This window comes from Cydia amplana, chromosome 9, assembly GCF_948474715.1.
Source record: "Cydia amplana chromosome 9, ilCydAmpl1.1, whole genome shotgun sequence".
Classification (NCBI taxonomy): Eukaryota; Metazoa; Arthropoda; class Insecta; order Lepidoptera; family Tortricidae; genus Cydia; species Cydia amplana.
In genome coordinates, this window is record NC_086077.1 from 7,067,926 (window position 1) to 7,137,096 (window position 69,171).

Sequence of the window (69,171 nt, forward strand, 5' to 3'; positions counted from 1 at the left end):
GATTTTGCTACGTGCTACACATTTTTTTAATGAAATCTCATAGTCTCTTTCTAAAAGATATTTTAAAGTTTAGATATGATTCATATGTGTAGAGAGTGTTCAATACATTTTATTATTAAACTTTTATTTATCGATATATATTAATTTTTATCTGCAATATGGCATACGGTCATGACTATTATTGTCTCTTGATCTTAGAAATGTCTAACTAAGACATGCGTTTTCTAAGATCAAGAAATCAAGCTGCTGCTATTTAATGGTAAGTAGATAATATCTACTTACCATTATATTTAAATAATATAATGGTAATAATTTAAATAATAGTAGATAATATCTACTTACCATTAAATATAAAAAGCATATCTACTAGATATGCTATACATATAATATAACTAACCTTAGGTAGGTAAATAGTTACTGTAACGTAGTTTGTGAACGTCGAACTAGTTAGTCGGTATTTTAAGCTGAATGGGTAAATCTAATTTGTGTTAATTGTGTACAATGTTAAATGATACAATCAAAATAACAGTCCAATCGGCTCTTTTAATGATGTACTAATCCAATTGCACTTAATTAATCTAGTGATTGGATTCGCAATGATTTCGGATCAAGTGCCATCGCTTGCAAAATTAGACAACAATAATTTGTGATAATCATTCGTGAATCTATCCTTGGTAAATGGACGTATGAAACTCTAGTAATCAGACAATTACCGGGACTTTACTTAACACTTCTATATGGGTTCAAATTGCTGTATCTCCATTGACCTCCATTGATCTTAAATGTGATTAGAATTAAAATTAGAGGAAGTCGGAAAGAATACCGTCTGGCTCTTGGAGGAGCACAAGTATCTAGAACACAACCGACAGCTACTGAAATTATTTATTATCAAGCATTCCCTTACTAGGTTCCACAGAGCACAGTGTAGAGGTGCAGGTCAACAGAACTGACTTTTCCGCGCCTCAGATAAGTGATATTCATAACAAATAGCATAATTCTCTGCAAGTAGCCACGACCGCAGTTGCAAGGCCAGGCAGGTCAATTGGTAATCAACTCAAGGAACGATCTTTCCGACCGTTTAACGATAATGACCAATTAAGCCGGTTGATTCTTAACCACAATTAAACGCTTGCATGCATTTGGTCAACCCTTTAATGTTTGCTAATTGTTCTTAATTTATATTGCACGCGATTTAGACACACTTGCTCTAAGTATAATTGCAACTGAGTGTTAGGTGTTTTTTTTAAATAAATTAAGATTATTCGAGAAAAACTGGCTTGTGGCAAATGAAAACCGTCTGCCCCTTTGTAAACGCCGGGCTGTATTTTATGAAACAAGTAGGTAAAAATACATGTACATTTTATAGTGTATTTTATTGCTGCTATTATAATAACATGAAAACCAGAAAAGTGAAATCAGTGCCGCTGGATAAGGAAAAGAATAGAATATTATCTCGTCTCGTGTTGAATATTTTTGCACTTTTCAAAACAGTTATATCTATATTGTTTCAACAAAAGTTGTCATCGAACTTAAGTCTCAGGTAGACGGAATAGCGGTGCATGCATACAGCGTCTTCAAGCGGCATGTCTTTGAAAAATTAAGGGTTATTAACTACAAAAGATTAGATAACGATAAATATAATAAAGACGGTATACACATCACTGATGGGAATTACTAGATTTAATTTAATTTAAGTATTTTAAGCACGGGTTATTAAATATAATAGGTACTTAACATCCAATATCAAATGCCACTAACATTATTTTTTAAGGCCCGCGTTAAAAAACGAACCTACTAATTATGAGCCACAACATACAAACTTTGAAAAGATCCCTTGGTTTAATATTGCATTGAAACTAATATAAGACCAATATTAAATTAAGATTACATTTTAAATGTTTAAAGCTGCTCTGTACAATAAAATTAAACGTAATATAAATAAATTAAAGGTACCTTAAAGAACCCGTGGGTCGTAAAAACCTTACCTACAACCTGCTCCATTCCATTCATAAGAATAGCGGATTAAAAGATACCTTAATTATGCTGTGAAATTAGCTAGGTATTTAATAATTAGCCTTACGTCCTGCGGCCTCGGTTTATGTGGAATGGAAGTAAGTCACCCAGGAACTTCATTCTCATTGCTAGCCAACTTTAGTTTAGGTATGTGTTATTGAAACCATGATAACTGTGTTTCCAATGTCGCAAAGTTATTCCGTACCGTTCCGTATTCCATGATAGTTACCTATTTTAGTGTATAGCCCATACCATAGAGAAAAAATACATAGAGTGCTCACTCTATACATCAGTTTTAGTACCAAAAAGACTATTAGCATCTAGCATCGAGTAGCGGAACTATCAGTACTGCTACTTGACAATAGATGTAGCACCAACCGGAAAGTCTTATGCTGTTGAGATAAGACTTTCCGGTCGGTGCTACATCTATTATCAAGTAGCAGTACTGATAGTTCCGCTACTCGATGCTAGATGTAGACACTGAAATGAATAGTCTGAACTGATGTATGGAGTGAGCACTCTTGTCTTACTATATATCATACATACATACATTCAATTGTTGCGGCTCGGTAATGCCTCCATAGGGATACAACTGCGAACCACTTCGTTCGTTCGTCTATTTAAGAATAAGAATAAGAATAAGAAACCATTTATTGCAACACAAAAAGCATACAGGTTACAAAACATAAGGATTGAAAAAATAAGAATAATTGTGCGGCAAAAGGAACGGGCTCAGCATACGCTGCGTCAGTCATTTCATTACAAATTGCCTGCGCAGCGCTGATTTTCAGTCCGTCCCCTTCACTGAACCACATTGACATTTATGCGGGTTAAAAAAAAAAATCTAAATATTTGCCTCTCTATTACTCGAATATGCAGGAGCGATAGAAAGGCAGATAGCGTGAAATTTGCGAATGTAGGTCCTCGGATAAGCGCCATTCGCGGATGTTCCAAGCATCCCCATAAGTCACAGACAAGACATTCTCTAGACTGAGCATAGTAACGCTATCCCCTCTGCCACTTATACGGTAGTTTTACTCCATTTTCGAGTCAATCACGGCACGGGATTCGCTCACCTTGTCCCCCCGCACCTCCGTATTTTTGGCAGCATCGGTTTCATGAAATAATTGCTCTAAACTCCGTCTAGAGGATTCCTAGTCTATGCCATAAGTAAAGGTAGCTCGGTAGTATCACTTGTGATTTTTAACCGAAATTACTTTTTATGTCGTATACATTTTATTCGAAGGGAATAACAGCCCATCTGATTCCGAGTCGTCGTGACTGCGACATTACTACTGCCCCACATAATAAGTAGAGACAGGTAATGATAAAGACTGATCTTAGACTGGCCACGATTAGGGCGGATTACCTTTATGACCACTTTGGTACATCGGAAAATCAGGTCGAAATCTTACTTTTATTTTCCGAAAATGCGTTACAGAATGAGTTTTCCGAATACTGGGAGGGTATTAACAAGGGGGTGTTACATCTACTTTTCTGCTATCTATCCGCTGAAATAAACAGCGACAAAACATTTTCTTTTTTTCGTCCCTCTCGGCAAAATGTGTATATACATACATATAGTGACTGTAAGAGTTTTGGTACAGTGTTAAGAAGAGGTCAAGACGCATTTAAATTCAGGGTGTTTCAACCGATCATCAAGTATGTACTAGTAGTTGCATTCCTCATCTGTAGGCACAGATGAGGAATGCAACTACCATTCTATATTATTTTCTTTTCTCTATTACTGCTTTCTGCCCCACATACTAAGTAAGCTTTTCCCTCTGCAAAACATTCACAATTGCACTTAAACGCGTAGTTTTGCCGGCTTTAATGATACGGCCACATTTGTTCACTCGTTAAGGTGGTAAAAATAAATTAAATGTTAACTTCATGGTAATGTTGACACCGCTTTAGTTTTATAGGTGTCTAACTTAGTTTCTCATTCCGCTATAAAGGGCGAGTGTTGTGGTATCCTCCTATTTTATTACTAGTGGCTCTATGAGCTTTAGACCCCGCGAACCCCTATGGTGCCACCATTTTTTTTATTACAGTATCGTTAAAAAAACTATGTACCTAATTATCTAATATGCTCAACAAAATTCACGAGAATAGATTGAATAATCGCGGACAAATATACATACATACAAACATACAGGTCAAACTGAGAACCTTTTTTTTTTGAAGTCGGTTAAAAATGCGACCCATGCTAAAATGGAGACCTTCGCTTTAATGACATACTTAGATATATAAGGCATTACCTATTTATGTATAAACCAGATAAAAAAAATACAGATGTTTAAAAAATTAAAGGTAGGTACCTCGACTAGTTCTCAAACACTAATCAAGTTATCGATTTGTTGATGTCCATAGACCTAACATAAAGGCTTGGCCAGACACAGAGCGCGACGCAGCGACGCGTCCGCGCCGCGCGACCGCGGCACATGCTAACAGGTTACCGACGTCAAACAGACTGCGTCCCACCGGTATCACGCCCCGCTTCTGTCGCGCCCCGCGCCGCGCGGCCCCTTGCGTCCGCGCAGCGCTGCGCCGCGCGGACGCGGCGGGACGCGGCGGGACGCGGCGGGCCGCCGCGTTGCGCTGGGTCACATCAGTCGGATCGGACGTTAGGCAGCGAGCGGTGGCGCGCGCGATGAGGGCGTGTTGAGAGCGCGGTCCGCGCGCGCCCTGTTTGAACAGTCATCGCGTCGGCATCACGCGGCGCTGCGTCGCGCCAAGTCGCGCTCTGTGTCTGGCCAAGCCTTAGTCCATAGATCGCACAAAACCTAACGAGTCACAGTCACAGTTCGTGGTACTACGACAACCGTACCTACCTACTTTGCTGTTCACAACCAAGCATGTCAACCAGTTTATGTTTGATCTCCGGTTAACCATAGACGATACCAGTCTTGAGGTCAAGTTAAACCTATTACCTAAGCTACTTGTCCTTTGAAAGGGATCTAGAAAGAATGGCGTTTACGCTTTTCTTAACAAATCCTCAATACAGATGCGACGCTGCGTAGCGTAAGCGCCAAACACTCTAGGCCCCTTTTTGTTCAGAACGGCATAAATGTTGGTGAATTAAGTAACTTCTCTTTCTACCGCACGGGCCGTACTGTCCAGTCACCAACCAGTCGCTTGCGCCGCCGCGCGCGAGGCATGCTCGTGCGCGCGCAACTTTCCCGATTTCTAAAACAATAGTGCCGTGTTATTTAATGGTTATTTATGATTATGACAGTTTTTGTGACATGTTGCTAATCGTGTAATGAGTGTGTCATGTGAGCGTGGATTGCGGACTCGCGAATTGCTACTGTTTATCTTTTTATGGTTAGGAACAAAGTAAGTTTTCGCTATTTTATGGGTTCGATGGCATTGCAATAGTGCAATATGCAGTTCTGTGTATTCCATTGTTCGTGAGGTTACGAAATTGTTGTTATATAAGGAGGAGGAAGGAAATTATATAAGGAAAGTGTTTGGTTTAATTAAAATAACAATTTTCCGGTTTGAATACTCATTATTCGCAAATTAGGAAAGACCTTATCGAGTTGATTAGTAGGTAGATATTTAGGTACCTACCCACCTACCTACTTTTAGTCGACCATGGCTTCGTCAAAATTCCTACTAGATACATAGGTATATAAAATTATAAATGCTAAAGTTACTCTGTCTGTCTGTTACCTATTCATGCATATACAGCTGAACCGATTTAGCTGAAATTTTAAAGATAGGCCGTTTCAATCCCTGGCTGGGAAGGAAACGGAATAGTTTATTTTCAATCGTCGTCATTCCACTTCCCGGCAGACGAAGTCGGGAGCAGAAGCTAGTACTCATACTTTATAACTAATAAATATCAAAATATCTTAATGTGCTTAATTAGGTTTATTTTATCAAAGTAATAAATTTGATTAAATTTATAATATTTGCGTGATTAATAAATTAATTTAACTACTTACATAATTAATTATAACCATCCAATAAAGCATTTTCAGGCTTTCTCTACCAGTCAATTATTTTAGTTAAACAAGAGTCGCAGTAAATATGTTATTTAATCGCACGAAAAAATACGAGTAAAGTAGATAGTAGATTTAACATGTCGATTAAAAAAATAAGCTTTACATTATGGATCTATAAATTATGCGCACTCAATCTCTAGCTGTTGTACGTATTTAAATAGAAAAAAAAAGCGGCCAAGTGCGAGTCTGACTCGCCCATGAAGGGTTCCGTATTTAGGGGATATATGACGTATTACCACAGAATAACTAATAGTACTACCGAAGTATTACAAAAAACTACTTACTAGATCTCGTCCAAACCAATTTTCGGTGGAAGTTTGCATGGTAATGTACATCATATATTTTTTATAGTTTTATCATTCTCTTATTTTAGAAGTTACAGGGGGGGGGACACGCATTTTACCACTTTGGAAGTGTCTCTCGCGCAAACTATTCAGTTTAGAAAAAAATGATATTAGAAACCTCAATATGATTTTTGAAGACCTATCCATAGATACCCCACACGTATGGGTTTGATGAAAAAAAATTTTTTGAGTGTCAGCTGTAAGTATGGGGAACCCCCAAAATTTATTGTTTTTTTTTTTCTATTTTTGTGTGAAAATCTTAATGCGGTTCACAGAATACATCTACTTACCAGGTTTCAACCGTATAGTTCTTATAGTTTCGGAGAAAAGTGGCTGTGACATACGGACGGACAGACGGACAGACAGACAGACATGACGAATCCATAAGGGTTCCGTTTTTTGCCATTTGGCTACGGAACCCTAAAAACTGGCCAAGTGCGAGTCGGACTCGCGCGAAGACCTAGAATTATACCTAGAGTAGGTTACTAGCTTTTGCCGGCGACTTTGACTGCGAAAAGTGATGATATCCGTGATAAAATAGGCATATCCTAATAGTAATGTCCTTTCTCGGGACTCATACCTATTTACTATCTCCATATATTATCAAATTTCATGATTCGGTTCAGAAGGAAGTATATACCATACTGACAGACAACTAGAGTTACTTTCGTATTTTTAGGGTTCCGTAGCCAAAGGGTAAAAAACGGGACCCTATTACTAAGACTTCGCTGTCCGTCCGTCCGTCCGTCCGTCAGTCACCAGGCTGTATCTCATGAACCGCGATAGATGATGTATTTTATTAAAAATAAAATAAAATAAATATTTAAGGGGAGCTCCCATACAACAAACGCGATTTTTTTGCTTTATTTTTTGTTGATGGTGCGGTACCCTCCGTACGCGAGTCCGACTCGCACTTGGCCGGTTTTTAATATTAGTACGGATATACAATCTGTAGATGCACAAACGAAGTGTAACCTACAGCGAATGTCAGACCTCGCATATGAATGTGTTCTCAATGCATATTAAATGCAGTGCGTAACAACATAATAATACCAACGTAACCTATAATATAGGAGCATTGTTGCAAAGTTTCCTGGTGTTCTACAATACCGCAACGATTATAAACACACGTCACTAATTATGGTCTACGTTGCAATAAAATATTAGTAGGTAGTCAAACCGTGGGATTCTAAGGAACATAAGAGATATGAGATTTTTCGGTGTGCAGTGTACTACCTGTTTAATTATATTAAACCAGAGGGGCTGCCGCGAAAACCTAAATTATATTAAATTTCGCGGTTATAGCCTAGCCCAGGCACAGTCACGTTCATAAAAATGGCACCATCTTATGTCATTGCATTAATTTAAAAATGTTACCTACCTTCACCTACCAACCTTCGCATAGGCAATTTGGAACTAGGAACCTGCCATGTATTTAGACAAGTAACTGGCTTGAGAACTGAAATCTAATAGAAAAATATTTAAAAGTGCACTCACTAATTACGTTGTTTAATTGTGGCACTTGTTGTTAAAGTTTAAACTCATTGTCATTGTCGCCATTATCAACCGAGGACACATATGGCAACCTATGACGTCATGTGACGTCACTGCATTCAGTGTAAGCAAACTATTTCATGGCCTTGCTGATTTTATTATTAATCAAGTCGTTTGACTTATGTAAGATCCGATTAAGTGATTACAATTAAAATATTCAGGATTTAGTTGAATTTTTAACCCTGCGTTGGATCTTAGTATGCCTTTCCGATACTTCAAGTCAAGTTATGAATACACGAAGAAAAGGAAGGATTTTGGGCGGCAGCCACTGTTTACGTCAGTTCCAGGACACTTACTAGATTCAATTAACCCTGACAAAGATCAGCAAAAGTTATACTGCCTTCGCAATCCCGTCCATGTATCCGTTCAGGCGACACTCCCTCAATCTCAGCATGATACGAACACCAAGCCAGTTATTTTTAACGATCAAGGCATGAACCACACGGAAGGAGGCTGGCCTCGTGAGGTGCATCCAGATCAGGAGGAACTAGTATTACGACATTGCCGCCGCGTTACACACGAGGAAAACTATATCCATGCAGTAGACTCCCTGTCTAAACAGATGGTACACTGCATTAACCAAAACAATGCCGTTAATTTATACGAATCATACTTTTCCGATATGTTGGCTCAAGAACCTGTGGAGACGTATCATATACGAGAGCAAAATATTTTCAGAGACTCTTGGAAACGTCCAGTCTCTTGCATCTGCTGGACACACGAGCAAGAACCAAAATTAGCTGTCGCCTACGCTTATAAAGAATGGGCGTCAGATACAAAACCAGATATTGAAACTGTTTGCTATATATGGAACATTACAAACCAAACCGCTCCCGAGCACGAATTAATACCAGATGTGCCCTGTTGTCAAATAGTGTGCTCACCCGTTGATCCTCAGGTATTAGTAGGGGGGCTAAACAATGGAACCGTGAATGTCTTTGATATTCGCAGCGGCAAGTTATCAGTATCTAGCAGCTCCGTTTTCAATTCTCACTCTGCTCCGGTTTCAGCCATGCGTTACACGACTTCAAGAACAAACTCTGAATTCTTTACTGGTTCGCCAGATGGACGTTGCTATTGGTGGGATTTGCGGGATCTTTCAAAACCGTTAGACCAGCTGATTATGACACTGAATTTGGCACCGGGGGAGCAACCGCAATCAACTACAGCTGAAGCCGTCAGTTCTTTAGATTTTAACGCTGGATTCCCTACGAAGTTTCTCTGTGGAACCGACTCCGGTCTTGTCATAACCGTGAATCGCATGGGTAGATCACATGGGGAAGTTATGGCAGCACTTTTTAAAGCTCATCTAGGAGCAGTTCGAACCGTCCAGCGAAGTCCTTGCACGGCGAGAATGTTTGTCACATGCGGGGACTACTCTGTCCAAGTGTGGAGTGAGGAAGTCCGATCCGCTCCCATAATAATAACCAAACCTTATCGCTACCAAGTTTCCGATGTTGCTTGGGCTCCTTTCAGATATTCCAGTTATATGTCCGTTTGCCAAGGAGGCTTCATGTATTACTGGGACTTTCTACGTAAATATAAAGAGCCAGTAGCTTCATTAAAATTGTCGAAATATGGACTTACAAAGGTATCTCCACATGAAGGTGGCCACCTCATAGCAGCTGGGGACACCAATGGTTCCACTTATTTAACTGCAATCCCCGATAACATGGTTGTGCCAGGTAAAGACGACAAACATCTTATGGGTTTATTGTATGAGAGAGAGACTAGACGTGAACATAATTTAGAAGTTCGTCATAGGGAAATCAATTTGAAACTAAGAATGCAAGAACAGCACGACCAGGCGCCGTCGTCACCGAAGCCAGAAGATCAAGAGGATGAAGAGGCGGAGAAGATTGCTGAAGAAGAATACTTCAGAATTGTTAATGAAGAGTTAAGCAAGATGGAAGACGCGGCTACTGGCACTTTACTGTAATAATATGTACCTAATATAAGTACATAGTATACACATTGCATTTCGTCAATATAGATATCATGCCTTTCAATTAAAATTGCACGTTACTTACTCTTTGCGCCGACCATTGATTTATTGAATGTATGTATTTTTAACAATTTCACACCAGCAGGTTTAAAAGTTAGCAACACTGTGGGGGCATTTTTTGTGGAGTTCGCAGAAGGATATTCTATTCCTGGAATAATTAACACTCACCAGATCGTGATACATATGGGCCACGCGGTAAAAAAAAGTAAAATAGCCCATATGGGTTAAAAGTACAATTTTATGAGTAGGTCTGTATGTACCTATTCTCATGAATGCAGTGGAGGACACACTACTTAAGATAAAAATAAATACTATTACCTACATTTTTAGCTGGTCAACATTTTTAGATTTTATTGCTAATACAGTAGAGTATTAGCAATAGGAATAGGTAAGCATCGAATATTTTTGAAAGGAGATAAGTATAAAGGCATCTTATTTGTAATAAATATAAGTGGTCAGGCAGGTCAGGTCTGTTAGCGATCGCCTTAAAATAAATGCCTTGAAGCGTTGAGTCACCTATAAAGGGACTAGAAAACGTACAGTTAAGTAAACAAGTTAAAATTTATGTTACGTTTGTATAAAGTTACCAGTCATTGACTCCCTTTCACATAGTCTAGCTAGAAGCAACATTCGACTGGATTTAATTGTATTTCGTGACATATCGGCTACATGATCATGGTGTGAAAAGTAGCGATGTCACAATGTTTTGCAATTCAAAATGCATTAGTCATAGTCACAGAAAGTTAGAGTGGAGATGCAAATTTCGTGATATCATGTGACTTGAGATTAAAAAATATGTGAAATAGCATCCCTGGATCAAGGTTAAACTTACGTTGGTCCCGGATGTTTTGAGCGTCGAGAAGCCCGCATGGCAGATCCGATGAGCCGGGGCCCTTGACCGCCGATTTATGTTTCAAACGACCACTCTCCCCTGACCCGTCAAACTCCATATGACGCACCATTCATAACCTGAGTATAAAAGACGCGGAGGGACGTGGGGGGTCCGCATTGAATGGTAACGTAAATTGCTCGTGCCCACGAGTTGCGTGAATAGTACGTCACAAACGCGTTGTGGGCAACTTTCACCGAGCCTTACCTACTCCGTCGCATCGCGCGAGCGACCGTGTTTGCAGTAGCCCCGTTTCCATATTGCTTGTTCCTGGTTCGACGTGCGACACTTTATACTAGGCCTTTATGAGTGTTAACAAAGGTTAAGCTTACATGTATAAGTACTTCAACTAGGTACTTACTACTTAGCTATACGTCTACTTAACTGTAGATAGGATTATAATAGAAATACCGTAAGGGTTGAATTAAGACTTCGTATAGTAGTAGTATAATTCGGTAACTATAGTCACATATTTTTCACTATGGAACCCCGGTTCCGACTCAACTATAACGACTTCATTACGAAACACTAGTGAATTACATATAGTATAATGAATTTGACCAATCACGTCTCTCGACGGTCAAGAGGACAAAACAAAAGACATCAACGAGCTTCTTTCTCATTAAAACGTCTTTGTTCTATCTTTTTATCTAAGATGAGATGATCTTCTAAGATGCTTGCTTACTTAATTTTGTTTAATTATTTAACTTTTATAGTGAACAAAGTATTATTTTAGTTGATTCACAGAAAAAGTATTGTAGGTACACCTATACCTATTTATACAGTAGTGATATGTACGAGGGGTATTCAAAATATTCTCGGTATGAGAATGAAAACAAACAAGTACGAAAAGTTTGATATTTTTATTTTTCAATATACTCCCCCCCTATGTTCATACACTTAAAAGATCGATCAATTATTTTTTTTAATCCCTCGTAAAAATATTTTTTATCTTTCGTGTAAAAATGCTCCTCCACTGCCGCCTTCAATGCTTCATCGTCAGAAAATTTATTTCCACGCAGATCCTTTTTAAGATTGGGGAGCAAAAAGAAGTCGCTGGGGGCTAAGTCCGGACTATACGGTGGGTGAGTAACAGTTTTAAACCCACGTTCAACAATAGCTGCCTTGGCAATATGAGCAGTATGGACGGGGGCGTTGTCATGCAGAAGCAGAATACCTTTGGTTAACTTTCCTCGCCTCTTTTCTTTAATTACATCCTTTAATTGACGTAGAATGTTAGCGTAGTACTGTCCTGTGATATTTACACCTTTTTCTTTATAATCGATTAGTAATACTCCTTCACAATCCCAAAATATCGTGGCCATGACCTTGCCAGCTGAAGGGATGACCTTCAACTTCTTGGGATGAGCTGAACCCTTAATGTGCCACTGCATGGACTCTTGTTTACTCTCTGGGTCATAATGATGAACCCAGGTTTCATCTCCAGTAACTATTCTTTGCAGCACCTCATCAGGATTTTCACCGCACAGGTCAATAAAATCGGAACAACAAGCTACACGCATGTCTTTTTGAAGCCGAGTCAGCATTCGCGGAACCCATCTTGCACTTACTTTTGACATATTAAGATGGTCATGTATAATATCATGTACGGTACCAATAGAGAGATTGGTTACTTGTGCTATAGATTTTACCTTCACTCGACCATCTTCCAATATAAGTTTTTCCACTTTATCAATATTTTCTTGTGAAGTAGCTACTACAGGCCGGCCAGGTCTAGGGTCATCTTCAATACTCTCCCTTCCGCGTTTAAACTCGCTTGACCACTTTTGAATAGTAGATAAAGAAGGAGCAGACTCACGGTAAACACAATCCATTTCCTCTTTTATGGTTTTTTGATTTTTACCCTGTTTTGTCAAGAATTTTATCACGCATCGATGTTCTAATTTAGTTAACATTGTCAATTCGCACAGGATGTTCATGTTTGTTCAGCAATTGCAGAAAAACAAAAGACTATCTCGGTTCGAATTATACTTTTTTTTAATGTCAATGAATAAACCTTAGCGGCCAGTAACGAAAGAAATTTTAGAAGAGGTCGTAAGATATCAATACCGAGAATATTTTGAACGCCCCTCGTATTTTATAATCAAGGTTTCCGATCTTGTACCTTACCTAGGCCACTCAGCAAGCTTCGTCGCCCAAACAGGGTATTCGACTAAAAAGCTCGCCATTATATCACGATTGTACTTATAAAATTCTATTATATTTTTTTGCTAACCCATTTCCCGAATATTTTGTACCTAGTCCTTATCTACGTAAGTACGTAGGTAGTACCTATACCTATCAATAAAAAATTAAAAATAATGGTCCCCTAAGATAAATGTTATCTAGACTAAAATCATTATCAAATTTTTTAAATATTGTAAACGTATCAATGTTGAAAACTTTTTCTTTTCGTTGAAGGGTACAAACCGCGGACAAAACTAGTTTAATAATGGATTCTTTATAGGTAGTGTAGGAAAACTGGAAATACGATAGGACTGGATTCGCTTTATATTTTATTTAGTAAAATTACACATGGAAAAAAACTATTTCAAAACGATAGACAGACAGTCGATTCAGTTTAACTACTCTCCTATAGATTATCTGGTTACAAGGTTAAGACGCTATTATATTTAAAGACTTTGTCGACACCCGACTAAGAGCAAATTCCATTGTTATTATTATTTGAAATGTCAGAAGACTAATCCGAACATTTAGATACCTGGGATGTTATTATGACTACTATAACTATAACCATAATTATTTTATACCTATTTGCCTTTTCTAAAATGCTTTTATCGAAGTACTGTTTTTTAAATGGATTATTTAAAGAATAGACCTTAGGTGCTTAGCTTTAGCCGGCAACTTAACTTATTTTACTGCAAGCTGGGGTGACTAAGTGATCGTTTATTTATATATACTGTAGGTATGTATGCTTAGTTTTATTACAATTACGGTTTCATTGAGTAACTACGCTATGCCTTTCAAGTCACATCATAAATCATGCATAAGACTATTTTGTAACGAATATTGCATAAGTAGTGCAAACTGCATTAGATTACCTAATTCGTCACTAGAATGACTAACCGCAACAAATGTTGTATGAGGACAAATGCAAGTTATCGCCTCGATAAAAATACAAAGCACACATTTATATCGACCTCCGGTAAAGGTACCATGTACCACTTTATGTGATGTCAATACGGTAATAATTCAATTAAAGATCGTCCTTGTTGATAGCTTACTGAGTGGTTATTTTTGTCTGATAATGTCACATTTACTTGTATATCAAGACACACGAGTGATACGCACTCGATAGCGGTCACATGAGACGTTTATCGAATGCCAATGTCAACTAATTTGCAAACCCGTTCGTACTGTTATAGACAGACCGTCTGACCCACATCAATGGAATAATTGGCTAAAATCTTACTAAACTAGATACCTTTATCATAAATTCCAATTTAATTGTGTCGTCAAACCTTGTTTACGGAGTCTATAAAAGTTGTAGTCGTTGTTGAGTAGAAGGCGTGGGTTAATTTTATTGATTATAATGATGATACATTGGATAGATTTTAGTTTGTACTAAGCATTTCTGCTACCGAAACCACAAAGTTTGAAACATGGACTTCGAGCAATTAATTACTCATTGTCATAAACTATTAAACTACCTAATCGGTACGTAAATTTACTGGCCTTCAAACAATCGAAACAAAAGCACAACGCACCTTTTAAAACAATAGAATACCTGTACAGAGTGTAAAGCACTCCTATCTATATCTTGTGAATTCCCACATGTGTCAAAATGCGAAATTCATTTGCTATGCATGTGCTACTTTTACGACCGACCTCGTCGTAAACACCGCGTGTGAATATGCCTCCTATAGGTACAAGATCAATGGCATATTATGTGTGACGTGTAGCGTGTAATAACTTAATAACACTATCACGGGTACCTATATATACCTATGCATGTTTAATAACTGTTCTTCAAAGTTATTCTCTTAATTAGACTTCATTTTTGAGGGTACATGCTAGATGTAAAGTACCTAAACTAATTATAGTAAGTACTATACTAAGGATAGCACTCAAATTTAATTTAATTTCTCACTCTACATAATTTGAAAATTCTTGCTGATGTAATTTTAAATAATATGCTGATTTTTAATATACGATTCACTACAATTATTCCAATATAATTTGTATTGAACACGTTGTTTAATATTCTCTGACACGGTAAACTTGACATTGTGCGCGTCCCTGTATTGATTTAATATTCTAAAGTTTGCTTGTCTCGTGTATATTGTTCTAGTGTCACAATGGACAGGTCGATGCGATGAGGTCGGCGCTGGCGCTGACGCTGCTCGTGATGGCGACCGCGGCCGCTGCGCAACTGCCTCCTGCCGACGCACCCCTCAACGACACACGTGCGTGAGTCATATACATAACAAACAACGTTCATAAATTGGTAGTTAAAGCCCTCATACACAGAAAGCTCTACGAATACGCAAACTGACACCCAACGCAGAACAAGGTTTATTTCCAGTCCAGGCTCATTATTGCGTTGTATGGGCATCTTTTGTCTTGTGCCCACACACGTGTGTTTTTGAAGTGAAAACTTCTTTAGCGGCGCTGGGCACTTTTTGAAGTGGGGAAAAAATGATAAACTCGAGACAGCGTAAGGCGATCACGTGACCGTAAAGTTTAGATGGCCACTCATTTAGATGGCATTTAAATCAATAAAGAAAAACTCAATGACATAATTCAATAAAGCTACATCTTGATGAAATCGCTAATATAAGTGAACTCTAGTACTGGTGAATAAAACGCAAAATATCATGACCAAATATATTTAGATGCGAGGTCTGCAAGGTAACTTTAAAATTTCTATTCGAATTTTAAACAATTAACGCTACATGAATTTCGAATTTTAAACAAGCTCACTGACCAGCAATTTCGGAACTAAAGTTTTTCAATAGATAGGAGGATGGGTCAATTATACATAGTGCTGCAGACATTTTGGACTAGTCATTGAGTTTTCACTTCTGTCGGCACTCCCGGAGTGCAACCCGTTGTTTTTTTTAATGGGCGTAATTCACATGTAAACATCACTCGGATCGCTTCCGCTTTAAGCTTTAAATGTCGATGTGTGATCTTTGCGTCAAAATCAATTAATCAAGTATGTGTAACAAATGCATTTTCTCTTTCATCATGTTCTCTCGTGACGTCATTGTACCTACTTGTATGTAAAAATGCCATGCATCGAGGCGTAAAATAGTAGTTTGTGTTACCAGGGATCAAAATGATATATTTCCGTCAAGGGCGTACATTGAATCCTGAATGAAGCTATGGATTCTACAATAGAATCCCTAACGTAGTGAGGGATTCTAAAGTAGAGTCCTGAGCGTAATGAGGGATTCAAGTGTTAACGCCCAAGATTTTGATACCGTGTGACACATACTGCTTTTCACATCAACTATGAGGAAATAATAAAATCTTAGTGTTGACACAATCTGATGCTTAAACAGATTATTTAAGCTAAAAAAATAATGTGCAAAAAAATTTAAAAATAGTGTGCAGGACAGAAAAGTGTTACTTTGCTTCCTTCTAGCAGGGAGGAAAAGTGCCACTTTGATCCCTCTTAGCAGGGAGAAAAAGCTCTTTTCTGAATAGGAGGTGTGAAAACACTATTGTAACGCAATAAAATATTATAACAAGCGTATCGTGGGCTCGTCAGTGGCATTGCATGTTTGTAATGTGCATGGCATTATCGGCTGCTGACATGTTTTAATCTATACGAGGGGCGTTCAATAAAAAGTGAGAATGAGTATGTTATATACAACTTTTATTAAATGTTATTTTATTTTTCGACATAGTCACCTTTTAGCATAATACACTTAGTATATCTTTTTTCTAAACCTAAAATTCCATTTCTAAAAAAGGTTTTATCTTGAGTACTTGAAAAATCTTGTATTGCAGCGACTACCGCGTCGTCGTCTTCAAATTTCTTGCCTCTTAGGTATTCCTTCAATCTCGGAAATAGGTAGAAATCACTAGGGGAGAGGTCTGGTGAATACGGAGGATGCTTAAGGATATCGAACCCAGCATCACGTATTGCAGCCATTGCAACGGCGGACTTGTGTGCCGGTGCATTGTCCTGATGGAACAACACAATTTTCGAGAGTTTACCTCGCCGTTTTTCACGGATCTAATTGCGCAATGTCGCTATTTGTTTGGCATATAAAGAGCCCGTAATAGTGGCTCCATGCTCGAGATACTCAATTATTACGACCCCTTTACCATCCAAAAAAACAGAGCCCATGACCTTACCGGCAGATGGGCCCACCTTGAATTTCTTCTGAGTTGGAGATGATGGCCTTTTCCATGTCATAGACTGCAGTTTCGTTTCAGGGTCGTAATGATGGAGCCATGTTTCGTCCATTGTTATAAATCGCGCCAAAAAAAGTTCCCGGTCTTGCTGTATCAGGTCCAAAGCTTCTTGACAAATCTCGACTCTAGTTTGTTTTTGCGTGTCAGTAAGCATTCTGGGTACCCAACGCGCTGATACCTTTTTCATACCCAAGGGTTCATGTAAAATATTATGCACGCTCCCCGTTGAAATCTTGACATTTTCAGCAATAAAACGAACCGTGACACGACGATCCGCCAAAACTAAGTTTTCAACTTTTTTCACAATTTCTTCAGTTACTGCTGTAGTAGGGCGTCCGGAGCGGGGGTGATCCATGGTCGATGTTCTTCCACGTCTAAATTCGGCGCACCAACGTGCGACTGTCGAATACGGAGGAGCATTAGACCTTAAAGTGTCCCGTAAATCTAAATTGACTTGGTCCGTAGAAAATTTTTTCAAACATGTATTTGATAACGGCGCGCAGTTCAATTTTCTCCATTTTCGCTAACGTACTCAATAGCATCGCAAAGAAATCGCCGTATTTTTTTTTAAACAAAGAACAGTTAGTTTTTTTTTTCATGGCAATCAGCTAGGTAGATTAGCTTTGTCGGCCTGTATTTACTTTCCTAATATTTAAAGAGTTTGCATCTCATTCTCATTATATATTGAACGCCCCTCGTATATATAAACGTGAAAGACCTGACTGACTTAAATCAACGCACAGCCCAAACCGATGGGACTAGAAAGTCCAAATTTGGCAAGTAGGTTCCTTATAAGGTCTAGGGGTCCACTAAGAAAGGATATTTCAAAATTCATAAAAAAAAACTCTCCTGCGCGTGCGAAGCCGCGGGCAAAAGCTAGTCCAGGAATATAATTCAAAAACAAAAAATGTGAACTTGAATCTGTTACTTCCTAATGTTCCTATTGGTTACTACGAATATGTATATACACCACAAATAATTTGCACTTACATGACTCTCTGACGATTGACATAGGGTCGCGTAACAAGGAAATGCCCCTTATGTCCTGCACGGCCGTGGCCCCTCTTTTTGGCACAAGCCCACACGCAACAATTACCAATCCAATAAATCGAGCGTAAAGATAAATACTGCTCCATCACGGACGTGTTACAATTGTAAGTGATATTCAAACTGCCGTATTCGAACTTCAAGATATTCACAAGAGACGACACGTACTAGATCCATTCTAGATACGTTATAGTTTAGATTTCAACTAGTTCTCTTTTGCAGCACAATTCGGGCAACCAATGTCACTTTTACTATAGATCGTGTTAGATATCTATTAGATGTGAATTAGATCTCTAAGTAATATCTTGTGGAAATCGTTCAAGAGTATCTCCAGAATCGCGGAAATGTCAAATTTGACAGGTTAAACATATCGTTATCGTATCTTGGCGGTCTAAAAGATATCTAATAGATGTCTATTACAAAATCCGAATCGGGCCCAAAAACTCTCATCAACTTTATACCTTATCCTTGTGCATTAAATTTCAGATACATCATTACTCCAATCGCTCTTCCATAACTAAAATACCTATAGGTATAAAGCTTAATTATCTCCGATTATTAATACTGGTTTAATTAACATTAATGCGAAATGTAATTCAAATTTGGGAGTTTCGTGGGCCGGCATAATGCGCTTACAATGGACACAATAGAATTACAATCTGATCCGATCGAACCGCTAATTACCCGGCGGCACCAATGCGTGAGCGCTTTCCTTTTGGAAAGTAACTGAAACCATAGAGAAAAAAATACATAGAGTGCTCACTCCATACATCAGTTTTAGTACCAAAAAGACTATTAGCATCTAGCATCGAGTAGCGGAACTATCAGTACTGCTGCTTGTCAATACATGTAGCACCGACCGGAAAGTCTTATGCTGTTGAGATAAGACTTTCCGGTCGGTGCTACATCTATTGTCAAGTAGCAGTACTGATAGTTCCGCTACTCGATGCTAGACGTAGACACTGAAATTAATAGTCTGAACTGATGTATGGAGTGAGCACTCTTGTCTTACTTATTTCTCTATGCTGAAACTGAGCATTGGAGATAGGTATTGTAATTTCAACATTAATTTGATTAATTTAAAAAAGTTTTTTTAATCTAATGTGGCGGAACATCCAATGAAGCATTTTTCTCGGTGCCAAACACTTTGTTATATTTCGTTAATAAAGGTTCGTACTGCTAAAGTGTCATTCTATGGAACTTGCTAACTATGTAAACAAAACTCACTAGTAAATTCATATTTTTTTCACCTCAGCAGCTCGAACAAGGGTACTTTGATTCTTAAAAACAGTGAGCAAAATGCGATTTTGCTCACTGAGTGAGACAAAATGACATTCAAGTGACCTTTATTGTCAAATGTCATTTCAACATGCGGGGTCTAATAAAAGTTCGAAATACTTGGGTTCTATTATCTCTGTCCCTTTCACACTGTTAGCAAAGAAACAGACAAAAAAAAGTTAAAACGACATTCAACGGTATATTCACGGTTTATAATAGACCCCCGAAAAACTTCAGACCGCATCGTTCCAAACCACGTACGAGTATGAATTCTTAATAATTAATAAATAAAAATAATGTTTAAGATTTCATAAAACCTGATAAAATACTATATTTTAGGTATTTTATTGTACAATTAAAATAACGAACTCAAAAAATACACAGATCATCACGCAAAATTAATTATTTTACTTTTAAGAATTTCTACCATAGTTGACAAATAGTACGTATCCGCAATTCGGACCGTATCTTACAAAGATTTTTTTTGTTGTCAAAGTTGGCGATTGAAGTGTCAGTTAATGTTTGTTATTTCTATATTATTTTACTGGAATTTATTATTACGTTTTGTTTTTGTGTTCCATTGCGGTAATTAAACTTAATTGTTTGTATATCTTAAGAAAACATGAGTGCAGGTATTAAGTGATGAAGAAGGATTACATTTTTCAAGTTGTCTAATAGGTATGTTCTCACTGCGCTGAGGTGAAAAATGTTGTGTACTACACGAGATCAAAGTTATTTACATCTCGTGCGCTTTTGAGTCCCTTACTACGCTCAAGATTCTAAATTAGATTCACTCGCTACGCTCGTGCTACGTCGTACGCTCTATTATAGAATCTTTCGCTTGCACGGGACTCAAAATAAGCACTCGAAGAAATATCAAACTTTGATCACTTTCAATATTGACATTTTCAATATGGCGGTTTGTTTACATAGTTAGCAAGTTCCATAGAATGACACTTTAAGTATTCAATTATAAATATATTTGTATATAAGATCAATGATCAATCTTTTGTCTCTCGTCTTGCATTTACGCGTGATTTACGCTTTTGGGCACTTTTAATTCTCGAAGGAAGTCGAATATGGGTTTAAAAATTCGCTCTGCGTGCAGCATTGCATATCGGTTACAAAATAATATTATAGTTATGTATTGTTGTGACTTATTATTTGTGGTAGAGGGATGTACGAAAAAATCAAGGTTCGAAATTTTTCTAATAGAACATGTCTTAGAATATAATATCCGTAAAGACAACATTCTTATAAATGGCATCGGAGGCAAAGTCCAAGTAATGGGATATGTATATTTTAATTCACATCAATAATTGACTAAACTTAGGGTTACCTTTTACGACTCATATGTATGTCACTTGGTAGATATTTAATGGTTCTTTAAAGGTTAAGTTTAAGTATTTAAAAAAACTTGCAATCTAATTGACCACACTTATTATGCACTACACAGAAATGCGTGCGCTTTCCCTTTGGAAAGTGATTGAACGACCGCACTGTTCTGCGATTTTAACACTAATTGACTAGTCATCATGCAAACTGACGAGTCATTGGGTAAATTTCCAATTATACTTCCCCTAATTATTGGGCATTGCACAAAAATATGTTGCAGAACAAAACATATAGTAATTATAATATAAAACAGTGCATCGCTGTCAATCGTTATTGGTGCCGAGGGACGCATGAAGTTATATAACAGGCATTGACAGTGACAGCGCCCGCGTCTAGGCCGCAGCAGTAATGCCGCAACAGTAATGCAGCTGCTGTTGCCATCCGAATGTCACCTAAGCGTTGTGGATATAATGGCCTCTTGTTAACTGTAACTAGGAATAGGTTTAACAAAATATGTATAACTAGGTATTACCTATCTACAATATGGTGTTTCGTTATAAAACTATCTTCCCACGAGCCATCCTCTCCAAAATCACAACAGCGGCTCATAAAATTTAGATACCTGTCAATTTTGTTATATGGCAAAGTGTAGGTGTAGTGGAACTATGAAATTCAGAGTCGCCATTTCACCAAACACGATTGTCTATATTTCTGGCTTGGTCTAAACACAAAGCGAAAGCAGCGCAAAATAATAATAATAAAAAAAGAAACAAAATAATTGTAAATATGTAGTAGTAGTAGTAGTAGTAAACTCTTTATTGTACAAAAAGACATATTAAAAATAACATACAATTAGTAAGAAGTACAAAGGCGAACTTATCCCTTTGAGGGATCTCTTCCAGTTAACCTTTGAGTAGATGAGAGGAGAAAGTGAAAAGAGGGTGACAAATGCAGTAAAATGTACAACAAGGTACCAGAAAGATAAAGGATATAAATACATACAAAATGTATAGGATAAACATACATATATTACACAAAAAGGAATGGGGAAAATACACTAAAAATTGGAAAGAATTAGAAAGATATAAAGCAACTATACAATAGAAATATAGACAAATTAATCAGTCAGATCAGATAGCCATAGCTTCTTTAACCTCTCCTTGAACGACGCAACCGATTGTGCCTGCCTGAGCGAAACAGGCAGCTCATTCCACAGCTTCACTGGACGCACTGCGAAGGACTTGTTGTATCCTCGAGATTTGTGAGGAGGGATGGCAAGTGATAAATTCGCGCTCGAACGCAGACGGTGGCCACTGCCTTCCGCCAGAAATTGAAATTTTTGAGAGAGGTATAAAGGAGAAGAAGGTGTAAAAAGAACATTAAAGAGAAGAGAAAGAGTGTGAAGATCTCTACGGCGGCGGATTGGAAGTCAATTGAGTTTTTGACGATAGTAAGACACATGATCGTACTTCTGTAGGCCGAAAATGAATCTTATACAGACATTCTGTAAGCGCTCTAACTTGTCCAGGAGTTCTTCTGTCATGTCAAGATTCACAGCGTCGCCGTAGTCGAGTAGAGGCAGTAACAGAGACCGGGCCAGCATGGCTTTGGTATCCAGTGGAAGAAAGTTCTGAAGGCGCCTTAAAGAATGGAGAGATCCAAACAGCTTTGTTGTTGATGTTATTATCTTTTGAAGTTACGGAGTCAAGTTATATAATCGCGCATCGCAATCGCGTCTCGGACTAAATACAGCAGCAAGAAAACAATGCTATTAACATACGGACTGATACAATCGAACCTGTTCATATTCATACTATGTACAAGAAAATGCACACTTTTCGAGTCTGTTGTTTATTAAATAGGGTCAAATTGTTAGAAGCCCTCCTTACTATAGGTACCTACCACGAAATAGATAACATAACATAGGCGATAATGCCTCTTGCAAAAGGTAAATTAAAATCGGCCAAGAGGCCCAAGAGTTAGCGGCCTATGCTCATTCTAGAGTTCCTCGGCCATTACTTATTAAGAAAATTTGTAGTACTTACCTTCCCTTTTAGGATCTTACATTTATTTTTGAAACCTTATCCGCCATGGAATCAAAGCTATAAAACTCATGCCCATTTTACGTGTAGAAATACCTTAAAAAGTTTTTTTAGATATGTTAAACTATACGTCATACCAAATTACAGCTTTCTACTAGCAAGCGTAACTTTTAGCATAAGATGAGCCTCGGACCGACAGAAGAACAATACGAAACTGTAAACGTTCGCGAAAACTCCTGTTGACGCCATTCGTATACATCGTCACATATTAGTATATGTACCTACCTAATATAGAACGTGACGGCATCCATCCACGGGAAAACCAGGACTTATGGACAGCACAGGTCCAGTTAATGCATATAGGTATATAATTCGGCCAAAACCTTCATCGAATTCGTAATATGTAACTATCTTTCAACGAAAAATATTCACAACGCTACGGTCTCCCACTTACACCTACAAGAACCGAATGAGCGTCGACCGTGCATCGCCATGCATTCCATTACGCCCAAACATGCCACATTAGCATAGAAATACCGGCGCCGTACGAATGACAAATTGAAGAAATCAAATTAGGATTGAGTCCGATTCGGTTTAACCCAATATGTATTTAAGTATTGCTGCAATGCTCCGGGACTTATGAGCATGAAATGTGTAAAGCAATACTTATTGAGTGCATGTGTAACATTAACGAACGAGTAACGTGGCATGACAGATTTGAATTTTGCATGGTCAATCAATTTGTGATTTCGTGGAATGGCATTACTGACTTGAGAATGCATTTGCCTGTCTTAGCCTATACAAGTACTTGTATAGGTAGTACTTACCTACTTACGTATAACATTTATGCTGCTCGTTGACTCTCAAACTTTTTTATAAATTGTTTATTTAAAAATGTCAAACAAAGAGAAAGTGAATTGTTATGAAAAGATAGAATGAATAAATGACCAAAAAAGCGGCCAAGTGCGAGTCGGACTCGCCCATGAAGGGTTCCGTATTTAGGCGATTTATGACGTATAAAAAAAACTACTTACTAGATCTCGTTCAAACCAATTTTCGGTGGAAGTTTACATGGTAATGTACATCATATATTTTTTTTAGTTTTATCATTCTCTTATTTTAGAAGTTACAGGGGGGGGGACACACATTTTACCACTTTGGAAGTGTCTCTCGCGCAAACTATTCTGTTTAGAAAAAAATGATATTCGAAACCTCAATATCATTTTTGAAGACCTATCCATAGATACCCCACACGTATGGGTTTGATGAAAAAAAAATTTTTGAGTTTCAGTTCGAAGTATGGGGAACCCCAAAAATTTATTGTTTTTTTTCTATTTTTGTGTGAAAATCTTAATGCGGTTCACAGAATACATCTACTTACCAAGTTTCAACAGTATAGTTCTTATAGTTTCGGAGAAAAGTGGCTGTGACATACGGACGGACAGACAGACGGACAGACGGACAGACGGACAGACAGACAGACATGACGAATCTATAAGGGTTCCGTTTTTTGCCATTTGGCTACGGAACCCTAAAAAGGACTTGTATTTTTTTATGTTCATAGAGGGTTGTTACCTTGTAAAAGCCTGCCTTTTGTTAAAATATCCACCCTATTTAAGTATTTACGATAGCACTCGAATATCCTTTAGGGACGTTATTAATGACTTTCGAAATTTGGTAGGTACTTACAAACATTTTTAACCTTCCTTTTTAAAACAAGATTAATGATTAAGGAAGTTCGCAAGAGGATATTGAGGATAATTTCACAAAAATATCTGGTTTCGATAACCTGATCTGGATCTGTTCTGTCGTAACGATAAAATAACCTAGAATTTTATTAATGGGCTAATAATCTTTATCACTTTGCTTTGATGCGTTCTACACTAAGAAATAAGAATATGTACCTACTCTTACTTGATTATTAGAGTACCTAAAGTAAGTAGGAGGACTTAATTAATAAAGGTCACAAACTTTAACAAATAACAGCTGGCAAGATTAATTTAAGTACATTACAACCTTCGATTATAATATCGTTCGTTATCATATCAACCAGTGTATCTATGTATGCCGGGCGGTACTACAATGTCTAGTGTAGTATTAAGAACTTAATAAATAAATAAAAACTTGAATATTACATGGTGGTTCAAAATGGTAGAATTAGACTATTTTAGCAGCAAATTAGTATAAGGTTAGGCTTCGACCACGTTATTTTTGCAATTTGACAATGCATATGTGACCCATATGGGTAGCGCCATACTGGTAGTAGCACTTGGCGTGGTGACTCTATGAATTAGGCGGTTGAGTACCTGACGCTGCCCGTGCCACGTAATCTGTGTAACGTCCGTCCATTTTCGAAGGAGCCCATAATCCTACCTTAGTTCCCACGGTTGCTGACTAAATATAGCTTTAAAATCATTGTTTCAGGCTGCGGCACAGAGTGTGTGAGGTGCGCAGCGGACGGTTGCATCAAATGCGCCCGGCTGCTGGTCTGGCCGGGTGGCACTTGTGCGCATTCCTGCCCCTCCGGCTCGCGCGAGGCCTGGGCACACGATGACCACCTCATGGGCCGCGTCTGCTACCCCGCCAATACTTATAATGAGGTATTTATCATACAATTCGCACTTACGCTGGCCTAGTCGGAAGAAGCTTATCCCACCGGCTCGCGGGAAGCCTGCGCAGAAGATGACCACCTCGTCGGCTACCCTACCTCATTGGCGAGGTATTACTATTAATATCGTTACCGCACTGCACTGCATGCTATGCTGAGTTTGGTCGATAGAATTAAGCTTATCTCGCCGACTCTTGCGAGACTTTGAGCACATGACGAATAACGCGTCTCCTACCCAGCCAAAAATGCTATAGCCAAGACAGATAATAGGTGACAACCAATACTTACTTGGTATTTATAGCGAAATTATGGGGAAACATTAAGTTCTACAAATATATTATCATCTAACTTACATCCCGTCACATTCTGCAGTCTCCACATCACAATCGTTTCCATATGTCACCATTGTTTTTCAGGTTCGTGACAGTATGCGTGTTCATTCTTCTCACGACTCTTCTCTTTCCGCACAGACTCCTTTTGCTTGGTTTTTTGTTGAATACAACTTATTAAAACTTGTCATGATCTATAGTTACACGACACGACATCGAAACTAACTCGAAACAAGTCACAATCTCACTAGTAGAAATGGTGATAAGTGGTCTGAAGAACATCTAGGTCATCGTCAAAGCCTGTTCGCACTAGGTCGCGACGCCAACATATCCCGGTAAAAGCGTCGTGGCTTGTAACCATACTTTAATGACACTGTTAACACTACGCGCTTGGCAATGTAAGCATCGCGATTTAATTATACAAGGCACGAACCTTTCTGGGACAATGTGTCGTCACGAGCTAAGAGCTGGCTTAAGCTCAACTTTATCAAAGATACTTAAGTAATAAGACTGCCAACCTCAATATAAAGTCGCGTTCCTTATTTTGTAGACGGCATATAGGGAATTTTCCGGTTGCGGATATACCGTAGGACTCACGCTAGAAGTATCAAAGCCATGCATTGCCACTTGTTTTAATGTTCAAAAAGAACTGTTACATTACATTGCGGTGTTAAAGTCAAAAGTATACAAACTAAATAAGAAAATAAAAGAGCGTTAAACTTCGCTAAGTGCAGGCCTCTATACTTCTATCTATAGTAACAGAAGGGCGACTTTATATAAAGATTGATTGTTTTTATTATTTACTGGTCTTCCTATATGCATGACTCTCTCGAGAACGTGCTAGCAGAAAGGCAGGTATTATGTGTTTAAGAATACGGAGCTCCTCTGGGTAACTCTCATACATGTTCAGTGTCGCTTTACATTTTTAAAGGAAAAAGCCTTTATGATTGAATTTCCAGAACTTATACGGTACAGTATCAGAAAATAATAATAGATAAATTAATTTCAAGCTACTGTTGCGATTCGATATGTCGCTATGGTTTATCGTCTTGCAAAAACAATTTGGCTACAAATTCCTTACTGCTTCTCGCTTACTTGCATTTAGGTTCTGCACTCGATCTGTAATTGAGTAATAAACAAACTTACTAAAAAGTGAATAGATAATTATAAAGATATTCAATGGAATTAAATCGAGCGCAAGCTTGGAGGATATAATCAAACGGAGACGCCATGTCTGTAATTTTCTGTACAAAACAGTCTGGCGATTTTTGCGGGGGAGGGGAACGTCAAATGTATGCGTAACGTAAAAATAGCCATGTCAGATAAACGTCAGTCCATACATTGTGTATGACCGTTGGCCGCCTATTTTCGACAGAGGGGAAAGCCTGTTAATGGCTACTCCGTTTAGTTGTATCCTCCAAGAGCGCAAGTAATAAACAACAGCAGGATCTTTATACCATAATGAGGTCAAATATAGATCACAATAACATGCAGTGTGAAGCAACTTGATGAGCGACACAGATGAAGTAACGAAAGTAATCCAAGCGTGCATGTAAGCACGTGTTTACTAACATCAATGAAGATTGACTCACTGTTTCGGGTAATACTTACCTAAGACTTTCGAGTTGCTTAAAGCAGCTTCAGCGCGCTTGAGGGCGTTTTTTTTTTTGTTGTCCCAAACACTTTTTTTTTCAAATTTGGGATTTTTTATGTTATTTCTACTCAGAATCACGAGCTCCTTCTATCCTAATAGGAGAAAAAAAGTGTCCCAAAATTTCCATACATTTTTCGATCTTCCCATTACGCGACCACCATACAAAGTCTATGAAAAATGGTGACGGAATGGAAATAAAAACCTTAGGACACTTTTTTTCTCCTATTAGGATAGAAAGAGCTCGTGATTCTGAGTAGAAATAACATAAAAAAACCCAAATTTGAAAAAAAAAGTGTTTGGGACAACAAAAAAAACGCCCTTCAACGGCACTTCTTTTCAGGCGCTGTGGTGATTATTGCAGTGACAACGAAGAGCAAACGTCACTTTTTAGTACCACTCGAAAGACACAGACAGATCCTTTATAACCTGTCATTATCATGTAGATAACCGTATCCATTATACGTCCGCTGGATGACACGAATGACGCGCAAACTTGACAACCGTGATGGCTAGTCTAAGAACACGCATTACTTAAACCGACAGAGAGTGAACATGCACTATCTTTGTCATTATCACTTCGATAACCTCATCCACCATAACCCCACTAGATAACACGTACTATACGATACGATTTGACAACCGCAGTTAAGAGGATACGCATTGTGCGTCAGAGAGTGAAAGCAGCACTCGTTTTTTAAACCTTTTGTATAATATGTTATCTACATAGGTAAGTATCTGTTCATGTGAGGCAAGTTGATGAGCGACACAGATGAAGTAACGAAAGTAATTCAAGCGTGCGCGTGCGGGCACTAACATGTGTTTATAGACACACGCGAGCCACTTTCCACGTTTAACACTTCCGTCTTGTTCGTGACACGGAACTGTATCATGGAAATTAGCAAATACTTACTTTGCCTACTTGCGTGTGCTAGGTGCGTACTGGTGGAACTAAATTGAAGACGGTGCCCTTCGTTTCACAAAGGTTAACTTTCGTGGACCCACATTTTCAAAATAATATGTATTTGACATGTAGGTAAGTATGCGAGCGCCACAATCGTGCATATGGCCATTATACTCGGACGGCGATACTAAGTACAAGAACTTATCTAGGAGATTCTTGCGTTTGACCAAATAATTTAATATTAGGTTACTCGATTGCACAAATTGTATAGATATATGTTTCAATTGCATTTACGTTATCTAGCAATCGTGGGTGACAGTGTGCTGACTTGTCGGTATCCTTATATGCATCAATTGGCATTCTATGAATAATAGTAGTTTATGCAACAGTGATATAATAAGGGTTCTTAAAATTCAAGGGTCGAAGTTACAAAACGAGACGTAGTCGAGTTTTGTAAAAAAAGACCCGAGAATTTTAAGAACCAATTATGAGCTGTTGCATACATTACTTTTTCTATGCCAGCTGCAGCAAAAAAAAAAAAAAAAAGTTATTATTAAAAAAAAAAGAGTTATTATTTAAAAAAAAAGAGTTATTATTTAAAAAAAAAAAGAGTTATTATTGTAAATGAAAACATACCTCTTTCAATCAAGATGATCGGAACTTGTATCTTTAAAAAAAATAAAGCAGTTGTATTATACTCATAAGATGACTGCTAGCAGTCATCTTATGAGCCTATAGACAAAGCATTCAAATGACATTGCTTTAGATATCACTGTCAGTCATTTAATTGACACATTTAAGTGCTGGAGTAGAAAAAATAAGTTTACTTTATGTGATCTCATATGATGACTCAGATTCACTTCTGAGCTTGGTTAATTAAATTCGGCGCGGGGTGCGGCGACTCGACTTAAGGGGCCCACTGATTAACAGTCCGCCGGACGGTATCGGCCTGTCAGTTGTTCGGAACTGTCAACTTTTTGTTCTAACTGACAGGCCGATACCGTCCGGCGGACTGTTAATCAGTGTGCCCCTTTAGCAAAGATTCTGAATACCGTCTTACGTCTAATAACTCAGATTACCTACTCGTACCTTTGTTAGATGATCAAACATAAGTACCTACGGTTTTGACAGTGCTAGTCTACTTTTTGCACTGTAGGTGCATAAAAACATCAACACCGATCTCGTACAATGCCTATTGCAACATAACTGGCGCGTTAAACACTATAGATAAGACATCGACTTTAAAACTTTCTCATAGACACAATAGATGGGTCGTTCTCGCATTTCGTGCAAATCGGTGTTTTCGGAAATTTACCAAAAATGTGGTGGCGTTTACGAATATCTGTTAATGCAAGGTTGTAACATAGGGCCTAAAGTATATGTCTCTCCAATGAACAATTCTAAAAAGGTATGTATTTTCTTTATATGTACAATTAACACCCAATTTTTTCATTCATCTCTACATGTAACGCGTGAAGATATAACTTTGACCTACATTTTAACCTTAATATACTACAAATAGAAAATTCGTTGTTTGTTCGATAAATGACTTATTTAGTTATGTTTTAAATCGTATAATATTAGAAGCTAGAAATAAATAATAAAAACTATACAGCCTTATAAGTGTATGGTTCAAGTAATTTCTTCATTACCGACGCGAGAAATAGATTAGTTATATTTTGCTATATAGCGAGGGTATATAGCGCCTACCGCCGATGCAACACATTGTTCGTCAGTCAGTTGGCCGCGTGATCTCGTAGCGGACGCCCGTGTGCCGCTGTTAGCGAAAATATATACGATCTCTCGGGTCGGGAAGGAGTGTGGTTCTCGTTAGTCTTCATCGCCATCGCGTGATTTATACAGTAAGTAGCAAGTGTACATTATTATAATTATACGTAATGAAGTGTTTTAGTGTCGCCTTTCAGATGGTTTATTCTGCAAAATTAAGGTCTGATGCCAACTGATGTAGGCGACAAAAACTTCCAAAACTTCATTCATATCGGTTTCATTCACTTCTTTTCCTTCCAATTTTACTGGGGAAGGTAATGAATGACTTAAGAAGGTAATGATAATATATTCGAGGCAGTGCATTTAATGGAAAGAGGCTTAGTTATTATAAATATTACGTTGTTATAAACATTTAAAACTGTATATGATAATAGGGGAGCCCAACCGGGGAGCCTTTGTAGTCTAAGATGGTCGACCTTCACCGATATGTCTGACGGATTAAACTTACATATTATGAAAGAAAATATGTTCCTGAACATAAATAAATAGGGTTGCTTAAAGAAATATGGTCAAGACTATTTTTTATTATTAAAAAAATAAAAAATTCTTCAAATTTCACCGATCTGTCTGACAAACGAAATAAGTTCCAATGGAAAGTATACAACTTGTACAATATAAATCAACTAGGTTGCCTATCTTTTTCCGGTCACTATTATGTGGTTATAGGGTTGCTTGCGAAAATCTGGTCACAAATAAGGGTTGCCAGGCTTTTAAATAAAATAAGAAGGGAAGACTTTTAGCGATAACTCATAAACGGCTTAACTTATCAAGTTTGCTTTAATTTTGTTTGAATGAGTTTATTAAGCACTATTTTTATGATTTTTTTCATATTTTTTGGACCGATTTTTCAAAAGTTAGAAGGAATAACTGTTTTTTGTTCTTTCTAAATTATTATTTCCGAAATGATTCACTTTATCAAAAAATTTTGTTTGCAAACTCCTATTTATTTTTAAAGACCTATCCAACGACACCCCACACTATAGGGTTAAAACGATAAAAAAAATTACATAGGTACAAAACGCGAATGATTTAAATATATTTTGTTTATGCTAATTTTTGAAAATTTGAAAACTATGTTTTATGTGATATGGTGCGCAGATGATCAAACCGACTTAACAAACACTTGGGGTTGACAATCTCGACTCATAATGATGATAAGTAAATGGTAAATGTACCATCTAGCTTGAACATTATAAGTTGAGATTGTCAACCCCAAGTGTATGTCAAGTCGGTTTGATCATCTCCGCAGTGCTTAAGACACATGTTTTTAATATTGTTGATTTTAATTGGTGTTAATTTTCTTGAAATACAGTTTTTTTATGTTCGATTTCATAAGTTTGTTTCATTACCGTCCACTGATAAAATTACCATCTCGGCCGATTTCATTACCAGCGCGTAGTTCATTACCACTAGCCTTATTAAATGAAAAGTAATAACGTTACAAAGGTGCCTTTAGCAGAAAAATGTTAATAAATGAATCCACAAATTGACGAAACCCAAAAGTTTACCATTTAAAAGAAAAATTACAAATCGAGAGAATCTCACCGATTTGCACGAAATGAGAGAATGACCCAGATAAGCGCGAGACGAGAGTTATGGATGCAATGTGCAGCGAGCGATAAATACAAATATTTAGACTTCGCAACATACGAGTAATGTGGTATGAAAGACAGTCCGATTATGATTTTGGTTCAGAAACTTCGGAATAAGTGTCTGATTTGGGCAATCCCCTTATCCGCAGCAGTATATTAAAATTAAGCAGGTACTTAACTCAAATTCAGTTACCGTAGCTTAAAGTTAGTAGGTAGATGGATACTGCCTGCATATTTTCAATTCTATAAAAAAGTTTCACACGTGGTTTATATTTTTAAATTTTTTGTTGACATTTGATACGTTTTTTTGCAGGTGTTAGTTGGCGGCGCGTGTGGTGTAATTGTCTGCGTGCTGCTAGTAGTCGCCGGCGCGACGTACGCGCGTTGCCGGAGCGGCGCACGGGCGCGCTCGCAACCGCTGCCACAACCTGGGCTGGACGACGACACGCGGCTTAGAGAGTTCCACAAACAGCTGGACTGCTTGCGAGTAAGTACCCTCATAAGGCACGAGTGATTGTAGTTGCGTGTTGGTAATAATATGCTAGTTGTCGCCGGCGCGACGTACGCTCGTTGCCAGAGCGGCGCACGGGCGTGCTCGTAAACGCTGTCGTAGCCGGCTTGGACGACGACACGCGTCTTAGGGAGTTTCATAAACACAGGTGAACTGCTTGAGAGTAAATTCCTAGCTGGACCGGATAACTAGTGGCAGTGGAGCGAAAAACGCTAGTTCGTCTTTTTTTTTATTCGCCTAATACTAACTCTACAACAGAGGGCCTACCGCGAACCACGTTCGACGTTTTGCCTCCCTGTCACACTAACGTACGAATTTACAAGTGCGACAGAGAGGCAACATTTCCTACGTGGTTTGCGGAATTCGCGGTAGACCGTCAGGACAGCTACGAGCTCATATAACCATAAAATAAATTTATATAAATAAGCTAAACTATCTTATAATAATTGTAAATAATGTTTGAGTCTGACGATGTATAATTAATATATAAATATATTCTATTCTATTCTATATAGGCTTTAAAACTACAGTTTTTATCTAAGCATTCATTTGTACTTACCTGCTTCACACAAACTGATTGTTGGTTTCGTTAGCAGTAAATTAATGTTTATTATTATTTATTTTATTTTATTTAAGGTCCGTCACAAAGGGTAAATTAATGTTTATTATTATTTATGTTATGTTAATATGATAATCCGATGTTTTCCGGTAGTTCCTTATTTTCATTTCTCAACACTTGCTACCTTGTAATGGTTTACGTATCCGTTACTTTTCTCGCCAGTCTCAAAGTTAACGACCGATTAGATTACTTGATACTAGGGCTTCCAAATACCGGACTTCTCACAATACCGGTATTAATACCGAAACTGTCATCAATACCGGGATCCCGGTATTGGATATGAATCGCTTAAAAATATATAGTTTTATTAAAAAGGGGAATTGGAAAAGCTCACTGGAATACCAGATATGTCCTAAAAGCTATTACAACAATAAACAATCAATGCCGCCATCTGCAATAATTTTATTTCACACTCCAGGTTGGCAATAATTTTATCCAATTTGTTGACTTCACCTCACCAGTCACATTTGTAGTCTAACTTAACCAACCAGACAACATTTTTTCAAATTTCCGTAAAATTGGTTTGCCATTATTACAGTTATCCTTGCTCTTTCGTTTTATTTTTTGATAAGATTATGAGAACTAATTATGTGAATGTTAATGTCACTATCATCATATTCATCACTCACATAACTTCAGGATTCATCCACCACCAACCACCAAATATTTATCTGACGCATAGGCAACGATATTGTTTCAATAATAAAATGAGGGCTAGAGACCAGTTAGAGTTAGACCAAGTAAAGTCTGCAACGATTTTGATAGCATACGCAGTACGCAGTGCAAGCTAGTGTTATTTGTACGTCATAATTTCATAGAAGTTTGACGTTTAAAATAACACTTGCACTGCGCGTGCTATCAAAATAGTCGCAGTCTTTTCTTGGTCTAACTCTAGATGCGTCTGACGTTTAGTAAGCTTTTTGATACAGCCGAATATAATGGATTTAAGGGGTTTATACTGCGCATTACCCTCGTTTTTAGGGTTCCGTACCCAAAGGGTAAAAACGGGACCCTATTACTAAGACTCCGCTGTCCGTCCGTCCGTCCGTCCGTCCGTCTGTCACCAGGCTGTATCTCACGAACCGTGATAGCTAGACAGTTGAAATTTTCACAGATGTTGTATTTCTGTTGCCGCTATAACAACAAATACTAAAAACAGAATAAAATAAAGATTTAAGTGGGGCTCCCATACAACAAACGTGATTTTTGACCGAAGTTAAGCAATGTCGGGCGGGGTCAGTACTTGGATGGGTGACCGTTTTTTTGCTTGTTTTGCTCTATTTTTTGTTGATGGTGCGGAACCCTCCGTGCGCGAGTCCGACTCGCACTTGGCCGGTTTTTTTTTAAATACCGGGATCCCGGTATTGCCTTTAAAAATACCAGTATTGAAAAAAGCGTCTAAAAAGACGGGATCCCGGGATCCCGAAATACCGGGATCCCGGTATTGGAAGCCCTACTTGATACATAAAACTACCTCTTACTTTACAAGTTTAATCGTTAAATCTCGCATTTACAGTACTCGCAACTAGTCAACAGGAACTGCATATATGCATTAGGTGAGTTGGAGTAACTGTTTCATGTTACTTCACTAAGTGACATTGATAAAGTATCCAACAAAGAGAGGTGCGGATGTGTCTGGTTAGCAGTGGATTTGACACGTCGTCTGTACAAGCACTTATTATTGACAAAGAATACTAGAGGCACTGGGCAATGAGTACTAGTCAAACATTACCTTTAGTAGAACGTTTAAGTCATTGCGTAGATCTGTGTGTATGATTAGCGTACCTATTAGTACCAGATATGGTATAAATATATACAATACATGGTACAAGTATTATAAGTGCATTGGAATAAATTCTCAGTAAACCTTATTAAAGCATTCAGTTTGAAATACAGGTAGGTAGACTAGGTAAGTAGACCATGATCAAATATCATAATAAAATTATAAATATACCTTTATAGAAAGTTATGATATTTGATCATAATAATCGACCTGTCTGGCGTAATGGGTAGGTAGTGACCCTGCCTATGAACCCGATAGTCCCTGGTCCAAATCCTGGTAAGGGCATTTATTCGTGTAACGCGCATGGATATTTTGTTCCTGAGTCAAGGGTGTCTTCTATGTAATTAAAACATACATGATGTACCTATATTATATATCATTGTCTAAAGGGGCCACTGATGAACAGTCCGCCGGACGATATCGGCCTGTCAGTTGTTCGGAACTGTCACCTTTTGCGTTTAACTGACAGGCCGATACCGTCCGGCGGACTGTTAATCAGTGGGCCCCTTTAAGTACCCACAACACAAGCCTTATTGAGCTTACTGAGGGGCTAGATCGATTTGTGTAAGATTGTCCCATTATATTTATTTATTTAATAATTTCAAACAAATTAAATTAATAGTTTTACCTTAGTATCAGAGTATCAGTCCAATTTCCAACAAAGTTCTTATTACCTCGCGTCGAGTATAAAACACCCATAAATTTTACATTGAGTGCAAGACAGCTTAGTTGAGAACTGAGAACGAATCGATTTGTATAAGATTGTTCCAAGTCAACAGTTTTCGCTTTACCTATGCAAGATGCCAGACTGCAACTCTTCTTATTTATCCAAACATGAGTTAATCTAGCTTTAAATTTTTCTCGGTTTCAAAACTTTCATCAAAAATGTACTTTATATTGGGACTAAGTAGAGATTTGGAGATAACTGAGCTAAGCGGAGTCAATAAAATAATATAAAAATACCTAACAGTGGCGGCGCGTCAAACATATCCACAGGCAAGCCGGGGCTAATTTGGCTTACATATTTCCTTTACAACTCTGCTCAAATGTCCAAAAACAGGCAAGCCGATGGGAATCGGCTTTTATGGACGCGCCGCCACTGATACCTAATGAGAAACAGTAGGATGTAGAATTCAAATATATAATCAAGGCATCTAACTTAACGGGTATACTTATGACATTTTTTCCTAATGTATAGTTTAAGGTTTATTTAGTTCAATGTTGGTTTTCGATTCGGGTGAAACGGTTCCGAGTGATTATCTATGTCTAATTTTCGTAGCTAGCAGTGTAGGTAGGTATTACATGCCGTTTTAGTAAATTTAAATTCCATAAGATTCCATAGCATAATGTACTTGCAGTCTCGTCGTTGTTTGAAACGATTACGATGCCAGATACGGTAAAAGAATGTTGGTAGAGCGTGCATAACATTGAGCTTGTGCCTAGGTAATCCATTATGCAACGTTATATTATGTCTGTGTTATTTTATCTCATTCATGTACTTTGTGTAATATGTGCTACTGAATCAGTAGGAACAATTTTTTTAACAGTATAAGATAGTTTATCAAATACATTTTAATAAGTTTTTAGGGTTCCGTACCTCAAAAGGTAAAAACGGAACCCTAATAGGATCACTCGTGCGTCTGTCTATCCGTCCATCTGTCACATCCTATTTTCTCCGAAATTACTGGACCGATTAAGTTGCAATTTGGCACACATATGTAAGTTTGTGACCCAAAGATGGACATGTAACGTAAACAAATGAATTTTTAATTTTAGGTTAAATAGTTTAGGAGTTATTCAAGAAAATAGGCAAAAAATGACCATTCCCCCCCTTATCTCCGAAACTACTGGGTCTAATTTTTTTTAAATACACAAAATAGTTCTTTAAGTACCTATAGATGACAGGAAAACCTATTAGAAATGTGCAGTCAAGCGTGAGTCGGACTTAATGTACGGAACCCTTGGAACGCGAGTCCGCCTCGCACTTGGCCGGTTTTTAGGGTTCCGTACCCAAAGGGTAAAAACGGGACCCTATTACTAAGACTCCGCTGTCCGTCCGTCCGTCCGTCCGTCCGTCCGTCCGTCCGTCCGTCCATCCGTCTGTCACCAGGCTGTATCTCACGAACCGTGATAGCTAGACAGTTGAAATTTTCACAGATGTATTTCTAATGCCGCTATAACAACAAATACTAAAAACAGAATAAAATAAAGATTTAAGTGGGGCTCCCATACAACAATCGTGATTTTTGACCGAAGTTAAGCAACGTCGGGCGGGGTCAGTACTTGGATGGGTGACCGTTTTTTGCTTGTTTTGCTCTATTTTTTGTTAATGATGCGGAACCCTCCGTGCGCGAGTCCGACTCGCACTTGGCCGGTTTTTTTTTATTAAGGCACAGAATAAATAGGTACTAGTACTAAGTACAGAAGACTCACTCTCTAACAAAACGCGTCTGTTACGATCAGCACAGATATGGCCGCTAGGTGGCGACAGCGCCACGCGCGGCTTGTGGCTTTCCCCAAAATTGGGGCGAAACGGATGTACTTTTACTACCTGTAGCAAAGCGACGAAATCGCGGAGTGAGCCACGCCTGATTAAGGTTCGATTTACTAAGGGCAAGAGAAATAGGTACTAGTAGGGAAACCTCATTCTAGCTGTTTCTTTTGGCACTAGCAAAATAAACTATTATCTTACCCCACATGACCTTAAATTATTCTCGAGGCAGAGGTGTAGGGTTGGAGCCGGTGTAGCTTTACTTGACGTTCATAAGCGCATTGTACTATGCTTACTTGAATAAACTATTTTTTATCTTTTTATCTTATCTTATCTTATTATTATTTTGTTTTACAGCCACACGCCTACACGTTGCTAGCGATATTAAATCACACCCGGCACCAGGTCCGGGAACTTTACCAGCTGGGCAACACCGATGCCGCAATGGCTTACAGGTAATTACATAATTAATTACTTTGATTATTATGTCTAAATATCACATTCAAATAGTTTCCGATGCCACTCTCGAACACACGTCATGGAAATATTAGGTATAAAATCGCGGGATTCCCCGGGGGCATTCCTCAAAAAGGTCTACATTGTCGCGGACGTGACGCGTATGGCCTGGCCGCTACCACAGCCGCTACCTTATTAACCTGCAGAAATATGTTGTACTTAAAAATATACCGTTAAATTTAAAGCTTAGTTATCAAACGTTCACATGCCAAATATCTGTTTCTTAGCTTCATCAGAACTGTTAAAAAAACACTTTTCTGGAATGCCCCCACGACCTAAGTATTATAATTAGGTACTGCCCGCCACGCATATAACAGCTGTAGCAGCCATTGCAAGTATGAATTTTGAATTTTATTGGACGAGTATACTAACGGTAAACTGACTTTCCGATTTAAAAAAATGGGTAAGTATTCCAATAGCAGTTATGTCCACTATAAATAAACATAGCAGGGCAGAGACCCTACGGCAAATAACGAAAATCGAATTTTCTTTATTTGCCTTCTTGCATATTCGAGCGATAGAGAACCTTAAAGCATTGTTGGATGTAGAAAATGTCTGCGTGTGCAATACAAGTAATTCACTCCTTTGAAGTCTATGTATAGTAAAGGCATAATTTCAGTAGAGTTACCGTTACGACTTTTACTGGAGCTTTGTACCAAAGATTTGAACTTTTCCTTACTTCTTATCTTTCTATTTAACTATAAGCTTTATTACCACATAGTAAGGTTACTTTTTAGTTCGTGTTTGAGAAAATTACCCGGTTTAAATAGTAAAAAGATCAAAAGTAAACAATTCTTCTTTTAACGCAATGAATTTACGCCCTAATGGGTTTTTATATGTTTACACTAGGAAAGTTAACAGTTTATTACCTACAACTTTATGTTTTATTTTGGTAGGTACCTTATATTTTAAAACAACATTACCTTGGTTTCTATAAGCACTGTGGTAAGCTAATACTGAAGCCTATGAGTGACGAGGTGACACGAAGTCACTCAAAGTCAATCAAAGTCTAGATTAAAGGTTGTTTTTTTGTTGTGTCTAACATAAAGATTTCTTACAGTTGCGTGATGAGCGACCTGGCGAAGCTGCTTATTTTGTTGAATAAGCAGCAAGTGCCCGTGGTGCCTGAGGAATGGCAACGGCTTGCCAGCTGGGCTGAAAGGTAACTAGCCCTTATTTCCTGTAAAACCAATAAAATTAAGCAAAAAAAAATCACCACAATGTACCTGCCCTTTTTTCAATTCTTCACATTATGCTATGTCAGGACAGGACTTAATTATTTCAAATTTCGTATTTTGAAAGTTCTTTGTTTTGTTTTATTAAGTTAATTACCTAATATATACACAATATGTTCGAGAAGGAAACTATTAGGTATTACAATGATTTGCGGCTTCAGTATTTTATGCTTATAAATAATTTAAAAAAGCCATTCATTGAGTAGTTTACCCTACTTATTTAATGACCCAAATAATAATATTACCTCTATTAATTTTCAGAATATTAAAACGCTACAGCCGCAACCCACTACCGCCGCAGTCGCAAGAGCATCAACTAGTGAATTTCCTCTCGCCCCCACCGAGCCAAAGCTCCGACTCTGAGATCACTCAGCAGTCCTTCTCTACTTTTAAGCCCCCTTCATACTCTCCAACGTCATACGACAGCACTTTGGATAAAGAATTAGAGAGCCAATGGGCGGACGTCCGGCCGCCTAGCTACTCGCAGATAGAGAAAGAGAAAGAGACAATAGTCCTCTCCGATCCCTGGGAGAGGAGACCAATTGTTAGAAGAGAGAGTGTGTGGCTCGAGGACGAGCTGTTTGAGATGACAAGAAGACCACAGGACGAACTGACCACAGAACTATAACAAAGAATAGAATAGGACTAAGTAGCATTTCTTCAAGCATTCCAATGTTTTCAATAAACCTACGTGACAATTTTATAAGGGAAACATGTATACAGCAGCATACATGTATATAGCAGCAATAGTTGCTAAGCGGGTGAGGTGTTCAAAATGATCTTGACGCTACAGAATAAGAGCGCGTCAAGGTAATTTTGAACACCTCGCCCGCTTAGCAACTTCTGCTGCTTACTGTTCAACGTGTAACAAAAATAACTGACAGTATCACTCAGATCTCTTTTTTCAACCGAATTCCAAATTAAAGGAGATTTTGACATTATCTCAAATATGATTACCTAAACGTACCTATTTGTCTACGATACTTATTCATTTTATACTCATAAAATACATTCAATAGAGTTTATTCAATGGTTTCATAATTGGGTGTCGGATTCGTTAAATTTTAGTTGTAAGGCCTAGTTATATTGTTTTTAATTAATTTGGTTTATATATATATTCGTATGTTTTTATATCTTAATAATTCTAGTCAATACGTAACTTTACACTACATTAATTACCTATGTAGCATTTCTTACTTCTCCACTGGAAAAAAAATCCTTTGCAATAACAAGGAAAAAAGTCCTGTTGCAATAACTACCTATGCTAGATTGTCAGATCTTACTGTTACACGTTGATGTTAAAAATGACCGTAAAAAAAATAATGTTACGAGACACAAATGTGGATCGCAACACAAATTGAACCTACGAATTAATTGGAGTAACACTAAAGCAGACAAAATAATTACTACAGACGAATTTGGTTAAATACGTGTTACGAACTCACCAAGTTTATCATCGATCGAATTTAGATTATATTTGCCTGCCTGGAATCTTTTGAAGACTGGCCCAGTCGCCGAGAGCTTGAGACGAGACAAGGATCTTCAGTATGTTTGCTCTAGTGATAGCATTCCTACACCACACTTCTCAATTTCAAGTGTGCTCGTGAAAACATTACGGCTACCGTGAAAGTTTGAAATCTAAGAAAGTCTGTGTCCATCTTTATCGATCTTGCGAATTACAATATTCGATTAACAGGGACGCAGTTAGAATTTTATAATTTTGATGTTCACGGTAGCCCCCCAGAAAAGTTGTAAAGTAGAGTCCAGACGAGACAATTTTTCGCCAATCTGATGAAATTGTCCGATCGAATCAGGCCGTGCGGACGCAAACGCCAATTTGATTCCCCGATCAAATCAGCAGGTGCGGACACAAAAATGCCAATTTTCGAAGTTAGTATCTATGAAATGCAAATTGGTGATTAAATTGTAGGTAATACGTCTGGACGCTAGATGAGATTGGCGCCAATTATTTTCCTGATCAAATCGGTCGATTTGCCCAGCTTGTCTGGACTCTACTTAATAACTTTTACTCAAAACCGTTAGCTAATCTTGACCCAAGTCTTTAAAGTACAAATAAATCCAACTTTATGCGACGTTAATTTAGAAAATTTGTGTATAGGTAGGTAGGTAGTTATCATATTATAGTAACTAAATATATTTTTTGTAAGTAAGTAATTAGTGCCTATTGACGCATAGTTTATACTTTAATACATTATACCGTGTCGTACCTGTAACTTATCGAAATGAATAAAAGAATAAAGTTGACGGATAACCTTTTATGTATTTGTATTTTATTTAAACTCGACCAATTAAAATGTACCTAGTAACAATTTACCTACATTGTACGGCACTGGTTGCAAATTGCTTTAGTTTCCACACTTAATTAATTTATTACGATTTGCCTATTTCGAATGAGTGCCACACTTACAATGCCACCGATTTACAATAGTTATTTACGATAAAAGTGCGGAAAGTAGAAAATTCGCAACGAGTGGTGATAAATTAAAACACGACCGAAGGGAGTATTTTAAATCGACACGAGTTGCGAATTACCCATTCGCACGTGTATTGTAGAACGTTTTACAGTACATATTTATGGCCCTTTAAATTTTTAACATTGGCACGGAAAGTGCTTATTCCCGCACTAGTGCGTGAAAGTAGCACCATATGTACTGTCAAATAAAATAAAGTTGTTCTTGCTTAAGTCTACAAAATACTAGCTACAATGATGCGGAAACTTGAAATCTGGGGCCTACCGCGAAAACGAAAATCGTGATTTCTTTATCTGCATCTCTATCTCTCGCTCGAATATTTTAATTAAGTATCATTTTTTATAATGTACTGGAGATTGTGCAACCCGAGAGTAATAAGTAGGAATTATTTTTACCCCAGACTTTATTGTATAAATATATCATTATTAATAAAATGTTAAAATATTGCTTTTATTGATTCAACATTCCTACAAAACCGTCGTAGGTAGGCGTACAGTTTATTGGCAACCGCAACTCTTAACTTTCATGTTAGGATAATTTCTATGCATCACATTGCTTTCCTCGGACAGATATAACACAGCAAGAGGCTCGAGCTCGGTCGGCACACAACACGGCTTTGGCACAGCGTCCTCTAGTCTATTCACGAGTGCTTGTACGATGGCGTGACTGGTCGTGTTCGGGAGGTTCTGAGGTAGACACTGGCCGGAACAGTAGCCGGCATCGTAGTCGTTTGGAGCGAGTATGTAGTCGCTCCAGCCGAGGTCTGCGAAATTGACGGTCAGTGGCCTGCGTTGGCACACGTATTCTGACATGCTTGTGGTAGTTGTGGTAGTTGTGGTGATGGTGTGGTGTGACTTGCTGGATAATATTTCTGATGGAGACAGTATGACGGATGATCTAGCCAGGTTGTCTTCTGGCTGGTTAGTGGTGACTTGCTCGGCTGGCTTGCTGGGCATTGTATCGCCTAGTGGAGACGTTAGGTCCTGACGTATAGTAGCCTGAAAATAGAAGTGGTGAATAATGGTTTGCTCCCACGCCCCATAAAAATTTAATGATCCCACCGGTGATGCTCACAGCATCGGACTACTACTGAGGTTAGTAAAGGAGGTAATGAGCTTTTGATCCCACCGGTACGTGTTGCTCATTGGCCACACAGGAGAAGATTAGATATATGTACGTGATCCCACCGGTGATACTCATGGCAGCCAATTTGTTAAATCCCTCTCAGTATACTTGTACTACACACATACATGTAGGTATAGTAGGTACCTATAATTTAGTATGGAATCTATTTTTTCCGTTTTCAAAATGAAAGTTTCCCTTAACTGTAAAATTCTCCTGAAAATTCAAAGATTTTTGCGAATATTTTGAAAAACTTCCGCTACTTGCACATCTGTTGGGTCTACCGTGAATGCAGAAGATGCTGATCCATTTTCATCCCTTGGGAACTGCGGCCTTGTTCACTTTATCATTCTTATAATATTTCAGCATATGTCTTTGATTTCAGTAAAGACTTACCAGTTTCTCAAGGTCCGGTGGAGCACCAATTGCAGTTATACACAGTGCAAGCATTACGCTAACCAGGACGCACGCGCAAGCTTTTATACGCATCTTCAACTTGTTTATGTTCCGTCCGAAAATTCACGCAGTTGGAATAAGCACAGTGCCTGCGCCAATTTGGAATTGGATCTCCGGTTTAAAGGTAACGGAATAAGCTCTAAGAAAAACACTGAGTAGAGGCAAGCGAGCCACGGACTTTTTTAAAATGTATCCGGAAAAAATAATTAAAATACGGACATGATATGAGCTCACGCGTGGCACTACATACAAATAGACAGACGCGGCGGGTGACTTTGTTTTATAAGGTGTAACGATTCCGTAAATGAGTTTGAAGAATCTTCGGAGTTATAACCTACGACACGTCCGGGTTGAAAGTGCAAGCTTATCGCAAACTGCGATTCTTAGTAAAAACGTATTATTATTATAAAGGAAATGTTTTATATTTATTATACCTAATAATAGAATACTTACGCACACACGCCGACTCTAATTAACAAACAGGCATTGTGGGAAAAAAATGTTTTATTATCTTCGGTAGCTACCTATATAATAAGCCTGCCAAGACAACAATCGCCATACAATAATTTAAAGAGCTTCTGATCAGTGGTTGTGAAAAAATGCAGATTATTTTCATATATTTTTCCTTACTTAACTTCATAACAGTTAAAAGCGAATGCTGCGGCACTTTCACCATTTCATTCGTACCAAAAACAAATGAACTCGCCAAGTGCGATACACACGTACGATACGGATACAGACAAACGGAATTCACCAATGACAATCCGGTCCGGATCCGTCTCGGTCCGTGCAAGGTAAAGGTGTGCAACGACGGCGAACCGACGGTCGGCAAGTACTGTGGGAAAGGACCGTGCAATATCTTCGGGTGCAATTGCGCTGGAGGCTGTATTAAAGGGCATTCTGAATATCCAGAGGATCCTGTGAGGAATTTTATGGATTATTATTCGATGTCAGTGGATCTCGCTACTAAACCTCGCACCACCACCACCCGTTGGCTAACCATTAATTGGCCTTTCAGCAAGAACACGCCTGCGTAATAACAACAAGCAGGCAGCATCACCTCTTAAGATTTAACCTCTAGCCGAAGAGAGGCCAATAAAAAGGCATCCATTGTATTCTATTTTTAATCTTTAGTTTGACAAATCAAAATTGCATTGGTCTTGGCAAGATTTGATGTCCAGAGTGTCCAGGCGGCTAGAGGCTAAGTGGAAAAAAATATAGCTGGTCAAGCAGATCTTGTCAGTAGAAAAAGACGGCAAATTTGAAAAATGTAGGTGCAAAGGGATATCGTCCCATAGAAAATTTGAATTACGCACCTTTTTTTACTGACAATTAAGATTTGCTTGACCAGCTTTATATAACTTTTTGAAAAAAAAGGGTTTTTTTTTTCATGTTTATCACCATAGAAATTTGAATTTCCCGCTCTTTTCTACTGACAAAGTTGTTTGACCGGCTATACCTAAAACCTTCTCCGAAATGTAACAAACACTTTTCTGAATACCGCATCAAAATCGGTTCAGCCAAACGCGAGATAATCGCGAACAAACATACAAACATAATAGTCGAACTGAGAACCTCCTTTTTTTTAAGTCGGTTATTAATGCATTCTCTGACAAGTTTGTGCAAAGTTATTAAGTTAGCGTAGTCAGATTCTATCTCATTCACGCTTCACGCAGAGCACAATCTGAAAAGTGGCAGAGAGCCAAGAGCAAACAAATTTCGATTATCGCGGTAGACCCTCGCCTTCAGTATTTAAGAGAATAAATGAGAGCTCTTGTCTACTTACAAGGTGGCAAAAAGAAATGTCTTGGAGGATATAATCAAACGGAGACGCCATGTCTGTAATTTTCTGTACAAAACAGTCTGCCGATTTTTGCGGGGGAGGGGAACGTCAAATGTATGCGTAACGTAAAAATAGCCATGTCAGATAAACGTCAGTCCATACATTGTGTATGACCGTTGGCCGCCTATTTTCGACAGAGGGGAAAGCCTGTTAATGGCTACTCCGTTTAGTTGTATCCTCCAAGAGAAATGTAGACGAGAATGACGACGCCTCAGTCGTCCTCCCATAGAAAATTTTAATTTCGGCCTTTTCTACTGACAAAGTGCGTTCAAAAATGACAGCGTTTTACACAAAAATAAAACGCTAATTAAATAACTTACCATATTCGGAACCTAAAGTAATATATTGAGAGTGGCAACACTGTAGTTAGTCGTATTGTCCTTTTCTAGCATATACGTCCATCTCTCTCCCACACCCCCACCACTTCAGGCAGTTGCGTTTGACAATTTTGACAGTTAGAAACAAACGCAAGTTACCTCATTGTCTCAAAATTATACATATTTACACCAGGCAGGATTAAAACTTTAGGTTCCGAATATGGTAAGTTATTTAATTAGCGTTTTATTTTTGTGTAAAACGCTGTCATTAAACAACTGTACCGATATTCGGAACCTAAAGTAATATATTGAGACGTGTTTGTTATCGCCTGGTGGTGGGAAGACGCCAAGCCAATGTGATTATACATGTACTTACATATTATGTATATGTAATATTATTATATTAGGAGTGTTTAATTAATTAATTAATTATGTAGTACACCCTTTATTTTAATACATGTGAGGAGAGAGGTATTTAGTAAAGCATACAATTTTATATACCATTATATTATGATACTAACTTTCCATTTTATATACGTATTTAATGTAGGTACTTATAAATTTTCAACGAAAATAAGTGAGTCACCACAAGGGTGCTATAGTACTTAATTATATGTATGTGAGACTATGTAAAAGAAGATAAGTCAGTCTACTCTTCAGGGAGCATACAACATCTGTGATATGGAGTGATGTAATTAAAATATGAAAAGATAAAAATCATAAAGTACTCGAGTAGTTTTTATTTATAACTCCCAATTATTGACAAATTTGATAATAATTATCTAGTAAGGTAAGCAGTTGCAGGATATAACAAGGACAAGACCTTTCTTATTTCCAGAATCCCTCAGGATTAAGTAGACGAATATTTTAAATATTCGTTATATCACTATCACTACCCACAAAGTTAATATTGGGTAGGTACTTAATAAAATATCATAGGGAATACTTTTAATGATTTTACTGAATTCTTTTAATGACTGTGAGCCAGTGTGAGCTATTTATTTGGTTATAGCTATAAAATGCATTTAATCGTTTGTACGCTTTACTAACGCGAACGCGAGCTAATGGACCTAAACAAACCTTACTTAAAATTGTGAGGGTTACTTTGAGAGCTTAAGCCATATCATAATACTCATGTGGGCACTAGTTACGACGCTTTTTGGTGCTCTTGGCGTTCAAATGGTAAATGTAGAATTGCCACAGAGCTTTATCAATGATATTTGTATAGGTGCTGCTCATTCTGCTTATGTTCATGTTTAGCTATCATCAAGTGACCTTAATTGTACTCATTATTGTCTATATATGCAGTATGAGTAGTTTACCTTATCTGGTGCCTACTAGTAGACATAAACTTGATTGTTTCTGAACGCTAAAGTGGCTTAATTTATGTAAACCATTCATAGACATAGCTTAATTCTGAATATTCAGTCTTCTCTTTCCAGATTAAGAATAAGGTACTTAATTCGAAACCTTAGCTCATCGCATTTGTGTTTTTAACCAAAATGAAAATTTGTGTTTATTTTGTGATTTTACATTATTTGCAATAACTGTGCGGAACCATGGGGTCCCCGACCTTTTGCCGGGCACCCGTGGGCCCAAAGCCAACAGCGCAGATGCCGTTTAAGAGGAACCTCTATTTTATCCAATGCTAGGGTCAACACTTTGTCGAATATATTTGATATTTATGTATATTTATCCTCCTTATGACCTAAGGGTAGGTAATTGTAACTTTTTGATATCAAATATACGCAGAATAGTCAATTATTTTGTATTCTGAAGTGCATATAATATTACTGGATTTGGGCCAGTGTGCTTTTGTATACTATATTTCTGGCCTACTATATAGGCTAGTCTATTAACATCCCGCCTCCTGGAAGGCAGTATACAGACTTCTTAGATATATTCACGGTAGTGCTAAGAGTGTGGACCTGGTTTTCCGACACTTGACTGCATGAGATTATTTTTTCAGGTCTCGAGCAAGAAGGGTGCCTAGATAGGTTGAGGTCCTCAACTTGTGGATTTGGTAGGAGCAAGACACAGACGGGGTGTAAATTAGTTAATCCACCATGTTTCAAGAGATTCATGTGCATTCATGCCTTCAGGTTACACTGTAGAGACAGACTAACACTTTGGCAGAGTTTTGCTAACATATAATAAATGATTGCATTTGTTTGGGTGTACAATTACATGTTCCACACCAAAAACATAATTATTTATATATTTCAATCTATTTTTGAAAGGTTTGCGTTTCAAAATAGCTTCGCCTTTTCGCAAGGCGTGCTCCTGTTCCCCTATTTTATTGTGCAAAGCGAACAGTATCACAATGCTATAATTTTGTATAAATTGAGAACTAGAGGGTCATGCCCTAGACGTGACCGCCCAGAAACTGTGCTAGAACCGTTCGTACAAACCATTCAGTCACTATTTTTAAAAACCTTTTGTAGTGGGTACATTCCACGGTCTTAAATTTATTAAACGTGTAGTATCAAACTATGACAAGTCATGATAAGTGAAATAAGTGACAACAGTATCTGGTCCGTGCATAGAAGCACTTGCCCTTGAGGTTAGGGCATGGGTAGTTTATTATAAACTTAATCCGTGCATAGGAGCACTTACGATACAGGTGGTTTAAAACTTCCAGGGTCACAATACAGACACAAGGGTGTAAAATACATAATTCATAAACGCCCGTTAGGCCAGTTTTGTATATTTTATTTCAAACATGCTTGTGCACCACCGCCAGCACATGATAATTTTCCTAATATACCATGGCAGTCAGGGATATAATAATTATGTAAAAAGGTAGGTAACCTTGGTCATGTCGTGTACATAGGTAGGTACTCGTAAACATGTTAACTGAAAGACAAGTGCTCTCCAGCCAAATATAATTTATGCAACTGTGAGCTGCTCTTACATTGGGATCATATGTATTTATTTCTAGTCTGTCATATTGTAGCAGGCCTAGACTTCAAAGGTTTGTAGATGTTTATAGGGCCGTTAAACGGACCCTTTGTACACCTTGAGCAGGCTGTTTGTTTCACACCATGGGTAATATATATTGTAAACATAGCTTATTTCAGAATGGAATCGTAAGCTCTGTCGTGTCGTGAGCTTACCGAGCCTGATTTAATTAGAGTCCACAGATTGTATGGACCTTGGAGGATTGACTACTCCTTATTCTAATTATCAATATTCTGCCTGGGCTTATAGTCGAAATTAGGTGACTAAATCTCTTAGTATTATCTATGCCACCCAAGTTATGAGGCTTAGCGTCTCCAGACCACAATTTTATATTAGGGTGCAAAGATTTTTTCCATCTTTAAAATAAAAATGAGTCGAGATAGGCCTGGAATCTTAGGTTTTTATTTTACCTATTATAATTTTAGAAATGTTATGTAAATGGAAAGCAGTTTTCACTTTTACCACAGTTAATTAGCCCAATTTCGGGTTTAGCCAATAGGGTGTTCGGGACCCTTGAGATAGATTGGTAAACAAAAATGAAAACTCTAATAACGAAGCCTTGCCTATTTCGACTGATTTTTACCCAAAACATTATTTTAAACCATTTTTACATTCTCTAAAAAGAGATATTTACAACTTAATCTTTGTAATATTTTTGTGATTGTGGTCTACTCGCACGCCTGTGTTATGACCATATCATTTATATTTCTGTGAATATGTCTGACGTGCCTTGCGCAGGCTTACATAGGTTATAATATCATCATCAATAACTTGACGTCAGTTTGTGAACGAATCAAAGATTCTTTTGGCACACCTTACGCAGGTGTAAACATGGCAGCCTTGCGCAGGTTTAGATAGGTACATAATATATTGGTTTCATCACAAATAACTTGACGTTAGTTTGTGAACGAATCAAAGATTCTTTTGGCACACCTTACGCAGGTGTAAACATGGCAGCATTGCGCAGGTTTAGATAGGTACATAATATATTGGTTTCATCACAAATAACTTGACGTTAGTTTGTGAACGAATAAAAGATTCTCTTAGGCGCACCTTAGCAGGTGGAACCATAACAAACGTAAGTTTAAGAATAAGTATCATTCAAATCAAATACCCTGAGTTTATGGGTAATATTCCCTAAGTTGCGGGTTCCTTGCTCGACTAGGTGAAAGGCTTTACGCCGGCTTTAACAGGCACTTTTAGAAAGTGTCATTCACGGTGACGCGCAGATTTGCCAAAACTAAACTTTAACTCTACAGTTAACTAATATAATTTGACAATATGAACCAAACCATGCGTCTTCGTCAATGAATCAATCTAAAGATTCCCGTATCGTTAATGCCCTTCCATGTCACAGGCTTCCGATTTTATTTGAAACGTTTAATTTAAGTGTACTATTTATGTAGGTAGGTAAGTAGGCTTAAGAATTGACCCTCTTGTATGTAGTTACGTATAGAATTAATAATCAAGTTATTCAAATTCAAAATAACACAAGCACATATAGCACCTACATGCAAGAGTTCTTTTCCTTAACCTTTAAAGCTGTAAGTACCTGCTAAGTTATATATTTAAGTAGGTACCTACCTACATAAATCAAAGATCTAGTTGGAGAGATATAAGTTGATAGATACAGAGTAAAATACTTCACGAATTCGCATGTCATTCTTGCGCAGAGCCACGCTAATCTCTCTCTATGTCTAGTCAGATTTAAGTTTATGTACTGCCGAAGTACTCACTTTCCACAAAAATAAATGCAATGTTTGCGATGTAGGTTTGTTCGTTACCTTGTGTCCCTTAGAGCGGAAATATCGTCGACTCCTATTCGGGTACACGTTATTTATCAGCAAGTTTATTACCAAAAAATTAATTTTGCAATATTATATTAACCCGGAACGGGATAAAAAGATAAATTGCTGATAGATACTTGGACAGATAAAAAAAACCTACACGTCTATAAGCTTCTACCTTAATACGTAGGTTCTACGTAACAAGTATTAACTATCCGATCCATTCGTATTCGAAAACACAAATCACTTGAAAGGGTATACCTCCACACATCACCATTTAAGTATTATATAATTTCAACCGTTATTATACACACACAAAGATTTAAACTAACAAGACTCGGAAGAGACTTAATAAAATTAAATTATAATGGTGACACGTGCACGCTTTACCAGCTCGATGTGTTTTCTACCATGTGTTTTAGTATTTTCATTGGCATAGCCACGGTGCGCGCAGGCAGCCTTTGAAAACACTTGCACATGACTATTCCGGATCATTTTTATTTGCTAGATAGTTTAACGGACAACTAAATTTAAATATTTATTTCGAACGGCAAAAGCCGTTAGAAACTGTTTTTCAATATAGTCAGCTAAACTGGGGTACAAATTCAAAAACTCACCAGCAGTTTAGCTTCACGACCTTCCAGATGGAAAAACAGCAAGCCAATGAGGTAACTTGCGTTTGTTTCTAACTGTCAAAATTGTCAAACGCAACTGCCTGAAGTGGTGGGGGTGTGGGAGAGAGATGGACGTATATGCTAGAAAAGGACAATACGACTAACTACAGTGTTGCCACTCTCAATATATTACTTTAGGTTCCGAATATCGGTACAGTTGTTTAATGTATTCGAGACACGTCGAAAACCGTCGAAGGAATGGGTAACAGAGAACTGTCAACACGCCATTGACAGTTTTCTGAGCTGTCAGTAGTGTCAGACTGTCAGATACAACTCTTAACTCAGTTTGTGTAGGTGTATTGTATTGTCAAGTTTATTGCAAGTGCAGTGTTATATTTTCTGCAAAATTATTGATAAACCGCAATAACAATGCGGTAAAACATAACATAATGATACGGGCAGTGCAGGTGAATAACTTTTATAATAACATATCGCTATGAATCTGTATTAGTGATAAAAATGCTTTTGGATAGCCTTTGATCTACACAAGCACAATGACCGAACATAACGGTTATTTTATTATACACATTGTAGAGCAGGCTATATTTATAACAAATATATTTGTATGTGACCTTAGCGTTATTTTGCGTATAACCTTGAACTTATGCCATTTAAATTTAAATGGAATACTTATTTACGAAACCACTTACCGCTGGCTAGGGCCAGTGAAATCATGTTATGTATTGTTTAAATCTTCCGGTTTCAGTTATCGCATTAAACCGGCTGCTGAGTGTGGGAAAGTTTCTCAGATAAACTGCCATTACAAATTACAATAAGCCAAATGGTGAGCATGTTACTGTTATCATAACTACGGTTGTATTAATTATGTTTTATTTGCTGAATTCGATTCAATATCTTCACGCGCACTGAAAGCAAGTGCCACAGCTTCTTACTACATAATCCTGTATGAATGCCCAGTGTTTAAATATTTTATTTTATTCTTCTTATGTTGGGAGCCTGGTCCATGTAACTTTGTAAACTTGTAACAAAAGGGGTAATTCATTCTTATAAAGGGTTAGTAACTGTGCACACAATGGGCTGTCGAACCTGTCTGTAGGTAATGAAATCTTACTAGTGAATTGGTGAATATTTTATAGTGTTTTAGTCATGTAAAATTAGCTAGAAACTGTCTTTTTAACCCTACATAGTAAAAAACCAAGATTAAAGCTTGTCGTTTTCAGTTAAGATCATTGCCCCCAAATCCATGTGCAGAGAACTTCATGCACAGGGTATTTTCAAATTTTCATCAATTGTCAGCTACAAATGACCAGATGCTTTCGACTGCTGAAACTAAAAGCTTTTGCTGCTTATTGATGAACAAAGTTTGAAGGGGCCCACTGATTACTAGTCCGCCGGACGGTATCGGCCTGTCAGTTGTTCGGAACTGTCAAATTTTTGTTCTAACTGACAGGCCGATACCGACCGGCGGACTGTTAATCAGTGGGCTCCTTAACAATAGTATACTCCTGTTTAAATGCCTTATGTACAGAATTTGCCACAATCAAGTTTAACTGCATTGACAATACCACTTTCAGTGCCAAGTGCCCCTTTTCCAATACAAAATGAACCCAATTGTCGGGTTCTTAACACTGAAAGTGTTCAAACTTCAACATTTATTCAGCAAATAGGCCACAGGGGCACTTTTACACATCAACATTGAATTTATATACAAGCAAAAAAAAGATCGTCAATAAAGTAGTCTTTATAAAAATATTTCGTTGAAATGTAATTCCTGCAGGTTTGTCATGTTAGACACTAATAATGTATTCAGAATTCTGAGAGTATAATTATTAAGTGTACAAATGATTTGTTTCAGATAATATGTCTAAATTTCAACTCAATTATTGTACATGTTAACTTGTGCTATTGTATTTCAGCTTTCAAACTCAACTGAAGTTAAATTATTGGCTACAACAAACTTCATACATTCTGCTAATCATGATGCAACTGGCGGCATGGTAAGTGTCCGGATAATTTGTAAAATTACGCAGAATTTTGCCACAGAATAAATAATAGTACTAGGTACAGAAGACTCACTCTCTAACAAAACGCGTCTGTTACGATCAGCACAGATATAACCGCTAGGTGGCGACAGCGCCACGCGCGGCTTATGGCTAGCCACCAAAATTGGTGTGGAACGGATGTACTTTTAGCTACCTGTAGCAAAGCGACGAAATCGCAGAGTGAGCCATGCCTGATTTTGCTAACAATTTCATACATTTGCTATTATTGTTAATACATATTTGTTTATTTTAATTTTTAACAAGCAGAAACGTCTGCGAACGATGCTATTAAGCTTAGAATACATTTAAAAGTGGAAAAATCCAGAGGCCGTGAGTTCAAGTCTCACCCAAGACAGTAATTTTTCCACTTTTAAACATATTTGTTTAATTGTGCATATGACTGTAAATCCGAAATACAACAACTTGTATTCACTATCCTACCTAAATAAAAAAACTAAAACACATGTTTGTGCAACAACAAAAAAGTGTTTATATGATTCCACTTACCCACTCTAGCCATGAAGAACAAAATTACATGAAAATTAAAAATTACTTATGTTTAATATTAATATTCTTCATGCCCAGTAGGCCTAGCACATGATAGGCGCGACAGTATCTCGCCGCGCGATACTGTCGCGCCAATCATGTGCTAGCCTGGCAGCAATGCATAAAAACAAAAACAAGACAATGCAATTGACTATCCACAACTTCTTAGACATAATAAATTCTATTCTATTCTAATATTGTACAGGGGTCAATCAACTATATCTTGTTGTTATTCTGTCCCATCAGCGAGGATACAATAGCAGCATCTTAGATTGTTAGAATGTTCTACTAACATGCTCAGTAGAGGTCCCATTATGGAAAGGTCTTTAATTTTATTAATCGTCTTTAATTAACTATCATAAAATGCACGTTTGGTGCATTTAAATACGAAAAACTTAGAATTTTAACAGTGACTCAGGAGACCATAACCATAGCAACGTGTGACAAGAAAAAGTTGATTAACCCACAGGTATCAGAAGAAGATCAGCTCGTACGACAAGGAAGAATGGGAGACGATGGTGGAGCAGCTGCTGATGCGCGGCACGTACCGCCGCCGCATCGTCGACTTCTCCTCACACTCGCGCTCATACCTCATTGACGTGGACCTGGTCAGAGGTAACGCCAGAATTCGGAACAGATTAACTCGACAAGGAAAATACAATGTTTGAAAAAGCTTCTTGAGGACCAGTCCTCAAGAACCCCTCAGTTGATGCAGATTCCAGAATCTGCATCAATACGTAATAATACGTATAAACAGGGCTATCGAATCGATAGGTATCGAAGAATCCATTGTTTATTTTGGATGTTTTTGGGTAAAACCCAACCCACTTTAAAACGCATGAATGATCATGATAATCATGTTTAAGATTTGCGCTTTAAAAAGCGTAACTTTTAAATAATCATGCACCGTGAAATGTATATTTCTATATTTTTGATATGACATTGTCATTGGTTAGTAAGTAAGTAAGTAATATTTATTTGTGAAACACAGGTTATATACAGATGACAGTGAGTTGATACAGTACTCTGTGATCTACCATATAGGTGTACAAATATTTAGTCTTTAGGTTAATGTATTTACCGCAGGTTCATCATTCCCCAAAGCAAAGCCGACTCTGTCCATGCGCCGGGTAGTATGGTTCGCACTCGCCCGTCTTCTCTTCCTACCGGCGTTGTACGCGTGGTGGGCGCAACAGACCTCGCCGAGCTGCGCGCGCGTGCTGCTTGCGCTGTGGACCGTTCAACTCGCCAACATCGTGCTGTACTTCACGGCACCCACGGACACTGTCGACGTAAGACTCTTCTTGCTCCGTACACGTCGCCGAGCTGCGTGCGCGTGCTGCTCGCGCTGAGGACCGTTCAACTCGCCAACATCGTGCTGTACTTCACAGCGCCCACGGAGACTGTCGACGTAAGACTCTTGCTGCTCTGTACGCGTGGCGCAGCAGACGTCACCGAGCTGCGCTCGCGTGCTGCGCGCTCTGTGGACCGTTCAACTCGCCAACATCGTGCTGTACTTCACGGAACCCACAGAGACTGTTGACGTAAGACCCTCTCCCTGCTCTTTACGCGTCGCGCAGCAGACGTCGCCGAGCTGCGTGCGCGTGCTGCTCGCGCTGAGGACCGTTCAACTCGCCAACATCGTGCTGTACTTCACAGCGCCCACGGACATTGTTGACGTAAGACCCTCTTCCTGCTCATTACGCGTCGCGCAGCAGACGTCAACGAGCTGCGCGCGCGTGCTGCTCGCACTGTGGACCGTCCAGCTCGCTAACATTATGCTGTACTTCACGGCACCCACGGAGACTGTTGACGTAAGACTCTTCTTGCTCTACACACGTTGCGCAGCAAACGTCGCCGAGCTGCGCGCGCGTGCTGCTCGCACTGTGGACCGTCCAGCTCGCCAACATTATGCTGCACTTCACGGCGCCCACGGACTTTGTTGACGTAAGACCCTCTCCCTGCTCTGTACGTGTACGCGTGGCGCAGCATCAGACGTCACCGAACTGCGCGCGCGTGCTGCTCGCGTCGTACTGCACTTCACGGCGCCCACGGAGTCCAGTGTTGTGAATAACGTTTATATTTAGGCTTAAAGACTCGAGCCTTCAAGACTCGTAAGTGTTGAAGACTCGACTATATTTGAGAATTGTATTTATTTATTTTACGCGTATGGATGCAAGAAATCGTCTTTGCCGCCTTTGAGGCGTTAAGCCTCGAGAGTCTTAAGGGTTCGAGTCTTTAAGCCGAGCGTTATTCACAACACTACGTCGTTATACACAACAGACGTCACCGAGCTGCGCGCGCGTACTGCTCGCATTGAGGACCGTGCAACACGCGAAAATCGTGCTATACTACGGCGCCCATGGACATTGTCGACGTAATAAGACTGGTTCTTCCTGTCATGTACTTACGCTTGTACGCGTGCCTAGGTCCAAAAGTGGGTTTGTGGGGCTAAGTCGATTTGTGTATAGTATTTATTTGTGATAGGCAATAAAAAGAACTACCTATGCATCCATGAATACTACATGAGCTATAATTAATAATATAAATCGGTATTAATACATGGCTGTTATATAATTCAATGTCAGTTGTTTTTACGTGATAGCCATGTTAATGCGTGAATTATGATAGCCATAAAGATAGCATGCTTATTGATTTATTTACAACACCGTATGCCATATAAAGGGACCGACTAGTATGGGTATGGGCCGATATACGATAAGCGTACGCCAACCCTTGCTTGGTTTCCTTTATAATTGTTTAATATTTACTACTACATGAGCTAATTTCATCGACATTAATATGTAAGCCTTACGTTTATTGAATTCAATTGCGGTCCGTTACATCACCAACAAATAGGCAAATAAATACATAGTACATTAGAGTTACAGGACGTCGCATCACTACATATACTTGGTCAACCAGATCTTGACAGTAGAAAAAGGCGGCAAATTTGAAAAATGTAGGCGCGAAGGGATATCGTCCCATAGAAAATTTGAATATCGCGCCTTTTTTTAATGACAAGATTTGGTTGACCAACTTTAGTATAAAACAAAGTCCCAAATTATTTATGGGTAAAGTTTTTTGCAGCCTAACTGCTGGATGGTGCCGGCGGGCCTCATGGTGGTCCTGAGCGTCGTGCACTCGCAGATCGTGAGCACCACCGAGATGGAGCTCGCGCGCGTGCGCCCGCGCGCCACGTACCGCCGCAAGCTGCCGCGATACTTCCGGTACTGACCTAACTGCTGGTGCCGTACGGCCTCATGCTCCTGATACACTCGCAGATCGTGAGCACCACCGAGATGGAGCTCGCGCGCGTGCGCCCGCGCGCCACGTACCGCCGGAAGCTGCCGCGATACTTCCGGTACTGACCTAACTGCTGGTGCCGTACGGCCTCATGGTCCTGATGCACTCGCAGATAGTGTACACCACTTAGGATCGGTTGCACCAAACCGCCTGTCACCGTTAAAGCGTTCGCTAAATTGTATTGTATGGGAATTTTCATAGTTCTCTGCCGAGTGATGTTGATCAGTCTGTCAAATGTGGTTGGTGCAACTGACCCTTAGGGTCGGTCGCACCAAACCGTTCGTATCGTTAGAGTTCGCAAAATTTTTATGTATGGAAAGTTTCATAGTAAAGCGCCGGGGCGCGCCGGCTGACGTCGATCAGTCTGTCAAATGTGGGCGGTGCAACCGGCCCTTAGATGGAGCTATATCAAGCTGCCGTAATACTTCCGGTACTAACCTAACTCCTGGTGCCATTCGGCCTCATGGTCCTGAGCATCACTCACAGATCTTGAGCACCACTGAGATAAATGCTTGAATGTGGCGGCGATAGTGCGTAACCTTAGTATAGTACCTATTAGTTTAGTATTATGTCACTACCTGTGAGTTCCTATAATTGGCTTCCTGTATCTACTATAATTTTTATGTTAATGTCACAGCTGTTGGGTCTCTAAACTAAATAAATTAAATAATATTTTGAGTGATTTAGATTTTCAATCGGAACTTAAATTGCACAGAAGATCCATAGTAACTGAACACTCCTGACCAACGGTGGGTGGTTAATTGTTATAAGAGTTACAAATTACGTTAGCAATTTGGGTAGCACCGGCCACACATAACAGTGTGGCAGGCACTTGGATCCTTTGATAAACCATGTTGAATATTCTCTTAATTGTGCCTGGTTTTTTATGGTTTTACTCTCATTTCTCCGGTGAGTGGTGACACTCGTGAAATACCTAAATGCTTATTTGACATTGGACTGATTTGATTATTGCTTGTTTTACATCGTAGGAGAGCGCGTTCCGAATGCGACGGTGGCAGCGCGGGCGGATCAGGGGAAAGCGGCGCCACTTCCACCCAGAGCAAGCCGGCCAAGCCAGCCAAATACCGGCGCCGCCAGTCCCGGGCTGACGTGTCCAACACGGTGCTGAGGTATGTAGACAGAGCGGAGTGTGACGTCACATCCACCCAGAGCAAGCCGGCCAAATACCGGCGCCGCCAGTCCCGGGCTGACGTGTCCAACACGGTGCTGAGGTATGTAGACAGAGCGGAGTGTGACGTCACATCCACCCAGAGCAAGCCGGCCAAATACCGGCGCCGCCAGTCCCGGGCTGACGTGTCCAACACGGTGCTGAGGTATGTAGACAGAGCGGAGTGTGACGTCAAATCCACCCAGAGCAAGCCGGCCAAATACCGGCGCCGCCAGTCCCGGGCTGACGTGTCCAACACGGTGCTGAGGTATGTAGACAGAGCGGAGTGTGACGTCACATCCACCCAGAGCAAGCCGGCCAAGTACTGGCGCCGCCAGTCCCGGGCTGACGTGTCCAACACGGTGCTGAGGTATGTAGACAGAGCGGAGTGTGACGTCACATCCACCCAGAGCAAGCCGGCCAAGTACTGGCGCCGCCAGTCCCGGGCTGACGTGTCCAACACGGTGCTGAGGTATGTAGACAGAGCGGAGTGTGACGTCACATCCACCCAGAGCAAGCCGGCCAAGTACTGGCGCCGCCAGTCCCGGGCTGACGTGTCCAACACGGTGCTGAGATATGTAGACAGAGCGGAGTGTGACGTCACATCCACCCAGAGCAAGCCGGCCAAGTACTGGCGCCGCCAGTCCCGGGCTGACGTGTCCAACACGGTGCTGAGGTATGTAGACAGCGGAGTGTGACGTCACATCCACCCAGAGCAAGCCGGCCAAGTACCGGCGCCGGCAGTCCCGGGCTGACGTGTCCAACACGGTGCTGAGGTATGTAGACAGAGCGGAGTGTGACGTCACATCCACCCAGAGCAAGCCGGCCAAGTACCGGCGCCGCCAGTCCCGGGCTGACGTGTCCAACACGGTGCTGAGGTATGTAGACAGAGCGGAGTGTGACGTCACATCCACCCAGAGCAAGCCGGCCAAGTACCGGCGCCGCCAGTCCCGGGCTGACGTGTCCAACACGGTGCTGAGGTATGTAGACAGCGCGGAGTGTGACGTCACATCCACCCAGAGCAAGCCGGTCAAGTACCGGCGCCGCCAGTCCCGGGCTGACGTGTCCAACACGGTGCTGAGGTATGTAGACAGAGCGGAGTGTGACGTCACATCCACCCAGAGCAAGCCGGCCAAGTACCGGCGCCGCCAGTCCCGGGCTGACGTGTCCAACACGGTGCTGAGGTATGTAGACAGCGCGGAGTGTGACGTCACATCCACCCAGAGCAAGCCGGTCAAGTACCGGCGCCGCCAGTCCCGGGCTGACGTGTCCAACACGGTGCTGAGGTATGTAGACAGAGCGGAGGTGACGTCACATCCACCCAGAGCAAGCCGGCCAAGTACCGGCGCCGCCAGTCCCGGGCTGACGTGTCCAACACGGTGCTGAGGTATGTAGCTGGGGCTCATTTAGACGGCGCGCGAACTCGTATACCATTTTAGTTACATTCCGAACCATTGAGGTTACGTCAATTCAGCCGACCGATCAAATGACGCAATGTAATGAACTCGCATGCGAGTTCTCGCGCCGTCTGAATGAGCCCTAACTTGCTGTAAGGAATAATTTAAACCCATAAACTGGATGTCCTTAATAGTTCCAAGCTGCAACTTGGGTAAGATTTTGTAGTGACCCTCAATAAAATGTATGGGAAGAGCCGCGGATCCGGATCCAGATCCGGATAATTTCATACATTTCGGATCCGGATTGCAAACCCTATACACAATGAAGCGCGAGAAAATATTTGGCACAATTTTATTCGTAGTGCCTTAAGAGGGTGTTATATATATTTGTTCGTTATGTTATGTAAGATATTACTGAACTACTCTCACCCTTAAGTCCAACATTCAGCACACTATCTTTACCAGTTGCATACTATTTAAGTAAACCATGTAAAGTCTAAAGTTAAAAAAAAACTCTATTGCAGACAACGTAAAAACAAAGAACTGACGAAGGAAAACCTCATCAAAACCATGGAGCCTATTATTAAAAAAGCTATGAAAGCCAAAGATTCTGACGACGAAGATTACATGGCGTGGTCAAAACCTGACGTGTCCACCCCAATAGTCACATTCACCCCACCGCCAGACGAAGTGGCACAACCCTCGTTCTCTTATAAGAATGTATTAACCAAGAAAAGGCTCGAAAGCTTCAATGTGCAGGGCCACATGAACCTAGCGAGAGCCATGTTTGCCGAGGGTGATGATGGCTTCGAAAGCCTCAACGGATACTACTCCAACGGTAGCGACGACCGACCAAAGGAAAAACTAGTCAACGAAAAAGAAAAACCAGTGATCGAACCTAGTATTAAACCAGTTCCTAATCTACTTAGAAATCTTGAAAGGCTGAAGAAGGAAGACGATGAGAAATCGGAGAAGAGTGTTGAGTCTGATGGGTCTGTGCCGGCTCCGGAAGGCAAAAGGGTCGGGGTGAGGTTCAAGAAGTCGTGGGCCGCGGGCGTTATACCGCGGGAGACTAGCGATGAGGAGTATCCTATTAAGAAGAAAAATAAGGTAAGGATCGATTGTGTTATTATGATCTTTTGTACTTACAGCCAACAGTATGCCAAACCAGGGCTCGGAACCGGTTTTTTTGTAAAACCCAAAATAGCCCAGTATTTTTAATTATTTTATGCTCTTTACGTAGGCATGAATCATGTATTTAGGTAACACCTTCGTATTATTAGATTGTCCCATTAAGAATGAAATAATAAACCAAAGAACGAAAAAGAACGAAATAATACCGGTATTTTTTGTGTGAAGAAAAAACCGGTTCCGAGCCTTGTGCCAAACAGCCAAATGTCTAAAGTATTCTGATTGGATTCTGGGAGCCTGTAGATAATATGTGAATAAATTATCTTAATAATTTTTTTCTCATTTATTTGTGATTTTATAACTGGAAATGTAATTTAGAAGTTTGATTTAATTTATCAAAAAATATTAACATTCTTATTTCTATCATGATAGGCGATAGATGGCATCAATTTTCAGCCTAAGAATCCAGGTAGCTATATATACAGGTAAATTCACGGAAAGTGGCACGAATGGAATGAACAAATAAAACAAAATCATCTAACATTGTGTGCCGCCCTGTCATATCAACCCGTAATTACGTTTCGTACATTTCGTTATCATACATTCATTTTATTAATTGTTGATGAATCATTCTGCCTGTTGTGGTGAAATTGTGAATCTACCTGTATCTTATTGACAGCATAATTTGTTCACCACATTGGTTACTTATAACAGTTATTTTTCCATTTTTCACATTTTGACAAGTTATCTTTGTAGCACAAATACTAATAAAATCCCACTTCTGATACATACACTAGATGGAATATTTTTAAAATAGGTAAGCGTAAGAACCGGGCCTTCTTTGGTGCAGGTACCTTATTAGTAGTAGTAGTAAACTATTCATTAAAAAAGACATATTAAAAAATAACATAAAATTAGTAAGAAGCACAAAGGCGAACTTATCCCTTCCCTTTATCACAGACAAGACATCCTCCAGACTGAGCATAGTAGCGCTACCCCCTCTGCCAGAAATATACGGTAGTTTTACTCCATTTTCTAGTCAAAGTGTCTTTGTGTGACGCCCGTGTCTTTGAACGGACCAATCACGGCACGGGACTCGCTCACCTCGTCCCCCGCACCCCCAGTATTTTTGGCAGCGTCGGTTTCACAGAACAAGTTAGAATGGCGATGCGAGCAGGGTACGTGTCGCCGCGGGGTTTTGAGCAAACGCTCGCATGCTACTCGCCCGCGCTGACCGAAAATGAAGTAAACATGCCTTTTTGCGCCACAATAACGTTCAGATTAAGAAGCCAGACATCAAATCTGTCTAAAGGAGGCCTATTCATTTACCACGCACACAAGGCGCTAGCTAGTTTTTACTACCGTTGCGCGTGTTAGTAAATGTGGAGAGGAACGAGCGGCGACACCGGTTCCGATACTAACTGCGCGCGATAGCCATTCTAACCTCTTTAATATGTTTTGTGGTCGGTTTTATGAAATAATTGCTCTAAACTCCGTCTAGAGGATTCCTGGTCTATGTTAGTAATGCAATCATTCGTTTTGTGTAGAAATTAGAGAATTACCAGTCATCGTCGTCCGACGGCGAATGCTCGGCGTCGGCGCCGTCCATCGCGCTGCCGTCGCACCATACCATGTCCGACTGGGTTGGCCAAACTACTAACAGTAAGCATTTACCACTCACTACATTAACATAATCGATACTAAACTTTCGTGAAACATATTTTATAGTATTTTATGCAACCGTTGTTTAAGAGAGGTCAAAAAAGGCGAGTGGCGTGAGTAACAATTTGAGGCGAAGCCGAAAATTGTTAATAAAGACGCCACGAGTATTTTCTGACTCAGTTAAACAACGTTACATACAATACTTTTTCTACGACCAAGCACTTACTTGGAAATCAAATTGTAAATTTAACAAATATTTTTAATTCAAGAAGTAGCAAAAATGGAGGGTACGGGCAGGAAAAGAATGAATGAATGAATGAAATTTAAAAAAAAAACATGTCAATGGTTCACTTATTTGTCAGAGATGACATTTAAAATAAGGTTGGCAACACTGTATTTGATTCAATATTTTTTAAGTGGTCATTACACGAAGTATCGTAAAATCGCCAAAAAGATACTGCGTGTATGCACAAATTCTTTTTTCGGGAATAGACTAAAGGCTGTCTTGACAACTATAAGGTAGGGTGTTAAAGGTGTGTGCACGACCCTTTAAATGACAAATAAAAGTACGGGAGTAGAAAAAACTGTTTTAGACGACAACGGTTTAACTCACTTGAATCTTTAGTCGCTATCGCAGACAAAGCTATTTTTAGGCGCTCAGTGCACGAATTGCAGCCGGCGCGAGAACTCGAGCCTGAGGAAGGACCCCCGAAGGGCCCGAAACATATCGCCAATAGCGACTAAAAATTCAAATGAGTGAAACCGTTGTCGTCTAAACAGTACATTAACATACTAGTGAAACTTCCGTTTTGTATATCTGTGCTAAAGATGTTGGTTTTTGTAGCAACCTTATACTTTGATTTGCCAATTGCAACCAGTGAACGATCTAGTGTGATTGCAACCTAAAGGTTCCGTCACACAGACGCGTTTTCCAGGTGGGGCGTGAGCGTTGTATATGTAAAAGCGGCACGCCCCGCTCTCGCCCCGCCCGGAAAACGCGCCAGCGAGACGAAGCCTTTAGTCATTCAGCATCATTTTCTACTCATAGTATTCTGACTTAGTCTAAAAGTAGATTGTCGATGCCAAAAATTGCATAAAAAGTTTGTACTCCCTATATATATCGATACCAATATGTCGACATATTGATATCGCACATATCGCGTATAGACATACTGTCAGCTCCATTTTAAATGAAAACATACTGTCCATACTATTTGTAACATACCTGTAAATCCAAATCCATTTCGAGTCCACCAATATAAACAACATTACGACAATATGATTCGACGACTATCAAACTTGAGTTATATCTTTTGTCAGGTGAGGAAAGCAGCTACGGATCTCAATCGGAGGGCGCCCATTCGGACGTGGGGTTCCACTGTGCTGACAGTTCGTGGGACCCCTTCGCTTTACTTGACCCTACTAGTGACACAGGTATGTCTTACAAACCCCTAACCCCCCTGAATTATAGGGTCCCTAACTTCTACATGCACAGTTGAGGATTCGATTTGTGTACCATTTCGTACCTTGTCACACTGTAAGCCGCTAGGGAGCCTATAATATTTTCACTGTGACGAGGTACTAAACCTGACCATACTATTTTCTACAGTTCTTAATTCACGGATGTTAAGATCAGTAAATATATTTCTATAAATATCCACGACGACCACGATAGAAATATTCTTATTTAAAGTCCGTCAACCAAATCTTGTCAGTAGTAAAAGGCGGCAAATTTGAAAAATCGCGGGTTAGCAACACTGTGTTCGAATAATTCCAAAATGCGTGTCATCTGTGTTTTATCTGTGGAATGTGGACCGTGAATGACAGCCGTCACCTTATTTGTTTTCATTTGGTTTTCATTCTGAATCGTTTCTGTTTCAAGAGATATTTCTGCTGTCACCATTAAATACCAATACATTAAATAAGAATAAACAAAGCTAAGGGGCCTATAATGTACAATCATGCTCGTTGATGGTAAACATTACTAAAAATTGAGGTTATGACAAGTACATACTGCAAGAACTCTTTCGAACTTTTAAGATTATGTTCAGTTTTTTTGTTTTAGGGTTAAAAGGCATAAATAAAATTAAAACGTATGCCTAAATCTATCCAACAAGACCATAAATTGTGTCCTGGAAACCGTCCATAGGCCCACATGTCTAATATTTTCAGCAATCAGTTGTGACTATTTACAAAGATGCAATAGAATACTACAGAGTATTATGCTTGGTTGAAGTGACCCGGTAACATTGGTAACTTCATTATATTTTTTCAATTAATGACCTGAATTATAGTGTAAGCTAAAGTGACCCTTATCTTATTTACCTTTCAATTAAATAAACACCCAAATATCAGTTGTTTTATTTTTAATATGTAATCCTATTGTACAATATATACCAATCAAAAAAATTACACAGGTATGTCATATTCATCCAGAAGAGTACACTAATTTTCATTAACAAGTGGCATATTATATTGTAAATAACAAATATATGCACTATCTAATTATCTGCATTTTGATATGATTTTATTTTAGTAAACTTTAGAAGACATAGATAGGGAACAAAGAGAATATAAGCACTACGATAGGGCGTTGTTTTTTGATATCTTCAAATTTGTTCATCATTTTGATTAACATTGTTTTAACATCGCTTTTAAATTGTCCGTCCATGTTTCAAATTTTTTCAATAAACCGCGAGTGACAATTTGAATTGACGTACGCAGGGCGCGCTCAGCGGAAAAAAAAATATTTTGGTTCGATGTACATTGCTGCTTTTCTTAGCGCAATACTGCTCTTTGAGTGTTGCCCTACTTTAGTTTGCTTTACATTGCTACTGACAAGATTTGGTTGACGGACTATATATCCTAATCACAAATTTCTAATTCGACGGATTCCGCTTTTCCAGTTACCTATTCAAAACTTAAAACAAGATTATCTAAAAATTTATATCTTTAGGTATCTTTCAAGTAAAAATCATAAAATGTTAATTTTGTAGTGAAATGCACTATGTGGGAGCGAGGCTCGACATTACGCGCGGAGTTGTCCGCGGTGGACATCAGCTGGTACGTGGTGGCGCGGGCCGAGCGCGCCATGGCGGCCGACGGCTGCATGTGGGCCGGCCTGCTCATGGCCGCCAGCGTGGCGCTAGTGGCGCCCGCCGCCAGACTCATCCAGGTATGCATATGTGGGAGCGCGGTTCAACATTACGCGCGGAGTTGTCCGCGGTGGACATCAGCTGGTACGTGGTGGCGCGGGCCGAGCGCGCCATGGCGGCCGACGGCTGCATGTGGGCCGGCCTGCTCATGGCCGCCAGCGTGGCGCTAGTGGCGCCCGCTGCCAGGCTCATCCAGGTATGCACTATGTGGGAGCGCGGTTCAACATTACGCGCGGAGTTGTCCGCGGTGGACATCAGCTGGTACGTGGTGGCGCGGGCCGAGCGCGCTATGGCGGCCGACGGCTGCATGTGGGCCGGCCTGCTCATGGCCGCCAGCGTGGCGCTAGTGGCGCCCGCCGCCAGACTCATCCAGGTATGCATATGTGGGAGCGCGGTTCAACATTACGCGCGGAGTTGTCCGCGGTGGACATCAGCTGGTACGTGGTGGCGCGGGCCGAGCGCGCCATGGCGGCCGACGGCTGCATGTGGGCCGGCCTGCTCATGGCCGCCAGCGTGGCGCTAGTGGCGCCCGCCGCCAGGCTCATCCAGGTATACATTTCTAGAATTTCTAAAGCTTAGTTGCAATTAATCGTTTCCGACCGACGCCATATCGGGTCAGCGACGAAAATCAAAGTGCAACACTAAATTAAAAAATTTATGGTGTTTTTCTAGCGGTGAGAGTGTGCGAATTTCAATCCAGAGGTTGCGTTTTCGTGCCCCGGCTCGTATCAATGAGTTCTTCGGAGCTTATATGTATACGATGTATCATTTGACATTTACCAGTCGCTTTGCGGTGAAGGAAAACATCGTGAGGAAACCGGACAATCCCAATAAGGCCTAGTTCCCCCCCTGGATTGGGTCTGGGATTACAGTCGCTTTCGTAAAAACAAGTGTCTACGCCAATTCTTGAGATTACTAAGAGGACCCCAGCCCTAGTAGCACGGTCGCATTTTTATCGTTTATCACCATGCCTGTCACGTTCTAACAAGTATGTAAGTGCGAAAGTAACGGGCATAGTGATAGTCGATAAAAATGGAACCGTGCTGAGCCCGCAGGATCCGTATGATTGGCAGGCGAGCGAACTTCATGCGCGCTTACACATTCACTAGGTTACGCGGCTGTATTGTATGACATAGTTGATTGCAAATTAAACAATAACAGCACAAGTATAAAAGGGAATATTACGCGAAACTCTGCGTAGAGGGCGCCACTCCCACAATAAGTCACAATCTAAGGGTCTACCGCAAACGAGAGCCGAAATTTTGTTATCTAACCTCTCTAACACTTGCATATTCGAGCGATAAAGAGGCGGTTTGCCGAGATTCGACTGCGCGAATCCCGGAAGGCCCTTTCTAAAAAAGCCGCCTTGATGTATCAATGTCATATTATAACAGTTTAAGGTACAGTCTGTACAAGTTACTCTATGGTTTACTAAGGGCGCTAGTGCTGCACTCTGGCGGCAAAACATTGCAGTAATACTCCCTATTGACAAAGCGTTAAGTTGAAAAATAATACAAAAGGCAAAGCCAACAATTTGTTTTGTTTGCAGGTTGCCATAGAACAAGACACTAGAAGTGAGGAGGAACTGCAATCGCTGTCGCTGCTGACTTACATTCCGTCGTTGATCTGCAACTATAGTCAAGGATCTGTAATCTCAATACTCAATGGTGCTTTTGGTGACAATATATGGTAAGTAGTAGTAAAAAGTACTTAAATGTTCTAGTTCTACAAAGCAAAGTATAATTATTTTCTCTAAAATACACGATTGATTGATGCCTTGATGCTCTTTTAACAAATGTATGCTTGTTCTAAATTAAATATTTAAACCATTATTATGCAAAATATTTTTACACTCGCCATCAGATATATCGGAGCGGCCAAGGTGCTCTCAAATATCTGAACACGCCTCTATTCTCAAGCCTCTTAACACGTTAGAGTGCGTGTTCAGATATTTTTGAGCACTTTGGCCGCTCCGATATATCTGATGGCGACTGTACAACCGTTTAATTTAACGTTCAAAGCGTCACCAGGATCACTCATCAGCATCACTGTTACGTCGAATTGTTTTACAATAGCTATTGTCAATTAAGATTGAACCTTATTTCCAGGGAAGTAACGACGAGTTTAATATCATGCGCACTCCGCTTCGCGCTCAGCGGTCTCGTATTTTTCCTACTGGCCGTAGCAGAGAGGGCTTTCAAGCAACGTTTTCTCTATGCGAAACTTTTCTCGCATTTGACTTCGGCGAGACGGGCACGGAAGAGCGAGTTGCCACATTTTAGACTGAATACCGTGAGGAATATCAAGACTTGGCTCTCCACTCGGTCATACTTACGGGTAATATGTTCAAACTTATGTCATATATACGCACCTATATACTAGACTACTATAACCTTAACCCTAGAGTTAGACCAAGCTAATTTCGCAGCGATTTTGATAACCTAATAAACTGTGCAAGTTATATTTCATAGAAGTTTGGTTTGGTTTAACTCTAGCCAACGCTTGAACCGATAAATTGGCTCGGACAGCAGGCTTAGCACAGGAGTATCTTTCCCGCGCGATAGACTGGCCGTCTTTTTCTAGATGCATTAATTAGCTCTCTAATTAATGCATCTAGAAAAAGACGGGCAGTCTATCGCGCGGGTAAGGTCAAAGGTGCCTACTTAAAGTCATGTACTCCAAACCGCACCGATTCCCAACTTTTGAACTGTATAAAATTTCGAAAAAACTCACTGTAAGAAAACTATACATCCTAAATTCTACTTTAAAACTACATAAATCACTCGCATACAAACCACAACTTTCATTCCGTCGCCGAAAGCATAATGCTGTCCCTGAACCATATGTAAGATCTCTGTTTGCCAAAAGACAAAACGGACGGGTAGTTATTTCGCGGGGCTCCTTTGCTAAGCATGATGAATGGGTCGTTTTATACTTTCGTTGTGTAATTTTTAACGTATTATTCCTTGTTGACAGCGCCGCGGGCCTCAGCGTTCAGTGGACGTCATCGTATCTGCCGCCTTCATGCTCACTATAATATTGCTCGCCTGCGTCAGCGCTCATCTGCTCAGGGTAAGGATCAGGATAAGCGCTACTCTATACGTACAGTTACCGAAAAGTCAGAACTCAATGCACATACAAATCTGTAATTAAATATTTAGTACACAAAATAACTACCTAGACTAATTCTTATTAACAGCCGGCCTGTAGGTACAAGATGTTTTATCCGGGACATTATACATGTTTAATTGAAAAAAAATTGATGCAATGGATTGCTTTATAAACTTTAAATAAACTTTGTTTAAACATTGTTATTATACGACCCTATATTCACCGACATGCCAATTTGTTTTCGTAAAAGAACTAGCTTGAAGTATTAAAAGAGTTAATGGCAAATTTAAGTTCAAATATGACGAGCATAACGAGCTAGTGGGATCATTGGAAATTGTATGTTCGACGAGGTTTCAGTTCGGGGCGAACTACTAGCCATTTTAATTTTCAGGACTCCATAACCCTCGAATCGAGCTGGCTCCTCGAAGCTCTCGTGTGGAGCAGCTGCCTCGGCATCTACCTCCTCCGCCTGCTGACCCTGGGCAGCAACGTGAACCGCAAGTACCGCGGCTGCCTGTCCGCCATACTGACGGAGCAGATCAACCTGCACCTCGCCATCGAGCAGCGCCCGGAGAGCAAGGAGCAGCTCACGGTCGCCAACAACGTGCTCAAACTCGCCGCGGACTTGCTCAAGGTACTGTACTAGTCTGTAGCTATGTCGGCATCCTCCTTCTGACGCTGGGTAGTAACGTGAACCGCAAGTACCGCGGCTGCCTGTCCGCCATACTGACGGAGCAGATCAACCTGCACCTCGCCATCGAGCAACGCCCGGAGAGCAAGGAGCAGCTCACGGTCGCCAACAACGTGCTCAAACTCGCCGCGGACTTGCTCAAGGTACTGCACTAGTCTGTAGCTATGTCGGCATCCTCCTGCTGACGCTGGGTAGTAACGTGAACCGCAAGTACCGCGGCTGTCTGTCCGCCATACTGACGGAGCAGATCAACCTGCACCTCGCCATCGAGCAGCGCCCGGAGAGCAAGGAGCAGCTCACGGTCGCCAACAACGTGCTCAAACTCGCCGCGGACTTGCTCAAGGTACTGTACTAGTCTGTAGCTATGTCGCCATCCTCCTGCTGACGCTGGGTAGTAACGTGAACCGCAAGT

General features: G+C 39.7%; 3 protein-coding genes across 3 annotated transcripts in view; all 3 read left to right on the forward strand.

Moving 5' to 3' along the window:
- Positions 1-5,188: 5,188 nt before the first annotated feature.
- On the forward strand, positions 5,189-39,604 carry LOC134651007 (uncharacterized). Its single transcript, XM_063505977.1, has 7 exons — positions 5,189-5,352; positions 15,131-15,245; positions 25,335-25,510; positions 32,096-32,269; positions 37,544-37,641; positions 38,763-38,864; positions 39,199-39,604. The coding sequence occupies exons 1-7, from the start codon at positions 5,338-5,340 to the stop codon at positions 39,563-39,565; spliced, it is 1,047 nt and encodes a 348-aa protein (XP_063362047.1). The 5' UTR covers positions 5,189-5,337; the 3' UTR covers positions 39,566-39,604.
- Positions 7,926-9,863, forward strand: LOC134650759 (dynein intermediate chain 3, ciliary-like). Its single transcript, XM_063505693.1, has one exon. The coding sequence runs from the start codon at positions 8,124-8,126 to the stop codon at positions 9,861-9,863; it is 1,740 nt and encodes a 579-aa protein (XP_063361763.1). The 5' UTR covers positions 7,926-8,123.
- Positions 39,605-50,876: 11,272 nt separating the features above from the next.
- LOC134650998 (protein PHTF1) overlaps positions 50,877-69,171 on the forward strand; it is a 19,171-nt gene continuing 876 nt past the window's right edge. Inside the window, exons 1-15 of the mRNA XM_063505967.1 lie at positions 50,877-50,996; positions 51,296-51,373; positions 52,467-52,547; positions 53,608-53,753; positions 54,225-54,430; positions 56,229-56,368; positions 57,434-57,574; positions 59,534-60,119; positions 61,688-61,802; positions 63,123-63,236; positions 64,799-64,977; positions 66,507-66,646; positions 67,066-67,294; positions 67,934-68,029; positions 68,460-68,702. Coding sequence (XP_063362037.1) covers positions 52,528-52,547; positions 53,608-53,753; positions 54,225-54,430; positions 56,229-56,368; positions 57,434-57,574; positions 59,534-60,119; positions 61,688-61,802; positions 63,123-63,236; positions 64,799-64,977; positions 66,507-66,646; positions 67,066-67,294; positions 67,934-68,029; positions 68,460-68,702 — 2,355 coding nt within the window. The 5' untranslated portion in view covers positions 50,877-50,996; positions 51,296-51,373; positions 52,467-52,527. The remainder of the gene's footprint in view (positions 50,997-51,295; positions 51,374-52,466; positions 52,548-53,607; positions 53,754-54,224; positions 54,431-56,228; positions 56,369-57,433; positions 57,575-59,533; positions 60,120-61,687; positions 61,803-63,122; positions 63,237-64,798; positions 64,978-66,506; positions 66,647-67,065; positions 67,295-67,933; positions 68,030-68,459; positions 68,703-69,171) is intronic.

Bases quoted from the DNA above. Each gene is read 5' to 3' on its own strand.
- LOC134650759 (XM_063505693.1), top strand. From the start codon at position 8,124: ATGCCTTTCCGATACTTCAAGTCAAGTTATGAATACACGAAGAAAAGG.
- LOC134651007 (XM_063505977.1), top strand. The intron at 15,246-25,334 runs GTGCGTGAGTCA...TCATTGTTTCAG, and splicing joins CGCACCCCTCAACGACACAC to GCTGCGGCACAGAGTGTGTG. The intron at 32,270-37,543 runs GTAAGTACCCTC...TTTGTTTTACAG, and splicing joins AACAGCTGGACTGCTTGCGA to CCACACGCCTACACGTTGCT.